General features: G+C 41.4%; 2 protein-coding genes, 1 non-coding gene and 1 pseudogene across 5 annotated transcripts in view; 1 reads left to right on the top strand and 3 right to left on the bottom strand.

Annotated features, from left to right (window-relative positions):
* Positions 1–18,439: 18,439 nt before the first annotated feature.
* LOC115940099 (U5 spliceosomal RNA) lies at positions 18,440–18,554 on the bottom strand. The gene has a single exon (XR_004074891.1). It is a non-coding gene; the product is annotated as a U5 spliceosomal RNA (small nuclear RNA).
* Positions 18,555–21,837: 3,283 nt separating this feature from the next.
* REST (RE1 silencing transcription factor) lies at positions 21,838–44,776 on the top strand. 2 transcript variants are annotated; one of them, XM_081812332.1, is made up of 4 exons: positions 21,838–22,164; positions 24,502–25,408; positions 32,020–32,103; positions 38,946–44,776. In XM_081812332.1, exons 2-4 carry the CDS (start codon positions 24,511–24,513, stop codon positions 41,057–41,059), a joined length of 3,096 nt encoding a protein of 1,031 aa, XP_081668458.1. In that variant the 5' UTR covers positions 21,838–22,164; positions 24,502–24,510; the 3' UTR covers positions 41,060–44,776. The 2 variants fall into 2 exon arrangements, with proteins under 2 accessions (XP_081668458.1, XP_081668459.1); XM_081812333.1 differs by lacking the exon at positions 21,838–22,164 and adding an exon at positions 22,644–22,964.
* Positions 44,777–50,531: 5,755 nt separating this feature from the next.
* LOC102744917 (tubulin alpha-1C chain pseudogene) lies at positions 50,532–52,038 on the bottom strand (annotated as a pseudogene).
* An 8,484-nt stretch (positions 52,039–60,522) lies between these two features.
* Positions 60,523–71,349, bottom strand: part of NOA1 (nitric oxide associated 1) — a 12,894-nt gene continuing 2,067 nt past the window's right edge. Inside the window, exons 2-7 of one of the 2 annotated variants that reach the window (XM_031025369.2) lie at positions 69,945–70,109; positions 69,085–69,290; positions 65,811–65,942; positions 64,587–64,703; positions 61,551–61,671; positions 60,523–60,851 (exon numbers count right to left, since the gene is read on the bottom strand). In XM_031025369.2, the coding sequence (XP_030881229.2) occupies positions 60,652–60,851; positions 61,551–61,671; positions 64,587–64,703; positions 65,811–65,942; positions 69,085–69,290; positions 69,945–70,109 (941 nt within the window). In that variant the 3' untranslated portion in view covers positions 60,523–60,651. The other variant, XM_081812330.1, reaches the window with a different exon arrangement.

Raw genomic sequence — 71,349 nt, 5'->3', positions numbered from 1 at the left:
CTCTCAAAAACAAATACATAAATAAAATCTCATTTAAAAAAAAAGAACCAGATGGATCTGCATAAAATAACAGGTTCAAGATGTATTATTAAAAGGAAAAAAAAAGGGCACCTGGGTGGCTCAGTCAATTAAGCGGCTGCTTTCGGCTCAGGTCATGATCCCAGTGTCCTGGGATCGAGTCCTGCAATGGGCTCCCCGCTCTGCGGGGAGCCTGCTTCTCCCTCTCCCTCTGCCTACTTGTGTTCTCTCTCTATCTCTCTGTCAAATAAATAAATAAAATCTTTAAAAAAAATAAAATAAAAAATAAAAGGAAAAAAATAAAAAGAAAAAATTTCAGGACAATAAAAAATAATTTTAATTAAAAATGTTTATTCAGGGGTGCCTGGGTGGCTCAGTTGGTTAAGCATCTGCCTTCAGCTGAGTTCCATATCAGGCTCCCCACTCAGTGGGGAGACTGCTTCTCCCTCTGCCCCTCCTCTCTGCTTGTGCTCTCTCTCACAAAAATAAATAAATCTTTAAAAAAAATGTTATTCTGTATGTATATTTATATATGGTTAGAAAAAAGCCTATGTAACTTAAGTGTGTAACTATTGACAGTACTTATTCTTGAGCATGAGTAATATAGAAGATTTTAGTTTTCAGGTGCACATTTCTGAAATGTTTGATATTTCCTACAACCTTGTTTCTTTTTTTTTTTTTTTTAAGATTTCATTTACTTATTTATTTGAGAGAGAGAGCGTGTAAGCACACACGTGAGCAGGGGGAGGGACGGAGGAGGGAGGGGGAGAGAATCCCAAGCAGACTCCAAGCTAAGCATGGAGCTGGACATGGGGCTCAATCTCAAGACCCTGAGATCATGACCTGAGCAGAAATCAAGAGTGGTCTGCTTAGCTGACTGAGCCACCCAGGTGCCCTTAGACTTTCAGGGTTAAGATGACTTTATACTTGCTGATAAGTTGTTGGTGATTATTCTTTTTTTTTTTTAAAGATTTTATTTATTTGACAGTGAGAGAGACAGCGAGAGAGGGAACACAAGCAGGGGGAGTGGGAGAGGGAGAAGCAGGCTCTCCACAGAGTAGGGAGCCCGATGTGGGGCTTGATCCCAGGACCCTGGGATCATGACCTGAGCCGAAGGCAGACACTTAACGACTGAGCCATCCAGGCGCCCCTGGTGATTATTCTTTTTTTTTTTTTAAGATTTTATTTATTTATTTGAGAGAGAGAATGGGATATAGAGAGAGAGCATAAGAGGGGAGAGGGTCGGAGGGATAAGCAGACTCCCCGCCGAGCAGGGAGCCCGATGTGGGACTCTATCCAGGGACTCCAGGATCATGACCTGAGCCGAAGGCAGTCGCTTAACCAACTGAGCCACCCAGGCACCCCCCTTGGTGATTATTCTTGGAAAAAAAGAAAGTTATGCTGGCATTTTGCAGCTTAAATAAAGGAAAAGTGTACCGCCTTAACTGTAATTCCCACTTCCTTCTTTGGGAAAAAAAAGGGCTTACCCAATTCTTACTCATTTACTAATCGAGCCCAACTTAGTACTGATGAATAGTTGCTCTGCTTCCAGCCCTGTTAGTGAGAAAGGGTGGACAGCACCTGACCATAGGCCAGATAAGTCTGGGGGAGTATCACGTGGGCATGTCAGCATCCGAACATTCCCAAAAGGTCACTGAGACTGTCCCCCTCTCTCACTGCACCCCTGCCCCCATAGAGACTCTGTATCTAGGCTTGTTGAATGGATTTCCCCCCGCAAAGTCACTGTCTCCCCCGCCAATCCTGGCCAAGAACTTTGTTAGGTGTCTCTTGAATGGATCTGAACTGCCTTACATCTGTTCCCTCATCCTAGCACTTCTAGTAATCCATTGCCATTTGTCTATCACTTCTCAGTCTGTCCTCTCCACTAAGCTATGAGTGTCTTTTTATCCCTAAGGTCTTGCAGGGAACAAGTCATTTAACCACAAATATGTATTTGAATGGCTATTCTGTACCAGGCCCTGTGCTAGGTGCTGGAATTACAGTGATGGCCAAAATAGTAAAAACGACCTTATGGAATTTATAGTATGGTGAGGGTAAGTAGCAGTTAAGTAAATATACAAGTAACTAACTAATACGGTGTTTAAGGCCACTACACCCAAGTACTAACAGAGCATACACAGACTTCGTAGGACTTGGTCCAGTTCAGGTGAAGGCTTTCTGAAGGATGTAATCCTTAAGCAGATTCCTGAAGAATGAGAACAGCCCAAGCAGAATGTGTCTGTGTTGGGATGGAGGGAAGTGGAGTGCTGAGGCCCAGAGGAACCCTCCAGGTAGTTGGAACAGCACACAGAGGGAGCCTGAGCTGGAAATGGCCAGTGTGGTGGAATCAGTGAGAAGAGAGGCAGACCAGGCCTAGGCCAGATCTGGCAGCTCCTCAAGCATCTTGTTGAGCACCTTGAATATCGCCCTACAATAAATGGGAAGGCATGAAGGGGACTTAGTGGAGGAATGATGTGATCAGGTGATCAGATCTGCATTTTAGAAGTTGACTTTTTTAGGCCACCAGAGGGAAAATGGAATGTAGAGGAACAGGAATGGGCAAAGGGAGATGAATTAAGGCAAAAGGTAATGGTGGCTTAATGAGTGTAAATTGAGTGAATGAACTTTAGGATCAAAGTATAGGATAGACGGCCTGGAAAGTCCCCAAAAATCCCATCCAAGTTTTAGTCTCAGTTAATGAGAAAACGGAGTTCCAAAGTGGCACCGTGAAGTATTCAATGCTGCACAGTTTATTCATAGCAGAGCTAGGACTGTAAACCAGTTAGGCATTTTGTCTCTTTCCATGGACCTCCTTATGTGACTCAACAAGTTTTTGAGTGGGGGAAAAAAAAAAGCAGTGCTTCACTAAGTGATGGGTATATGGAGTCCATTGCACTATTCTTTTTTTTAGAGATAGAGTGCAGGAGCGGCGGTGGGGGTGGGGTGGGGACGGATGGGCAAAGGGAGAGGGAGAGAATCTTAAGCAGGGCATGGAGCCTGACTCGGGGCTTGATCTCATGACCTGAGCCAAAATCAAGAGTCAGATGCTCTACCAACTGAGCCACCCAGGCGCCCCTCATTGCACTATTCAGTACTTCAATGTTTGAAAACGTTGATGATAAGCAGTTTTATAAGTATTGCTTTAAAACTGTTGGGGCATAGGTCAAATTCAAAGCCTTTGAAACAATTTGGCAAAGGAAACCAGTCCAAGGGGACCCCTGGGTGGCCCAGTTGGTTAAGCGTCTGCCTTCAGCTCAGGTCATGATCCCAGGGTCCTGGGACTGAGTCCGCATTGGGCTCCTTGCTCAGCGGGGAGCCTGCTTCTTCCTCTGCCTGCCGCTCCCCCTGCTTGTGCTCTCTCTCTCTCTGACAAATAAATAAATAAAATCTTAAAAAAAAAAAAAGGAAACCCATCCAAGTCTTCCTGGCTCTATTGTACTTATATAGTACCCTCAGGTTCCCAACCTGGTAGGCTCAGCAGGGTGATATGAGGACTGATTTCCATGTCATAGATAATGACAGATTGCTGGACTCCATGGCACTTGCCTAGAGACACCTAACCCCTCCTTCGCTCTTCTGTAAAATTGGGAATCCATGCTGTCAAATGACAAAAATAATACAATTTCATAACAAGTTTTATGTCCTTTGTTCAAGGTAAAACAACCCATGGATTGGGGAAGTACAGTGCCTAACAAGCAGTGAGCACTCTTCCCAAGGGATTTTGGGCAAGAGTGAGTCCTACAGAGTGTTAGAGGAGGGAACATAGGAGCAGGGCGTGATTGGCTAGGAGGTTGGGGGTTTCCTTATAAGACTAGCAGGTCCTTAGGACAGGGCCAAAAAAAAAAAAAACCCAAAAATTAGCAGGTCCTATTTTGTAGAGTAAGCTAGCTGGGTTGGAGGATTGTGATTGGTTTATGTTAGGTTTCCTTGACAGTGAGGCATTTCTTGTAAATGCAGGCTATCAACGGGAATAAGGAGGTAAACTGGGGCAAGTTTGAATTACCTGTAGGAATTGAGTTTATTTGGAAATCGCAGAGTTGAGATTAGAGAAACACGTGCTGTAGCAAGCTAGGGTGTGTTGAGGGTTTGGGATAGGCTGTGTTAATGTGTAGGGAATGTAAAGTGGGGGAAGTCCAGCCAGAGTCCCAGGAGTAAGTTAGGTGGCTTGAGGATGAGGAGAGATTCTTGGCAGATGTCCCTCAGTCTTTCATAAATTAGGCATTTATTGGAAATCAGTCTCTTGGTTCTTAAATTTCATTCTTCTGAAAGCATGGTCATGAGCTTCTCCATTTCATATCCCCTGGTTCCATTTTATTTATTTTATTTTTTAAAAGATTTTATTTATTTATTTGACAGAGAGGGAGAGAGAGAGAGAGAGAGCACAAGCAGGGCGAGGAACAGAGGGAGAAGCAGACTCCCCACTGAGCAGGGAGCCTGATTCGGGGCTCGATCCCAGGACCCCAGGATCATGATCTGAGTCGAAGGCAGACGCTTAACCAACTGAGCCACCCAGGCGCCCCTCCCTTGGTTCCATTTTAGATTGAAATCCTTTCATGGGGTTTACTTAGGTTTGTGACCTGGGCTGGGGCTACAGGGGAATGGGTCCCCATATATGAATCACTTTTATCAATACTTTTTATAGAGTGGATGTTGTGAAACTAAAGTGAGTCCATGTATGTCCCCTTTACCTGATCCATGAATGCTATTTTTTTTCCTTAACTTTTCCTTGAAACTGAGTAATCAATGTCTCCATGGCTATCTGCATAAACCACTGAGAGTGACCAAATAGTGGTCTATTTATAATTTATATTGCATGTTAAAAATAAACTTGAAGAAGGTCTGTTTTTAATTTCTCATTTAAGCTGGGGATTGTTACTCATTTAATAGCTTCAGAATATAGAAAGCAAAGATAAGAGTTTATATTCATTGAAACAATTTCATGGAAGGTAGGTGAGTGGGTGGGTGAGGTCATCCCATTTGCTTTGTCTGAAATCTCTGGGTTTTGGAGGGTGGCGGTCGACCCTTAAAGGGATTAATTAGCTTTAGCAATCAGTTTCTCTTCTAAAGTGACTGGTGAGTTGGGCCTTCTTTGGAGGATGTGATCAAGAACTCTTGAGATAACACCCTCCGTTTACCTTCTTCCCAGTCTTTCTGTACCACATGGATTCTCTGGTATCCAGAAAACAAGCACCTAATCATGTCCCTATTTTGTTTCCTTTTAAAATTATTTTTTCACCCCAATCTTATACTGGTGAAGGCAGATTCAAAAGGGCAAACCTTGGGGTTAAGTGTCTTCCTTCGGCTCAGGTCATGATCTCGGGTACCTGGGATCGAGCCCCATGTCATCCGGCTCCCTGCTCAGCGGAGAGCCTGTTTCTCCCTCTCCCTCTGCCCCTCCCCTGTTCATGCTCATGCATTCTCTCTTTGTCTCAAATAAATAATTAAATCTTAAAAAAACCAAAACCAAAAACAAAGGGGCAAACTTGGTAACACATTATAAGTACCAAATAGTTGTTGAGTGAATGAAGCAATTCATAAGCAAACTTGAACCCTAGAATTTAAATATAGCTTAGAAGATGCATATTATAGAAATGCATATTATAGAAAGTGAAAGTACCCTCCCATAAGCCTGTTCCACAAAATAATCCTGGCTAATATTTTGACCAGTAGCTTTACTAAAAACACTGGACTGAACACTCTTGTGTATCTCTGTGCACCGTGGAAGGTCATGTTGGGTCAAAACTGTGTCTATGGTGTGTGTGTTTATTTTGGCTGTGCCATTTCATTCTCCAAAAAAGTTGCAAAGTTTATATTCCCCAAACATAGTATTGTGAGATGGTCCATGATTATTTTATTTTATTTTAACAATCCTTATTTTCTAGATTATAAAAGTGATACATTCTTTCAAAAAGAGGTGGAACAATTTGGAAGCATACAAAGTAGAAAATTAAATTTTACAAACCATAAGAGACTCTTTTTTTTTTTTTAAAGATTTATTTATTTATTTGAGAGAGCGAGAATGAGAGAGAGTACATGAGAGGGGGGAGGGTCAGAAGGAGAAGCAGGCTCCTCGCTGAGCAGGGAGCCCGATGCGGGACTCGATCCAGGGACTCCAGGATCATGACCTGAGCCGAAGGCAGTTGCTTAACCAACTGAGCCACCCAGGCGCCCCATAAGAGACTCTTAACCATAGGAAACAAACTGACGGTTGCTGGAGGGGAGGTGGGTAGGGGGATGGGGTAACTGGGTGATGGGCATTAAGGAGGGTACATGATGTAATGAGCACTGGGTGTTATATGCAATTGATGAATCACTGAACTCTACCTCTGAAACCAATAATACATTATATGTTAATTAATTGAATCTAAATTAAAAAGAAAATTAAATTTTGCTACATCCATTTTTTTGAGATTATTAAGAATAAGACAACAATATGGTCAATAGAGTCACTTCCCAAAACCAGTTTTACTCTATCTTTTCTTCTTTTTCCCCAGCATATGTAAACAACCTATGTCACTGCTAAGAAATTCTGGGACAGACATGCCTCAACCTTCTAGGCCTTGATTACCCTTACATTTTGAGGCTCTACTTTACGTCCTACCAATCATCTTCAGATGTACACCACCAAATATTATATGCATGTGTGTGCAATATGTAAAAGAGCAATAAATCTTAACTTTTTTATCTGAAAAATCCTTGACCATAAGTAACTAACTTATCAGCTATAATTTCTCAATAATTTCTCTGCATATTTAGGGTTTCTAAGGAGGTGAGAAAATCAAGCTTATAAGCTTTTTAAAAAATGACATTTTAGGGGTGCCTGGGTGGCTCAGTTGGTTAAGCGACTGCCTTCGGCTCAGGTCATGATCCTGGAGTCCCGGGATCGAGTCCCGCATCGGGCTCCCTTCTCGGCGGGGAACCTGCTTCTCCCTCTGACCCTCCCCCATCTCGTGCTCTTTCTCTCTGTCTCATTCTCTCTCTCAAATAAATAAATAAAATCTTAAAGAAATAAAAAATTAAAAATGACATTTTAATAAATGCTAAGTTTATTAAGTTATTTCAACTTAATGTATCTGTAGACATTTCATTAAACCTTTATCGATGTCTGTCTTACAATTTATTTTTCAAAGTTTGGAGCATAAGCCTTTGTAGGCATAGCTGATCCAGCTTAAAAAGGATCATACCAGGTGCCTGGGTAGCTCAGTCGGTTAAGCGTCTACCTTCGGCTCACGTCATGATCCCAGGGTCCTGGGATCGAGTCCTACATCAGGCTCCCTGCTCAGTGGGGGGAGGGGGGTCTGCTTGCCCATCTCTCTCTCTCTCTCCCACCGCCTCTCCCCTTCTTGTGTGCTCTCACTCTCTCAAATAAATAAATAAAATCTTTTTTTTAAAGATTTTTATTTATTTATTGAGAGAGATAATGATAGAGAGAGAGCATGAGAAGGGGGAGAGTCAGAGGGAGAAGCAGACTCCCCACTGAGCAGGGAGCCCAATGCGGGACTCGATCCAGGGACTCCAGGATCATGACCTGAGCCTAAGGCAGTCGCTTAAACAACTGAGCCACCCAGGTGCCCGATAAATAAAATCTTTTTAAAAAAACATATTGCAGGGTTTAGTTCAGGTGAGAGAATTTTCTGGAAGATACTATTGATTGTTTGGTGGCAGACAATATAAAGGAATAAGAGAATAGAACAGGAAAATGACTTAGTTTTTTACAGGTTTCCAATCAGCATTCTGGCCATGTCTATTTCACGGTGAAGAAAGGGACAAACAGGTGGATTTTCCATACAAAGACTGCTGTTCAGAAAAGCAATGAAGCAGCATAACACCTAGGCTAGTGGGTCTCAACCAAGGCAATTTGCTCCCCAGGTAGGGTTGCCAGATTTAACAAGTAAAAACATAGGATGCAACACAAATATTACATGGGACATACTTATAAAAAACTACTTGTTGTCTATCCGAAATTCAAATTTAACTGAGTCACTGTGTGAGGCAACCATATCCATAGGAGGCATTTGTCAATCTCTGCAGTTACAACTCAGGGTAGGGGTGCGTGCTACTGGCATCTAGTGGGGAGAGGCCAGGATGCTGCTAACACCCTAGAATGCAAGGTCAGTGCCTCCACAATGCGGAATTATCCAGTCCAAATGTCAGTACCGAAACTGAGAAACTGATCTAGGCTAACTGACATGTAAGGTATTTGTTGGGTTGAATGTATTTCAAGTTATAAAATACTAAAACTCATTATGATGAAAAAAAACTCCGGGACCCCTGCCTGGGTGGCTCAGTCGGTTAAGCGTCTGCCTTCGGCTCAGGTCATGATCCCAGGGTCCCAGGATCTAGCCCCGCATCGGGCTCCCTGCAAGGCAGGAAGCCTGCTTCTCCCTCTGCCTGCCGCTCCCCCTGCTTGTGCTTTCTCTCTCTCTCTCTGACAAATAAATGAATAAAACCTTAAAAAAAAACAACAACAACCCTCACACAGCAAGAAAAGTATTATTTGAAAGCAGAAGTCTCCCGTCAGCCTACTTCCTAAATCACCACAAATAGTTTGAATGTTATTCCAGTTGTTTTTCCATACTAGAATATACCCTTTTTAAAAAATTAAAAAGTGGCTCATACGCTATGTTCTGTCCTGAAATCTGCTTTTTAAAAATGGCACAATGTGGGGCGCCTGGGTGGCTCAGTCATTAAGCGTCTGCCTTCGGCTCAGGTCATGGTCCCAGGGTCCTGGGATGGAGCCCCGTATCGGGCTCCCTGCTCCGCGGGAAACCTGCTTCCCACTCTCCCTCTCCCACTCCCCCTGCCTGTGTTCCCTCTCTCGCTGTCTCTCTCTCCGTCAAATAAATAAATAAAATCTTAAAAAAAAATAAAAACAATTTCCTATTGACGGACACTTGGGCAGGTTTTTTTTTTGCAATTGCAAACAGTGCTACAATTACCATCCATATATGTATAACATTATATATATATTTGTAAATATTTCCGTAGAGTAAATTCTTAGAGAGGGAATTGCTGGGACAAAGGATAAGTACAATGAAATCTTTGAGCATCATAGCCAAATTACCCTCTCAAGAGGTGATACCCATTTACACAGTAACTTACAGTGTAAGAGACTGCTTAGAGTTTTCTTTCTGAGAAAAATTAATTTATTTACTTTACGCCCCCCCCAGCACCCCACCCCCACTGGAATTGAAGGAGCAATATAACCCTAGCAAATACACATATTTGAAAGCCAAGGAAAAGCTCTTGTTGGGGCCTCAGATCTATTTCTGCTCTTCTGTGTTCCTCTGCCTCTGAAGGAGGCTGGCCTTTGCCAGCTAGTTCCCAGGCTTCCTGGAAGCTGGTATCTGACTGGGTTTGGCTAGTGGGAAGCCCCGGCAAGAGACTGCAGCAGTGAGGAAGTGAGAAGTCTGGCATTTTTTCCCTTTCTCTCTGTCCCGAGAAGTGTGTTCACCAGGCCAGCGATCTCTGCCTTTGCTCCACCTCTTGCAAGACTAGAACCTCCACAGTGGGCCTCCTGCTAAACAGGCCCACTGTGGAGGTTCCAGCAACTGTTGCATACCCCTAGCTCTTTAGCTGCCCTGTTGGGCTTCTCAGCTCTTCCACTGCCTCTGTAAATAACCCCTTGCCTCCAATTCCCTCTGTTTTAAATACTTAGAAACGGATTCTGTTTCCCGGTAGGACCCTGATTGCTACGCTCACCTCACCATCCTGGCATTATTTTCTTAGCATACTTTCTTCCAAATCCTCACATATTTTGACATTGTCACAACCATGTAACTTAATATTTTGTCTTCTGTTCCTTCATTTTTTTAAAGCAAATTCTTTTTTTTTTAAGATTTTATTTATTTGACAGAGATTGAGAGAGAGAGAGAACAAGCAGGTGGAGAGGGAGAGGCCTGACGCAGGGCTTGATCCCAGGACCCTGGGATCATGACCTGAGCTGAAGGCAGCTGCTTAACCAACTGAACCACCCAGGCGCCCCTTTGTTTCCTTCATTTAACATTATATCATCAACATACAATATTAACATATTTTCGAGTACTTTTAATAATTATATTTAATGACTGCAGAGTATCTTTTCTTGTTGATGTACCATGAATCATTAACCTAATCATTTAATGTGTTTGTACTATAAGATTGTTAGCCATGAGAACTGAAACTCACTCACTTTCTTGTCCCTGGGCTAAAGAGTTCCGAGATCAGACAGAAATAACTTAGCTATTTGCTCTGTGAAATTCTTGTTCTTGAAAGATACCACTATGAACCAACTAAAATAGTTTACTAATCAAGATTAACAACTTGCTCATTATTCCTTGTTTTAATATCCTCACCTTGCTATGCTCGCTAATCCTAAACTATTATATTATAAATTCTGCTTATTCCCAACCAGTTTCCTGTCCTCCGAGACCTGCTTAAGTCATCTAACCTGGGCCTAAAGCCCTATAAGTATCCTCCTCTGACTCCTAAGATTCTGTCTAGGTGTTGCTCCCTCTCCCTGCAGTATCCTAATAAACTTAGCTTTGCTTGATCAGCAAGTTTTCCTGGTAGTCTTTTGGGAAGTAAATGACTGACAGCAATAATCTATATCACAGGATTATCATGAGCAGTGAATGAAATCAAGTATCTGAAAGCATCTTGGGGTGCCTGGGTGGCTCAGTCATTAAGCATCTGCCTTCGGCTCAGGTCATGATCCCAGGGTCCTAGGATCAAGCCCCGCATCGGGCTCCCTGCTCGGCGGGAAGCCTGCTTCTCCCTCCCCCACTCTCCCTGCTTGTGTTCCCTCTCTCGCTGTGTCTCTCTCTGTCAAATAAATAAATAAATGAAATCTTAAAAAAAAAAAAAGTATCTGAAAGCATCTCTAGACAATAATGTGCTTTCCCATGCATGGCAGACCGCCTCTAAGATGGCCCTAATTATCACTTCCCTCCTCTTCCCTTTTCTGGAAACATCAAGATCTAATGTGACATGAGAAACTTGGAGCAGAAAGGCAACAAACAGACATTTAATGAACACTCAATATGTGTCAGGCACTTCTGTGATCTCATTTTGTCCTCACATGAGTCCTGCCAAAACGGCCTTATTATTCTGATTGTCTAGACAAAGAGAGGTAGGTTGAGGGAGGCTAGAGGATTGGCTTGAGGTCTGACTCTAAATGACAAAGCCAGGATTCCACCCAGGTCTGTCTGACTCAGTCTGTACTTTCCTTCCTGTTATGAGTTTACTTCCCAGACTTGTATTGTTTTTATTGCAATTAAAGAAGGTGAGGCTGAGATTTCAGGGCAGGAGGCTGTTCGGCTCCTTTATAGAACCCCACAGGGGAAAATAGCATTCTAGAGCAGCCCTGATCAAATAGAAATATAACGCAAGCCACATATGTAATTAAAAGTTTTCTAGTAGCTGCAACTGAAAATAGTAAAAAGAAAGAAGTGAAATTGCTTCTTTAAACTCTTCATTTTAAGGTAATTACAGAGTCACAGGAAGTTGCAAAAATAATACAGAGGAGTCCTGTGTTCTTCCTACTTTCCTCTAATCAGAGTATCTTATATAATTATAATATAAAATCGAAGCAAGGAAATTGACATTGGTACAATCCACAGACCTTATTATCCAGATTTCATCAGATTTACATGCAGACAGGGGCACCTGGGTGGCTCAGTCCATTAAGCGTCTGCCTTCAGCTCGGGTCATGATCCCCGGGTCCTGGGTTCGAGTCCCATGTAGGGTTCCCTGCTCAGTGGGGAGCCTGCTTTTCCCTCTGCCTCTCCCCGCCCCCACCCCCCGCTTGGGCCCTCTCTCTCAAATAAATAAAAATAAAATCTTTTTTAAAAATTAATTTGTCAGAGAGAGAGAGAGCACAAGCAAAGTGAGAAGCAGGCTCCCCGCTGAGCAAGGAGTCTGATGCGGGACTCGATGCCAGGACCCTGGGATCATGACCCCAGCCGAAGGCAGACGCTTAACCGAATGAGCCACCCAGGCGTCCCAATAAAAATAAAATCTTAAAAAAAAAAAAGATTGACATGCAGACAAAAGTGTCCCATCTCGACGAAGATTTCCTTTGTGATACCCCTTTATACTCAGCAAGCCATCACCCCACATCCCATTCTTAACACTTGGCCACATCTACTCTATTCTCCGTGTCTATAACTCTGTCAGTGATGATGTTACATAGATGGAATCATGTAGTGTAGTAGTTTCCCAGGGCTGCTATAACAAATTGCTACAAAATAGAAATTTATTTTCCCACAGTTCTAGAGTCAGAGGTCCAAAATCAAGGTGTCAGCAGGGCCAGGCTCCCTTTGAAAGGCCTCTAGGGAAAGCTCCAGTCCTGGTCTCTTTTAGCTTCTGGTGGTTGCCAGCCTCTTTAGCTTGTGGCCAGATCACTCCAACCTCTGCCTCAGTCTCCACATTGCCTTCTCCTCCGTGTGTCTTTTATAAGAATACATGTCAATGGATGTAGGACACACCCAGATAATCCAGGATAATCTCATCATTTCAAGATCCTTAATTTAATGACATCTGCAAAGGTCTTGAGACAGGAGTATGCCTGCCATGTGTGCTGGAGTTCAGCGAGTGAGGGCGAGAAAAGGAGGAGATGTAGTAGATGTTAGGGGGGAATAGTAAGAGAAAATGCAAAAATCAGAATACCAGTTAATAACTTAATTGTGTCTTGAAGTCAAAGTACGGAGTGAATATTATTACTATAAGTTGTTTTGTGAGCATGAACTCAATGTCAGGAGAGATTAAATAAGTTTGACATCTATGCTAAGTAATGGAAAATCCAAGTGAACTGTCCTTTGTCCTAAATCTAGAATTCTAGAAATCTAGTTTCTAACTGCCACATTCAGTGTCTCAATTCCCTCTGGACAGCGTGAGGTAAAGCCAATTTCTTCCCCCTGCATTTTCCTCATTTCCAGATTACCGACAGACTAGCTTCTCAGGGAAACATTCTTTCTTCTGAGCACACTACAGGTATTTACATTTCCTCTTCATCCAAATCAATATACTTGATTTGATTTTATTTGATTGTGTGACCATCTCAAGTGTGATTAGGTTGTAGTGCTGATGGGGCGCCTGGGTGGCTCAGTCGTTGGGTGTCTGCCTTCGGCTTGGGTCGTGGTCCCAGGGTCCTGGGATCGAGCCCCGCATCGGGCTCCCTGCTCTGCGGGAAGCCTGCTTCTCCCTCTCCCACTCCCCCTGCTTGTGTTCCCTCTCTCGCTGTGTCTCTCTCTCTCTCTGTGTCAAATAAATAAATAAATAAATAAATCTTTAAAAAAACAAAAAAAAAGATTGTAGTGCTGATTCTGTTCGCGTTTTTGTTTGTCTGTTTTTCTGAGAGAATCCATTACTGCTTATTTAAGACATTGTTGGTAGAAAGCCAAGCCCACACTTAAAAGGGTGCCAGACGTAAAGTGATGCCATGCACTTCACCTTTAGTCCTGTTTTGCTCCAGCCCCAGCTGGTTTGCTATTCTGGTTTACCTGACTTTCTTTCCTGCATCTCTGTTGCTGTTTCTTCATGTTTCACCAGAGAACCAGTCTCTCCTCCCGGATGACACATTAGGCATGACCTTAAGGTAACTGCTCTTTAGACTTTGAACTCTTTCCTTATGAATTATATCCATGGGCTGCTTCCCTTCCTGCAAGACATCCTGTGCTGCATTGTGGAAGCTTTGCCCTAGCTGAAAGCACTTTCTCTTCCAAACTCGAAAAGCTCTTACTGTCTGTTCTTTAAATAAAGCAGGGTTTTATTTCCCCAGCTAAATTGTAAGCTGGTGAAGGTCAAAACCTAGTTTATACTTCTTTACCTGCCTCCTACCCCCCAACCCCACCCTTGTGCCCTGAACAGAGGAGGTGCTTAGTAAATATCTGCAGAATAAAACAGCTTAAGGGATAAAAAGTGATTTCTTGGGCGCCTGGGTGGCTCAGTTGGTTAAGCGACTGCCTTCGGCTCAGGTCATGATCCTGGAGTCCCGGGATCGAGTCCCGCATCGGGCTCCCTGCTCAGTGGGGAGTCTGCTTCTCCCTCTGACCTTCTCCCCTCTCATGCTGTTTCTCTCTCTCTCTCTTGCTCTCTAATACATAAATAAATAAAAATTAAAAAAAGTGATTTCTTAGTATAAATTGGAAGAGACTCTATTAGGAGAAAAGTCATCATTCTCAGATGTAACATTTGGTGAAAGGATTTCAGACATTTTCCAAAATAACTCAAATAACCCAACACCTAGACAAAGAAAAACTAATATTCTCTACAGCTATATGTCTGAAAAGTCAGGCTTATTAAGGTATACTTTGCATTCAGTAAAATTTGCCCCTTTAGGTTGCTCATTTCTGTGGATTTTGAGTTTGTACAGTTGTGTAGCCATCACCATAGCCAAGCTATAATCACTGACATCACCCCCACAATTCCCTATGCCCTTTTGAAGTCACTTCCCTTCCCTAACCACCAGCCCCTGGCAAACACTGATTTGATTTGTGTCTCTGTTGGCTTGCTTTTCCCACAATGTTATACAAATGGAATCATAAGGTAAGTGGCCTTTTGTATCTGGCTCCTTTCACTTGGCATAATGCTCTCCAGATTCATCTATGCAGTTGCCTTATAGCTAATTCCTTTTTATTGCTATTGTAAGAGTCCAGAATATGCCACTCACTGTGGCATAAAAATTTTTAGAAGAAGGGGCACCTGGCTGGCTCAGCCAGTGGAGCACGTCACTCTTGGTCTCGAGGTTGTGAGTTTGAGCCCACCATTAGGTGTAGAGATTACTTAAAAATAAAATCTTAAGGGGCGCCTGGGTGGCTCAGTTGTTAAGCGTCTGCCTTGGGCTCCGGTCATGATCCCGGGGTCCTGGGATTGAGCCCCGCATCGGGCTCCCTGCTCCGCGGGAAGCCTGCTTCTCCCTCTTCCACTCCCCCTGCTTGTGTTCCCTCTCTCTCTTTGTTTCTCTCTGTCAAATAAATAAATAAAATCTTTAAACTAACAAACAAACTCTCACACCTCCCATCTCTTCTCCTGAAGCCCATTTATCTTTCCAAAAACTCATTTGTCGGGGTGCCTGGGTGGCTCAGCCGTTAAGCGTCTGCCTTCGGCTCAGGTCATGATCCCAGGGTCCTGGGATCGAGCCCCATATCAGGCTCCCTGCTCAGCGGGGAGCCTGCTTCTCCCTCTCCCTCTGCCCCTGCTTGTGTTCCCTTTCTTGCTGTCTCTCTCTCTGTGTCAAATAAATAAAATCTAAAAAGAAAAACAACAAAAAAAACCTCATTTGTCTTCCCATAAGTGCTCTTTCATCCTCCACCTTCCCTTATTAGAAGTCATTAGTTTTCCCCTAAGTGTCCTTCTCCTCCTCCCCTGCCTCTGTTAGGATGGTGTATAAGCCCCAAATGCTAACAGCCCCTTTGTGTCACATTTTACTGTGTACCCTTCTATATACCTTAACAAAAACAATGATTAAATTTGATCTTTTGCTAATCTGTCTTTGTTAGTCTAATTTGCAGGGCCCCACTCACTTAAACTAAGAGAGTACAGGGAAAGTTTTAGTTCCCTGACACTATTATTCCATTGTATGGGTGTATCAAAATTTGTTTACCCATTTACCAGTTGACTTTTGGGTTGTTCCCAGTTTTTGGACACTTTCCTACAGGGTCTTTGCATGGATGGCATATATTTTCAGTTCTCTTGCATTAGTACTGTTAAACAAAATTCAACCAAGTGAATTTGAAATTCTAATTGACTTTATTAATCATTTCATGAATTGGGCAGCATCCCCCCTAGGAGGTAGAAGGGAGCTCTGAGGAGTTGTACAAAAATGGAATGTTTTTATAGGAAGGAGGGTGGGGCAAGGAAGTTATTAGCAAAAGGAAAGAAAAGGTTGTTTCAGACAAGGTCACCTTCCCTTAGGGGGAAGAGCAGGAATCTTATCAGGCAGATTACCTCATCTTTTTTTGGAGGGCGGGGTGGGTGAAGAGGGCCCATGTGACAGATTACCTCATTGATGTGATCAGAAAATTCCTGGTTGAAACTTGGTTTAAGTGATGCTATTTTGGGCCTGCGGTTTTCTTTTTAACAATAGAATACCTAGATTATATGCTAAGTGTCTCTATAGGAAACTAGATAGACCGATTCCAACGTGCATGTCTTTTTTTTTTTTTTTAAGATTTCATTTATTTATTTGGCAGAGAGAGACACAGTGGGAGAGGTAACACAAGCAGAGGGAGTGGGAGAGGGAGAAGCAGGCGTCCCGCTGAGCCGGGAGCCCAATGCTGGGATCATGACGCTGGATCCCAGGACGCTGGGATCATGACGCGAGCCGTAGGCAGATGCTTAACTGACTGAGCCACCCAGGCGTCCCAAGGGAGAGAGAGTCTTAAGCAGACTCGCCTGCTGCGGGGCTTGATCTCAAGACCCTGAGATCAGGACCTGAGCCGAAACCAAGAGTCAAACGGCTTAACTGACTGCACCACCCCACTGCCCCGGGTCTGGAGTATTTTAAGTGTAATAGGATACAATAAGGGCTTCCCTAGCTTTCCCTTTTAAGCCTATTTTCATGTGAAAATTTTAATATGAAAATAGGCTTAAAAGTAAGGAAAATATGGATCTGAAAAGATTTCTTACCTCAAATATACATTGTTTGTACAGCCATTGAACAAAGTGGCTCATCAGGTCCAGAGGAGTAAAAGATGTTTTTGGGAACGGGGCCACTGGGGCCAGAGGAAAAACCAAAGGAAGACTGGAGATTTTGAGAGATGTGGAAAGAGCACCAGACTGGCTGGAAATCTGAGCCTCTGGATCCTCATTCCAGCTGTACCCTAACTTGAGTGCAAACCTGTGCAAGCCAAATACTTGCAGGCCTATCTTCTTTCATCCATAAAATGAGAGCTTGGACCCCTAAGATCTCTTCTAGTTGTGAGATTTTGTGGTCTGCATACCATCCCGAAGGAGAACTCTGGGAGGAAGAACAATGACAAAGGCCAGAGGGAAGAGATAGAATGCAGAGGAGGGGCAGGGCAATGGAGATGACAGCTTTGCAGGGAGGGGTGTGTGGCTTATATTTAAACCACAGGCAAACGGAGCGCCGCTGGAGGCTCAACAGACTGTTAGGGGTGCCAAGGAAAATCCAACTAGAGACTGGTGTGTGAAACTAGGGGTGTGCTAGGAATACAATATCCAGAAGAGGTGGAAGGGAGAATTCCAACAAGAAGGCAGATCACAGGGACCAGGGATCCAGGAGCATTTCTTTATTCCTTCAACAAATAATTATTGAAAAGGGAATATTTTAGGGGAGATTCAAAGAGGCAGGCTAGCATTTAGCATGAGGGAAGTCTGTCATGGGTACTGAACTGGGGGTACTGATATGTGTAAGGGGTGTCCCCACTTTGAAAGTCTGCAAAAACGAAGCTGAGATCCCCCAACCATTCATTTCACAAACTGTTGTTGAACAATGACCGTGTTATACGCACTGGAGATAAAGAACAATTTCTCTTCTGGAGCTTAAGTTCTAGTAAGGAAAGAAAAATAAGGTAAATAAAATGCATAACATGCTAGTTAGTGATAAATGCTAATAAGAAAAACACCAGGGAAGGACAACAGGATTGGATGCAAAGGGGAGGAGGCTGTAATTCTAAAAGCTTGGTAAATGAGGAGATGACATCTGAATCAGGAGGGGCAGGAATGAGCAGCATGGATAGAGGGTACTGGACAGTGCTTCCGAAGAGGAACAGCAAGCAGAACAAGGAACCGCAATTGGGCTTCAAGGAGGCCAGTGGTGCTGAAGGGAAGAGGAACAAGGGGAGAGTAGTTCAAAGTATGTTCTGGGTTCTGGGAGAGGGCAGGAGGGAGCCCAGCTCATTCTGGAGTTCCCTTGTTCACCTCCCTCCCTTCTCTCAGCATTTAGGGGACATCTCTGTGCCTCAAGCTGCAGATACTGTAGTGGGTAAGACATTGCGTTCCAGTTGTCAGAACCAGAACAGAAGGTCAGGGTCCAGCTGGAAGCAAGGATAGATGATCCTGTACTGAGTAGAGCTAGACCAGACCTCAGATCCCTGTCTTCAGACAACACCAATCTTTAAGCCAGTATGGCTCAAGGCTACTGGTGGGTCTCCATGGAGGGCAAAAGAGAACCATAGAGAAGAAACTAGGGACGCCAGTACATTGAACTTAAAATATATATGATTGTACTAGGAAAAACTACACATGATTTGAAATTTCAAACAGAATAAAAAGTACCCTAGGCTTCTAAGCTGCTGAGAACTTTTGAGACATCACAATCCAACCTCTTCATTTTACAGGGAAAACTCAAGAGAAGTGATTTATTAAAGCGATAGAGGGGAGAAACAGTTCTCTAGCCTATCTGGCCTGTGCTCACTCACTCTTTTTCTTCTTTTCCTTCCTTCCTTCCTCTCTCTCTCACTCTCTCTCTCTCTTTTTTTAACTTGATGAAACAAGGACTCAAAAAATTGGCTTAGGACTCCAAGTTGTTCCTTTCCACGGAAATCTTTAGTAAAAGGCAAAACATTTCTATGATCTGAAGAGAAACCAAGAGTATCCAGTGCACTTTCTATCACAAAAAAAAAAAATCTTTTTTTACTCTCACTAAAAGTTTCAGAATAGGGGCGCCTGGGTGGCTCAGTCGTTAAGCGTCTGCCTTCGGCTCAGGTCATGATCCCAGGGTCCCGGGATCGAGTCCCACATCGGGCTCCCTGCTCGGCGGGAAGCCTGCTTCTCCCTCTCCCACTCCCCCTGCTTGTGTTCCTGCTCTCGCTATCTCTCTCTCTGTCAAATAAATAAATAAAATCTTAAAAAAAAAAAAAAGTTTCAGAATAAGGTTATAGAGAAAGCAAAGCAGTATTTTTTAAATTGTCTTCTAAGTTCACTTGAACTCAATGTGAAATAGAAATTGGGCTAACTCACAGCAAAAACTTCAGAGCCAGAGTTCAGTCCCTGCAGAATTAATTACATGAGGAGGAGATTCCTGGAAGGGTAAACAGTGACAGGTACTACTGAAAATGCAGAGAGAGTGGGAGAAACACCCAAAACGTTAGTCCTTGACACACCAATGTCTTCTCTTTGGCTGGTGACCCCAAATGAGTAGAAGTGAAATCTTTTAACATCATAATGGAGATGTTGTACCCCAATTTTCAGTCACAAAACCTTGAGTTATGTAACATGTAAAGCAGATAATTGAACTTCAGTGTAACATTCATGTGGGTTCAGCCAAACTAAGCTCTTTTCTAGAGGGAAAAAAAATGAAACATGGTTAGGAATAAAAAGCACACGAAAGCAGAAAATCATTATACCAAACTTTTGAAGTAAATCTCCAGAGAAAACATTATTAAGAACATATGATAATTAAAATTTAAAAATTGATGAATTAAATATATAGGAAAGAATCCACAGTCTCGAAATAAGAAAACCAGAACTCATTCACGTGTCAAAGTCTTTATCTTGCAAAGATCTTAAATTTTGGATGCAGCAAATTATACAGTCTCTTGAAAAACAATTAAGAATTCAAGTTCATAGCACTAGCTTCCACCCACCCCCCCAAGGAAATTTTCTATTGATTTGTAACTTGGCCTTGAATTTGACCTGTGGCCTTCATGTCTTGATAATTTGGGTCACTCTGAATATGCCATCTCTTGAACAAGGGCCTCTGCTAATTTTAAATGAATGCAGCTGCCAATTTGCCATTCTTTTTTTTGCATCACAATATGTGGGAATAAATTCTCAATTAATAAAACATTTCCAGGAAGCAGTCAGGCAGAGGAAAGGAAGGACATTTATCTACTAAGTTTAAAAAGAGATGTTTCATTTTTGCCTTTTTGGATATAAAAAAAGGAAAGAAAACAGTTTATGCCTTTGAGGGCTTTGACAGAGGCCAGAATTATTCCCTGGGCTACAGCATCTAAAAAAGCCATGCAACTCAAATTAGATTTTAGGTAAAAAGAAAAAAAAAAAAAAGAAAGAAAGAAATAAAAAAGAAAGAATAAATGCAGCAAGTTTGTAGCAGTTTTCTTTCTTTCTCTTTCTTTTCTTTCTTTCTTTCTCCTTCCTTCCTTCTTCCCTTCCTTCCTCCTTTCCTTCCCTCTCTTCCTCTCCTCTCTGTCTCTCTCCCTCCCTCCTTCCCTTTCTTCATTTCTTTCTCTTTGGTTCAATGAAAATGAATACCTCTCAAGTTTGATTCACAGGGGAGGGCTTGCATTTGATATTAAATAACCAGACCCATGGTGATTAAGCCCTTAGGGCCTTTAAAACATTTTGCATCTGAAGCTGCATTAATTAATAATATACTGTCCTAATATGGGGAGACAAGGGTCCTACTGGGGTGTAGACTAGGAAAGTGAGGAGTGTGGAAGTTGTGTCGTAAGAGAAACAAGTGAAGGAACTTGAAAGAGAAGGAACTGGGGGAGCTGGAGGAGGAGTTAGGCAAGTCTCAGCTGATGGGTTTTTGAGCTTGCTGTTTTCACTGTGTAGAATGTTCCTTCCCCTACTTTCCACCTGTTGAAATTCTACTAATTCTGTAAGGGCAGATTGGATAATCATCTATTGTGAGAAGTATCTAGATCCTCTTAGCTAGGGACCATCTCCCTACTCTGAACCTTCGTAGCACTTGCTCCTACCTCTATTTTAATCCTAGTGATGGTACAGCTTATCTAGATCAGGTTGGTCAGGGCCTTGAATGCTACACTAAGGGGTTTAAGGAAGAAGCCATTAAATTTTTGAGGATGGGCATGATTTAGAGTTCAAAGGCAGACTAATAAGGCATTTCTGGTGTAAATAGAAGGTAAGGGGTACATGAGACTACATTCTCTCTCTTTCTCTTTTAAAAGCATATTACTGTGCACCAGGTATTATGCATGGTTACTCCACTTTATAAACGGGGAAACCAGGTTACTCTTCCACGCGTGGTGACCAGACAGCCTCCATGTCCTCACCACCTGCTTTACCGTCCTGTAAATCTGAGGATAATTGCTCCACTGAAATCATTTTTTTTTTTTAAGATTTTATTTATTTATTTGACAGAGAGAGACACAGCGAGAGAGGGAACACAAGCAGGGGGAGTGGGAGAGGGAGAAGCAGGCTTCCCGCGGAGCAGGGAGCCCGATGCGGGGCTCGATTCCAGGACCCTGGGATCATGACCTGAGCCGAAGGCAGACCCTTAATGACTGAGCCACCCAGGCGCCCCTGAAATCGTGTTTTGAAGGCTCAGGAATTACCTGCTACCTGCCATGTCTATGGACTTGGACTTGTCCCCACAGTTCTGAGTCCATGATCTTCCCAGACATTTTCTTCTCACGACTCACGAACTGACTGCATTTTCCTCTCTTATTGTTTAAAATTTGGGATGCATTTTTACCGCGTGAGCTTAACGAAGCTTAATTAGTTAAGGGTGGCTATGGATGGAGATTTCAAGAGATTCTAAAGGGTATTTTCGAGCGCTTTAGACTTGAAAGGCGGGTGACAATAGTTCTAAAGAGAACGGTCAAAGCCTGCAGATTTTTCTTTTAACAGCTCTATTCTCATCCTTGCACGCCAGGGCTAGGGGGCAACTCTTCTGTTGTTTGTTTATGAAAGAAATCAAGAAAGGGACCGGGGCTCGTCTCTTCTTTGACCTAAGGGCAAGAGTGAGGGGCCAGGCGGATTAGGTGCGGCTCCCCCTAGGCGCGCCCACGGCCCAGCCAGGGCCCAGAGCAACCCCCTTCGCCAAGGGGCGGGGCGCGCCGGACGGCCACGCGCGCGGGCGGCGGAGTGGGCGTGTCCCGCGGGCGCGCGCGGGCGGTGGAGGGGGCGTGTCCCGCGGGCGGCGGCGGCGGCGGCGGCGGCGGCGGCGCGGGCTGGGTACGCGGCGCAGCCTCCTGTGCTGGAATGTGCGGCTCCCGCGAGCTCGCGGCGCAGCAGCAGAGCAAGCGCCGCCGAGGCCCCGGGCCACAAACCCCGGCGGCGGCGGCGGCGGCGGCCGGGACGGCGGGGCGAGAGCCGGCGGCCTGAGCACTCTCTGCACTCCCACTCCTGGGCCTTCGCGGGCCTCGACGTCCCCAGCGCCCAACTTTTCCATCCTCCCCCACCCCTCCCCCCGAAACTCCAGCAACAAAGAAAAGTAGTCGGAGAAGGAGCGGCGACGCCGTGTCTCCCGCCCCTCCTCGCCTAGGAAGGCCGGTAAGCGCGGCGCAGGACTGGGGGCTCGGTCGGGGTGGGGGAGGGCCGGCCGGGCGGCGGCGGCAGTGGCAGGGGGAGGGCGCGGAAGGACGCGGAGCGAGGCGCTGTCCAGGGCTGATTTGCAGATACTGTGGCTCCGGCGGCGGCCGCAGCGCGGGGCGGAGGCGGGCGGCCGAGCGGGATCGGGTTACACCGGCGCGGCCCGGGGGCTGGGCCGGGGGCGTCCTTGGGGAGCGGCTTGGAGCCAGGACCCCCTCCCCAGTCGAGGTCGGGCCGCCGCCTCCGCGCGGGCCCGGGCGCCCTTCGAGTCGGGTCCTGAGGAGCGGAGCTGCTTGTGGCCCTGGTCCTGAAACTTCCTCCCCGTCCTCCTGCTCCCAGATCCCGCCGCAGCCCCTCGTCGGCCCGCGGCCCTCGCGTCCCCCTCCCTCTCCGGCCTCTCCCTGTCGCCGGAAGGCGCCGTTGAGTGCGGCCGGGCGGGTTGAGTCAGCCCCGCGGCCCGGGCGGTTCCTCCAATGGGGCTGGACAGCGATTTCTGCTCTCGGGCCGCCCCGCCGCCGCGGCCCTCCGCACCCGGCCACCTCGGCGCCCTAGCTGGCGGGGCCCGGGCGCGCGTCTCGCGGGGCGCCGTGGGGGAGTGAGTTCGCAAACTTCCGGGGCGCGGGGGAGGCGGCCGGCGCGCGTGGGGGCCCCCTCCGGCGCTAGGGGCCCGACGCCTCCGGAGGGCGCCCGCGGAGCCTCCCGGGCCCTCTGCGGAGGGTGAGCCCAGGGGCCGTGAGAGGAGCCGGGACGCCGGCAACGCGGTAACTTTCCTTCCTCTTCCCAGACTCGGGCCCGCGGACCGGGGAGGGGGCAGCCCCGAATGGGGAAGACTTGGTCTGGCCCAACGGCGCCCCGAGTTTGCCCACCTTGCTTTTTCTTAGTGCTGGGGAACTCAGGAAAAGCTTCAGGACGAGTGTTGGGGCAACTCCCGCGAGTTGGTGTGGAAATGTGTGCAGTGAGCGGGCCCAGCCGAGAGGAAGCGAGAGCGCCCGAGTTTGCAAAGAGCTGCTTTGTGTTTGGTATTTTGAGAAAATGGCCGAATGCCTATTTCAGTCAGGAATGCCGCCGCCGAGGCAGGCGCTGGTGGCAGCCGCACATAGGAATTCGTGCAACACGTTGGGTTTCGGGCTGTGCATAGACGGCCTTCCTGACAAACCTGAAAATTCCTTTAGGGACGGTAGTTAGGGTTGGGGGGTATTAGAAAAGTCGATGTTTGGGTAAATTGCCGAGTAGCCTGGGCTGTTAAGCCCGGGGACAGCTATGGCCCTCAGTTTGTTTTCTGTGATGGCATTTGATTCCAACTTTTGGTACATTATAACTCAGTCGGTTTGTGTTTATGCACCTGGGTGAAACGGACTGCTTTTTGTGTTTGGGGTTTGATTTGATTTTTTGAGTGCTTGCCACTTATTTTGCTTTTTCTAATTTGCAAGACAGCGCTCAGTTTGAGAATAGCACCATTTAGATTGGAAAGTAACGTGCTTAAGGCGACTTTAAAAGCCCAACATGTTTTCAAGAAGGTGATCTTGTAATGGCTTCCACTAAGCAAGTAGGCCAAGTCAAGCACAATGCAAGAAAGTTGCTGATTGTCGGGTTAAGTTGTACGATTATTAGCGGTTTTGAAAATTTCTTTATTTTCATTTGTGAAGTTTTGAATACACGAAGCTTCCTTTTTTTACAGAAAAGGTCCGATTTTTTTTTTCTTTTAAACAGGTCGGGTCATTAAAAAAAAATAATAAACTGGTACTTTTTCACAGTAGTTTATTCTTCTGGAGTTGAGTTCATATGAAATTCAGTTCAGTTGACCAATTACTGCGGGCTTCTACTTTCCAGACATGTTTGTACGTAACAAATGCACAGTATGGTTTTGGAGTTCTCCATTTTCTGACCAGTAAACTGTTGAAGGGGGGAATTGGGAGAACAGCAATTTACTATTAATGTGTTGAATCGAAAAATAATTTTAATTAACATTAAAAATGAAGTTACTTTTTTTCCCACCAAAAAAATTAAAAGTGCTTGAGGAAAGGCATGCCAGTGGTAGGCCTAGTTGATGGATGAGTTATGTCATAGAATTGATAGAATTTTTTGTAGGGATAATAGAAATTTTTTTGGTGAGTGCAGTGAAGAAAATCTGGTAGTACAAAAATATTTCAAAGCTTAATTTTAGCAATTAACAAAGCTCATTGAATTTAAAGATTATATTTGAAAAGAATTTTTTAGGTTATGAAGAATTACAGCACTGTTTTGGATGTTGTGTTTAAACTGGTACTTTTTGCATTTTTTGTCTTATTTTGAATTCAGAATACAGTCATGGCCACCCAGGTAATGGGGCAGTCTTCTGGAGGAGGAGGCCTGTTCACGGGCAGTGGCAACATTGGCATGGCCTTGCCTAACGACATGTATGACTTGCATGACCTCTCCAAAGCTGAATTGGCTGCGCCTCAGCTTATCATGTTGGCAAATGTGGCCTTAACTGGGGAAGTAAGTGGCAGCTGCTGTGATTACCTGGTTGGTGAAGAAAGACAGATGGCAGAATTGATGCCTGTTGGAGATAACAACTTTTCAGATAGTGATGGAGAAGGACTTGAGGAGTCCCCTGAAATAAAAGGTGAACCCAGTGGACTGGAAAACATGGAACTGGAAAGTTTGGAACTCAGTGTTGTAGAACCACAGCCTGTGTTTGAGGTCTCAGCTGCTGCCCCAGAAATTTACAGCTCCAGTAAAGATCTTCCCCCTGAGACACCTGGAGCAGAGGACAAATGCAAGAACTTGAAGAGCAAACCTTTTCGCTGTAAGCCATGCCAGTATGAAGCCGAATCTGAAGAACAGTTTGTGCATCACATCAGAGTTCATAGTGCCAAGAAATTTTTTGTGGAAGAAAGTGCAGAGAAGCAAGCAAAAGCCAGAGAATCTGGGTCTTCCACTGCAGAGGAGGGAGATTTCTCCAAGGGCCCCATTCGCTGTGACCGCTGTGGCTATAATACCAATCGATACGATCACTATACTGCTCACCTGAAACACCACACCAGAGCTGGGGATAATGAGCGAGTCTACAAGTGTATCATTTGCACATACACCACAGTAAGCGAATATCACTGGAGGAAACACTTGAGAAACCATTTTCCAAGGAAAGTATACACATGTGGAAAATGCAACTATTTTTCAGACAGAAAAAATAATTATGTTCAACATGTTCGAACTCATACAGGTAAGAGTACCTTGAGTCCCTAAGTTCAGCTCACTTTTGATAGTTAATTCAGTAGGCAGTTAAAGTAGTACTGAAGAAAGGGGATTCTGGGGTCAAGTTCTGGTCCCATTATTTGCCGTCTTTGTGACCTTGGATAAGTCGTTTAACCTCTTTGTGCTTCAGTTTCTCTCTCCATGGGGGTAATACCTATATGGGATTGGAGGATAAGTGAAGAACACTTATTTCAAAGAATGGCCAAGACAAATATTATCCATGTTCTTGTTAAAATTTGTATTCTAACAACTTGGGATAGATATTTAGCTAAATTGGACTACCTTTTTTTTTTTTTTTTTTGGAAGATGTATTTAGTTGATAGTGACTACATCTAAGATGCAGTATAGTTTCCCAAAGGAATTGAGGACTTAGGCAAAAAGGAAAACTCAATGATTAACCTTTGCATAGATCCATTTCACAGAAGCCTTAAACTTTTAAAAAAATTTGTCTTGGTATTGAGTTCCTAAGTGGAACAACTTAACCTTGTCTCCGAAACATAGAAATGTGAAAAGTTAGTTTTTAAAAGATTGGTGGGATTACCACACTTGAAATCATTTTCCTGAGAAAGCAAACACGTGGAAAACGCAGCTATTTTTCAGACAAAAAATAATGTCCTTCAGCATGTTTGAACACATACAGGTAAGAGAATGTTTCTAGTATGTACGTATACTCTATCAAAAAAATGGATGCTTCTCTCTCTCCCACTCCCCCGCTTGTGTTCCCTCTCTCGCTGTGTCTCTCTCTGTCAAATAAATAAATAAAATCTTTAAAAAAAAAAAAATGGAACAATGTTAAAAATATGAAAAATTTCAAACATCTCAAATACCAACATGTACCCATTACCTATATTCATTAGTTAATGATATTTTATCACATTTGGCAATTTTTTTGGTAAATATCAGCTTTATTGAGATATAGTCTATTACCACAGAATTCATCTGCTTAAAGTTAAGATTCACTGGTTTTGGTATATTCACAAAGGTTGTGTAACTGTCACCACAATCAGTTTTTAGGACATCTTCAACCCAAAAAGAAACCCTATTAGTGGTTGCTCCCCATTTCTCCTCAGCACCCCTTAATCATTCAGTTTTTTTATTTTAAGTAAGCTTTAGGCCCATTATGGGGCTAGAACTCACGACCCTGAGACCCAAGAGTTGCATGCACCACTGAACTGACTGAGCCAGCCAGGAGCCCCAAGGAGTCTGATTTTTTAAGGAAATGTTTGCAACTTATTGGTAGTTTTCTCACGTTACATTTTTCTGCTAAGAATTGGTATCTTTGAGGACTGATTAGTGGTCTGAACAAAATGGTTAGGGTAATCTAGTACAGTAGTCTGGATCACAAGTAAAAAGGGGTTGTAGGATGCTGTTTGCATAAGATCCCTTTTGCAAGCGTTGTCACTCTGTAGGACTGAACCCCACCGGTAAAGTAGGGCACCGTGGGGAGGGCAATCAGTAGTGCTTTACTGACGTGATAGACTTAATAAAACTTGCAGGTGAAATTCAATTACAAGAAAGATGTTAGGGCACCTGGGTGGCTCAGTCAGTTGAGCCCCTGACTTGATTTCAGCTCAGGTCACAATCTCTGCTGGTGGGATCAAGCCCTGCTTGGGCAGAGTCCGTTTGTCCCTCTCCCTCTGTCCTCCTGTTCCCCCCCACCCCCTTCGTGTGGGCGTGCGTGCATGCGCGCTCTCTCTCAAACTCAGAAAAAAAAAGAGGAAGAAAAGATGTCTGCAGCAAGATTTCTAAGCTCCAGGAGAATGCTCCAGTATTATATATATATATATGGCTTTAAAATCTAGTCAAGTAAAAAAGTTTGTAAATCCTTTGGAATTTGTTGTAATCTGTGATTGTCTCCATGCTTTGAAACCATTTTAGTTTCAAAAGTCTAGAAGTTCAAACACTACAAAATTACATGGCATAGGAAGTCAAGTTACTTGGAAATCCTACCCCATTAATCACTTAATAGTTTGAATTAAACAGACTAAACTAACCTCATGTATAATATCTTAAAATAAATCCTAGCCACTATATATACTTAAGCCATAATTACTTCATATTCATTTAACAGTTCTTTGAAAACCTTGGGGATTAGTTTAGATTGGCTGTGATCTGTAGAGCTTTCAGGTAGTAGCCATGGCATAACTTTTATCTGTACACTTCGATGAATTGTTTTAATTAATTAAGTATAATAGATGACTTTTACAAATATATGTACTCATAACCACCATGCAAGTCAACATAGAGAATATGACCAGCACCCCAGTGCTTTTGTCTTAATACATTTTGATTTTTTTTGTCAGTTGTATTTTGATAATTCATGTTTCCCAAAACTAAAAATGTTTTCAACTGTAAATCTAAATTTGTCAACTTAAGAGTATTTCTAGAACCAAAAAGAAAATGGAGAGAACTAGAAAACCTTTTTAGTATTTTGTGTGTATTTCCAATTTTTTTTTTTTTTTTTTGTATTTCCAATTTTCTTATGTAAAGTGTTTTCATTTTGTTTTGTTTTAAACAAGATCTCTTGGGGTGCCTGGGTGGCTCAGTCGGTGAAACCTCTGACTCGACTCTCAATTTGGGCTCAGGTCATGATCTCAGGGTCCTGGAATGGAGCCCTGCATAGATGCTCCGTGCTCGGAGGGGGAGTCTGCTTCTCTCCCATTTCCTCTACCCCTACCCCTGCTTGCAAGTGCGTGTGTTCTTACTCTCTCTAAAATAAATAAGTCTTTAAAAAACAAACACACACACACACCACAGTGGGGGAAAAAAACTAAGAACTCTTGGCCATTTAAAAATTTTTTTGTAGAGTGATTTATTTTATTTTTATTTTTTTTAGAGTTTATTTTAATTGCAGTTTAGGTGACTGATTTTTAATGGGTATATTTTTTATGCGTTAACTGTACCATCCATAAGTTTTTCTCCCCATTAATTTAAGGTTGATATTTTCACAGTAAGCTAACATGGGTTGTATGTATCTCATTTCACATTTTAGTCCCCCCCCCCTCCCCAGTTTAGTGTTAAACTTGTGTGGTCTTAATACTTTTTGAAAATAATTTTTTTCTTCCTAATGTTATCTTTGTCATTTTTTATTTTTGGTAAGCTTTTTAAAACAATTTGGTAGTGCATACATTGGGAGGATAATATTTGAATGTTGTAAATTCTGAGTATCTCTGGTGATAAATACATGGTTCTGAAAATTGTGTTTATAGAAACATAAATTCATTTAATGCTGAAGAGTAGAGATAAGTAATAGAATCACTTCTCATTTAAGTACCCTAGTTTTCACATTCACTTAATGGGTTTCTTCTGTTCTTTGAGTGGCCAGTGTTGGGTACTTCTGTGCTAATCTGCAGAACAATCTATTGAGGAACTAAGTTATAATAGCCCACGTTTACTGAGAGGAAACCCTGAAGTGATGTGTCCAAGGTCATACATATACAACTAAGGGTCAAAGTTCAGTTCTCTTTTTATGGGTAATTACCATGGTGTTGGGCTGAGGATTACTTTCATTTGAGTCTTCAATCAAAAGATTTTTAATTTTGTGAGTTTGATATTTAACCAGTTCACAAATTCTGGGCACCTGGGTGGCTCAGTTGGTTAAGCGTCTGCCTTTGGCCCAGGTCATGATCCCAGGTTCATGGGATCGGTTCCCTGCTCAGCAGAGTCGGCTTCTCCCTCTCCCTCTGTCCCTCCCCCTGCTTGTTCCCTCCCTCTCTCTCTCTCTCAAATAAAAAAAAAAAATCTTTAAAAAAAAAAAAAGTTCACAAATTCTAAAGGATGACATTTTTGCCACTATGTGTGACTGAAAATTCACTAAGTTTTCTAGAGTATTTATGCCTGTTTTGTAGAATTGCACAGATAGAAGCAATCTTTTATAAAGAATCCTTTATGTTTATCTATAATGGTATTTGATTTTTCTTCCATTAACTTTTCTTTCTGTGACAGCTTAATTGAGATACATTTTACATACCATACAATTCACTGTGGATTGGCTCATTCTAGACATTTCACATAAATAGAATCATACAGTAATATATGGTCCTTTGTGACTGCCTTCTTTCACTTAGCATAATGTTTTCAAGGTTCCTCCATGTCCTATGTACAGTACTTGTTTTCCTTTTGTTGCCAAAAATAATCTCTTGTAGGGATATAGCACATTTTGTTTATCCATTCATCAGAATATTTGGATTGTTTTCCATTTTTTTGGCTATTGTGAATAATTCTTTGAACATTCGTATGCAAGTTTGTGTGAACACATGTTTTTATTTCTCTTGGATATATACAGTTGACCCTTGAACAATGCGGGGATTAGGGGTGGTCGAAATCTGCACATACCTTTTGACTCCTCCAAAACTTAATCACTAATAGCCTACTGTTGACCAGATGCCTTACCAATAACATAACTGATTAACACATTTTATATGTTGTATGTATTATATACTGTATTCTTTTTTTTTTTAAGATTTTATTTATTTGACAGAGACACAGTGAGAGAGGGAACAGAAGCAGAGGGAGAAGCAGGCCCCCCGCCAAGCAGGGAGCCCGATGTGGGGCTCAATCCTAGGACCCTGGGATCATGACCTGAACCGAAGGCAGACGCTTAACGACTGAGCCACCCAGGCGCCCCTATATACTGTATTCTTAAGCTAGAAAAAAGAAAATGAAGAAAATCCATGAGGGGGCACCTTGGGTGGCTCAGTCGGTTAAGCATCTGACTTGATTTCGGTAGAGGTTCTGATCTCAGGCCCAAGGGTTTTGCACTCTGCCGGGAGGCTGCTTGGCATTCTCTCCCTCTGCCCTGCTCATTCTCGCTTTCAAATAAATAAATAAATGTTTTTAAAAGAAGAAAAAAATCTATGAGGAAGAGAAAATAAATTTACAGAACTGTATTGTGTTTATTGAAAAAAAAAAAGCAAAAAAGCATGTGTAAAGGGACCTACACAGTTGAAACCCATGTTGTTCAAGGGTCAACTGTTCATACCTAGGAGTGGAATTGCTAGGCCATGTGGTAACTATGTTTAGTCATTTGAGGAACTGCTAAACTATTGTCCAAAGTGGCTGCACGATTTTACAGTTTCACATTGTATGAGTGTTCCGATTTTTCCATATTCTCACCAGTACTCTTTAACATCTGTCCTTTTGATTATAGCCATCCTCATGGATGTGAAGTCTTCATCTCATTGTGGTTTTGATATGCATTTCCGTCATGGGTAAAGATATTGTGAATCTTTTCATGTGCTTATCTGTCACTTACATGTATATTTATAGGAATACATTCAACATTTTTTAAGCTAAAATTCTTCCAGGTTGAAGTAGGAATTCTTTTGGTGTGACCTATTTATAGCTAATCTGTAGCTACCAACTAATAACAGCTGTACAGTTACTAGGAACACATTTCCTACTCATTACAGTATTCTTCCTCTTTTTTCACTTTGTTTTTTCTTTTCCTTGTCCATTTTACTAGACACATCTGTTACTATAACTTACTGTATAGGCAAAATAATAACTGGTATTTATTGAGGGCTTTACTATGTGCCAGGCACAATGTCAAATGTTCTGTATTACCTTAAACTTAAATTCTCACAATTCTAGGAAGTGAAGGTGCTTTTACTTTTACTGAGGAAACTTGCCCAAGGTTGTAATTATTATCTTGTGGCCAAAGACAGATGAAAACAAATTACAAATTGTCAAGCTTTTTTTTTAATAGCCAAGCTTTTTTAAAAAAACCTGTTTTGTGGTTGACAAACCATACCCAAAAAATATACATTTCCTGCCATTATTATCCTCTCATCTTCAGTTGCTGTCAGTCCTAATGGCTTTATGAGCATCATTTGCCTTAACCAGTACTGATCTATTTCATGAAAGGGCTATTACTTGAAATTTTTGGCTTAAGCATCCCCACTCAAGTTTTCTTGCTTTTAAGCTAACAATTTCAAATGATAGATTTATCCTTCACAAGAATAAAAAATTCCAAGTGACAGCATGAGAAAATTTGGGTAGATTTTTTTCCTAAGGGTAATTCTAATTAAAAAAGAAAAAAAGGATGCTCCTTGATAACTTATCAAGATAATTATTTAGTTCTTAATATTTAATGTGATAGTATGTAGCATTACTGTGAAAATTAAAAGGGCTATGAGAATTCAGAAAGCCAGTGATCTTTTTTTTTTTTTTTAAAGATTTTATTTATTTATTTGACAGAGAGATAGCGAGAGCAGGAACACAAGCAGGGGGAGTGGGAGAGGGAGAAGCGGGCTTCCTGCCGAGCAGGGAGCCCGATGTGGGACTCGATCCCAGGACCCTGGGATCATGACCTGAGCCGAAGGCAGACGCTTAACAACTGAGCCACCCAGGCTCCCACCAGTGATCTTTTTTGTCAGCAAAGCTGAAATGTAGTTACGTGAATTCTGAATTAAATCATTTACATGTCTAACACCTGATAAAAAATTGACCATTTTGCCAGGAATAGGAAAAGAATCCTTATCAAAAAATGCTCAGTACTGAGTATTATGTATATTGTTAGTGAGAATTGTATTTCCCTTATTTTATCATAATTAAACCCTAATCATTATATTTTTGCAGGGGAACGCCCATATAAATGTGAACTTTGTCCTTACTCAAGTTCTCAGAAGACTCATCTAACTAGACATATGCGTACTCATTCAGGTTGGTAAGAAATGGTAACCCTTCTATGATTTTTAGTAAACAATACTTATCAGTATAAGGAAGTTCTTCTAGACCTGGAACTGGGTCATTATTTATGATTTATTTATTTATTTAAAAATCAATTTGTGATTTATTTTTAACATAATTTAGAAGTTAGAGTTAAAAATCAGTGTCGTATTCATGTGGCGCTGTATCTAAATGTAGGCTCTTAATGAGGAATCCATAGGTGGAACTCTTGAAACTGAATATAAATGTATGCATGCACTGTTTCTGGGTGGAAGGTCCATAATTTTCATCAGATCTTAAAGTTCTGTGACTAATAAAACTTGAAATGCTGTTATAGACCAACACTGGTTTGTACGTTTTGAGCAACCCCTTACCTTCTCACCCTCTCCCCGCCTCCCAACACAATATAACACCAAGTTTCATAGTGTTGGTTTCCAGGTTACAGAGATTCCTTCTTAACTTCTCAGGTCCTGAAATGTGGGTTTGTCCTCTTTTGAGAGCTGATAGGGCTTCTGTGGACTGATTTACAAAAGCCAAACTTTAAAGAATAATAGATAATCCAGGATCTCAATTTATTAACCTATAATAGATAAAATGCAGGGCTAGAAATGCACTCCAGTGAGTGAAATAATTGTGATCATTAGCCAGAATTGGTCCCCATTATCAAGGTAGGTAGATGGCAGAGTTAAAAAGTAAATAATAGCATAGGTGGTCTTGAAAGGAGAATTCATTTTGGCTACAATTGACACTTGACCCTTGGTGAACCACCACAACTGATCAGAATACTCTCCTTACAAATTTGGAATATATACTCCTGTAGGGAAACTATGGCAAAATCTTGGTGTTAACAGAAGTCTATGTAGACTCATCTATCTTACGTTAATTAATTGCCTGAAATTTGTGTAGTCTGCTTGTGTATCCACTAGCCATGTGGTTATTAAGCTTGTGAAATGTAATTTGAAAAGTATAAAATACATAGCAGAATTCAAACAACATAAATAAAAGCACGTAGAATACCTATTTTGGGGTGCCTGGCTGGCTCAGTTGGAGGAGCATGTGATTCTTGATCTCGGGGTCATGAGTTAGAGCCCCATTTTGGGGGTAGAGATGACTTAAATAAAACTTCAAATTTTTTTTTAAAGTATTGATTACATGTTGACATGACATTAGTTATATTGGGTTAAATAAGTAGTAAAATTTAATTTTACCTGTTTTTACCTTTGTAAATGTGACTACCAGAAAATTTAAAATTACATACATTGCTTTCATTTTATTTCTATTGGATATCACTGTTTTGAGTCAGTGATTGAGTAACATTTGATTATAGTACAGATTCTGATTTGAGCAGCTATGAAGGGGTCACATAATATGTTTGCTAGCTTTTCTTCACCCTAAAGCTTGTCATTTTAATATACTTTGAGTGTTCTTTCTAAATCTCCTAAGCTATTGAGTTGAGTCACTTAACCAGAAACCTGAGTTTATTGCTTAGGTACTTCCTGGTTTCATTTTCTGAGGGTAATTTGGATGCTCTCTCAGGCTTTGTTGAGGGTAGGCATCGTGTTCTATTGATAGTTGTGTTCTAGTCCTTAAAACATTTAAGAGTTTTATGTGAGTTAACTAATTTTAGTCCTTTATAACTAACTATCCAATAATGTATAAGTTCTATTGCTGTCCCCATTTTACCAATGGGGAAACTAAACTAGGCATTGAAGAAATGTGGCCATTTTTCCTGTAGAATGTCCCCCTTTCTGAATTTGTCTTACTTGCTTTCTTACGGTGTCATTTGGTTTTTCCTCTGTCCCTGTGCCTTGTATTACTTGTACACTGGAAATTAAATATGAATGCTTGAATTCTACTTAATGTGTCCCATTTGAAGTCCTGTCTGGTTGACCCACTATTAGTGTTGCTGGGTTACTGGATTAGAATGATGACATACTTGTATCTTTTTCATTGAATGGGTAATACTTTTGTCACTGTTTAAGTGTCTGTGGTGTTTTACACCAGTCAGTAACTTCTGCTTGAATAATTTTGTGTTTGCTAACTGTTGTCTTTTGAATCTCTTTGCTGTATTAAAAGATGATATTCAGTACTGTTACAGTACAGCAGGTATTTTAAAAGTCTCTAAATGAGTAGTAGCTACTATTTTTAAAGATTTTCTTTTTCTTTTTTTTCTAAAGATTTTATTTATTTATTTGAGAGAGCGAGAATGAGAGAGAGAGAGAGAGCACATGAGAGGGGGGAACGGTCAGAAGGAGAAGCAGACTCCCTGCTGAGCAGGGAGCCCAATGCGGGACTCATCCCGGGACTCCAGGATCATGACCAGAGCCGAAGGCAGTTGCTTAACCAACTGAGCCACCCAGGCGCCCCATAAAGATTTTATTTTTTTAAATAATCTCTACACCCAGTGTGGGTCTTAAACTCACAACCCCAAGATCAAGAGTCACATGCCCTATTGACTGAACCAGCCAGGCACCCCAATAGTAGCTACTATTTATTATATGCCAGGTACTGAGAAATTGGGATTTGTTATCTCTAATCTTAGTAGTCCTTAAATACTTAATCCTAGTTTATGGATTAGGACACAGATTTAGGATAAATGCTTTTATTGTGGTTAATTGTCATTCCTTTAAATCAGAAGAGCTGGGATTTAGCTTAAACTCACCCCTCCAATTTTCAGTTATCAGCATGGTTAAAACAAAATTATGGCTCAGAAAGTGGCTCAAGAAGCTATAGCATAGGGCACCTGGGTGGCTCAGTTGGTTAAGCGACTGCCTTTGGCTCAGGTCATGATCCTGGAGTCCCGGGATCGAGTCCCACATTGGGCTCCCTGCTTGGCAGGGAGTCTGCTTCTCCCTCTGACCCTCCTTCCTCTCATGCTCTCTCTCATTCTCTCTCTTGCAAATAGATAAAATCTTAAAAAAAAAAAAAAAATTAAAAAAAAAAAAAGAAGCTATAGCATAACGAAATTGGAACCACAGAGTATGGAGAGAGCAGAGACATGTCTTTTATTGGGTGCCAATAGTTTGAGTTGCAAACAGGAAGCAAACATGGTTAGTTTGTTTTGTGTATGAGTGTGCAATTACTTACAGAAGATCTTATGTTTTAATACTTTTAATTGAAGTTACTGATAGCACTTGTAAGTAAAGTGAGGCTAAATTAGGTTAAATTGGATCAGTGAGGCTAAATTAGGTCAAATTGGATCGGTAGTCTTTGAATGGGTTGCATGGAGTGAATATCTTGGGTGCCTTCTCTGTGGTCTGGAGTCTGATCTTTAAGGTCCCCAGGGGCTTGTTTGTTCCTGGTTCATGTGAGTGTATTTTAGAGAAGAAAAGTATGTGCTCATTCTCTTATTTTTGGAAGAGATTAGGCTCTGTGGAGTTGATACATTTTAGCTTAACTGACAGATTCGTTTATAAAGCAAAACGACAATGGTTATTTACTTAGAGCATTTCCAACCATAGGGTGGGTTTTTTTTAGGCCAAATTAGGAAGGGATCAGAATGTTGATGAGGTGAAAAATTGACACCCTAAACTCATCTAACCTTATGTGGTGTTATTCTCCATTTTATTGGTGTTTCTCCCTAATGGTATTAAAGTATCCTTCACCTGGCTGACATTATCCACAGCTCTCCCTTTCTTATTCTCAATGGAGATGCTACCATTTCATCCTGGATGAAATATTTTGTTCTAGATGAAATACATCCAGTTTGTATTTGCTGTTAATGATAATATTTTATATAATGGCTAGTTCCCCATTCTGCTTGCATAGGAATTCATTTTGAATATTTTTCCACAATGAGTGTAATGGATGCTTTTGTTAAAGGAGATTAACAACTTGCCAAGTTCTGCCTCATTTATTACTCTTTTTAAGATGGAAAAGTATTTTTTTCAACCCTAAGTTTATTTTCCTTTCACCAAGTATTTGATAATTATTATGGAGGCACAATTTTAATGGCTGGGCTTATTTGTTTTTTTTTTTTTAAAGATTTTATTTATTTATTTGAGAGAGAGAGAATGAGAGAGAGCACATGAGAGGGGGGAGGGTCAGAGGGAGAAGCAGACTCCCTGCCAAGCAGGGAGCCTGATGCGGGACTCGATCCCGGGACTCCAGGATCATGACCTGAGCCAAAGGCAGTCGCTTAACCAACTGAGCCACCCAGGCGCCCCGGCTGGGCTTATTTGAAAGACGTTATGGTTTGAGAGTCTTCATGAATTCTAGAATAAGTTTTCTTCCCTGTGTCTTTGCTATTTTATTTCTCATTTTAGTATGTCATGTCAAATTGAATTTACTATGCAGTTTGGGCTTTTTTTGTTCAGTAAACGTTTTTATTGAAGTATAGTTGATACACAATGTTACATTAGTTTCAGGTGTATAGAATAAATTTTTAAACAGTATTCTATTGAGGTTCAATTTACACACATGAAAATGCATACACGTATCTGAAGCACACAGGTCAGTGACTTCACATGGTTTCTCCTGTTTGACTGCCCCCTAGAGGAAGACCTGAAACATTTTTACACCCTCAGAAAAGTTCCCTCCTTACCCTTTCCAGTCTACCCCCAACTGAGAATCTGACTTCTATCAAAAAGAGTATTATGACATTCTTCTGTAAGATGTTTTTGACATTCATCCCATGCTGCTTTATAAGAACTTTGTGGTTTTTTGCTAAGTAGTAATCAATTGTATGCCCCATTAAACTTTAAAAAGTCCCCTTGCTGTTCTTTCTGCATTCTTCTTGATAAAAACATGTAAAGTGTGTAAAAATCTTTGCTCTTTTGAATTTGCTATATACGTTTAAGTTAATTTGGGAAGAATAAAATAGACATCTGACATGTTTATAAAGATGAAAAACAAATACTAGAATTGGAAAAGAATTAAAATCTGATAAAAGGCAAAAAATATATATTTAACTAGATACTAATAACCTGTATAGTTTTAATGCCTAGATCTAATACACAAGATTTAAAGGCAAGAAAATAAAATTGAGGGGGGGAAATGAATGGAGCACGTAAATTTTGCCATCAAAATTTAAATAGATTTTTATGAATTCCCATTCTCTGACCATTTCATAGGTGGAGGCTTGCACTTTGATTGATGCTTGCTGTGTAAATACCCGCATTTATTAGGGGTTATACAATGGCAATATTTCCATTGTAATTCTTTTATTAGCACAAATATTTTCTTAAAGAGATAAACTTCATTCATCAGCTACTTGTTTACTCAGAGGTAGGGTTTAAAATGGAAAGGCAAAATGAATCTTGCCTTTTGTTTACCCATACTAAAAGTACCTGTTCCAAAAGTGATGATTTATAGGGAATGTATATGGACTGCTTGGCTCTCTGTTCCATGCTAAGTGCTTTATATGGATTAAATTATTTATACCTCATAACACATAAAAGTATTTTTACAGGTAAAGAAATTGAGCCTTAGAGAGTTTTCAGTACCTTACTCAGGATCTCACATTGAGTTGGAGAAGAGCCCATATTTGATCCCCCAGATAGTTCTTAATCATTATGCCACCTATTTTTTCCCCATTCTGTGTCTATATATGTTAAGCAAATGTTTGTCTCCACTGAGGTAATTCACTAGAGAAGACAAGATAGAGGCATTACTCTATTTGTGAATCTGTTAGTAGTCTAACGTGGAAAAGAGTTGTCCAGTTAGCTACATAACCAATCTAACCAATCTGATACACCTGAATAAGTTGTTTCTGCGATTATTTTATCATCAGACATTTTCTAATCATGTAAAGCTTACCATGGTTTTACTTAATGTCTGAGACATTTGCTTTATGAAAAAATTAGATTTGATATGAATTTGAGAATGTTTCAGAGATGAATTTTCATAAATGTCAATTTCCATTTTTCTACTATGCATTCCATTGGACCAGTGGGGTATGGATACCATTTGGTAATATTTACTAGAGTGTGATCTAGATGGGTATGTATTCAGGTAGAATGCGTTAATTTTGTACCTTTAATTTGGGGGTGGAGGTGGTTTTGGTTTTGTATGTACCTATGATCTGTGATCATGACTTTGTTCGATTATTTTACATACCATATCTATTTGTATGCCCTTTCTTATCTATGTTGTTTCTATACCCATTTGTTAAAAGAAGGTAGGGAAAAATCAAAAAGTTTCTGGCTTTGCTATATTTTTGCTTTAAAATAGCAATTCTGGCATTGGACGAGTTTTTCTGAGTGAAGCTGACTCTACTCCTGCTAGGATGGACAAAAGGGTTAAATTTAAAGAAAAGGCCTTTTGTTCCCTGAGGCTAAAACTTTTACAACTTCTGCATCTAAGGTCTGAGAGTATAACCTGGAGTGTAAGATATTTCTTTTGAAGTCTCAAGATTTATCTTAAAAATGTATGGGAATTACATATTCTACTCCATTGTCATTTGTTTTAACTAAACATAAAACATTTAAAATTATCTTTTCTCAAAAAAATAATAAAATAAAATTATTTTTTCTCTTTGAGTGCCCTTGCCCCAAAATTCACATCTAGAGCCCAACCAACTTTGCCAGTAATTGTCGTGTACTTCTTGATGATTCATTGTTCTCTTACAGTGTTTGAGAGCTCTAGCTTGATGAACTTTTTAGGAGAGGATGGTTAAATGAGGTCATTGTTCCTCCATTTGGTATGAGAGTCATTGTCAAGGGGTAGAGAAAAGATCTACAAATAAATATGGTAAATGTAAAGTGCATGATACAGTCTTTTCAATGAATAGCTTGTGTGTGTGTTTGTTTTAACATATCCAGTTCCTTATATTTTAATATAAGCTTGATTTCATTTCTTAATCTATGTTCTCTCTAACATCTCTTGTTTACCTTCAGGTGAGAAGCCATTTAAATGTGATCAGTGCAGTTACGTGGCCTCTAATCAACATGAAGTAACCCGCCATGCAAGACAGGTTCATAATGGGCCTAAACCTCTTAACTGTCCACATTGTGACTACAAAACAGCAGATAGAAGTAACTTCAAAAAACATGTAGAGCTACATGTTAATCCACGGCAGTTCAATTGCCCTGTATGCGACTATGCAGCTTCCAAGAAGTGTAATCTGCAGTATCACTTCAAATCCAAGCATCCTACTTGTCCTAATAAAACAATGGATGTCTCAAAAGTGAAACTAAAGAAAACCAAAAAGCGAGAGGCTGACCTGCCTGATAACAATATTACCAATGAAAAAAAAGAAACAGAACAGACAAAAATAAAGGGGGATGTGGCTGGAAAGAAGAATGAGAGGTCTGTAAAAGTGGAGAAAAAAGATAATGTTTCAAAAGAGAAAAAGTCTTGTAGTAATGCTTCAACTCAAGTGACTACCAGAACTCGCAAATCCGCAATGGAAACTAAAGAAATGGATGTGCATACAGGAAATAATTCAGAAACAACCTGTAAAACCAAGAAAAGCAAAAGGAGGATGGAAGCTGAAGCCCATTCCTTAAAAGATCCTGTTAATGATGAGGAACCTATGACAAAAAAGAAAAAGAAGGCAGAAAGCAAATCCAAAAATAGTCAGGAAGTGCCAAAAGCTGATAGCAAAGTAGAGGAGACTAAAAAGCAAAATACTTGCACGAAAAAAAGTACAAAGAAGAAAAGTCTGAAAAATAAGTCAAGTAAAAAAGGCAGCAAGCCTGCTCAAAAGGAGCCTGCTCAGAAGGGGCCTGTTCAGATGGAGCCTTCTCCTCCCAGGGGGCCTGGTCAAATGGAGCCTTCTCCTTCCAAGGGGCCTTCTCAGATGGAGCCCTCTCCTTCCAAGGGGCCTTCTCAGATGGAGCCCTCTTCTTCCAAGGGGCCTTCTCAGATGGAGCCCTCTCCTTCCAAGGGGCCTTCTCAGATGGAGCCTTCCCCTTCCAAGGGGCCTTCTCATTTGGAGCCTTCTCCCAGGGGGCCTGCTCAGATGGAGCCGCCCCCTGCCATGGAGTCTGCTCAGATGGATGTTGGTCAGATGGAGCCTCCTCCTCCAATGGAGTCTGCTCAGATAGGGCCTGCTCAGACAGAGCCACCTCCTCCCATGGGGCCCGCTCAGCTGGAGGTTGATCAGATGGAGCCTCCTCCTCCCACAGAGCCTCCTCTTCACATGGAACCAAGTCCCAAAAAGTCTCCTCGAAAAGATAAAAAGGAAAAGTCCAACACGCAGAGTGAAATGGCACGGAAGGAGCAAGTCCTTATTGAAGTTGGCTTAGTGCCTGTCAAAGATAGCCAACTTCTGAAGGAAAGTGCAGGTGCACAGGATCTCTCACCACCATCAACACCACCGCCAAAGGAAAACTTAAAAGAAGAGGAGTCAAAAGACCAAAAATTATTCACTGAAGGCGAAGGAAGCAAAGAAGCCCCTCTTCAAAAAGTAGAAGAGGCAGAGAAGAGTCTAGCTGGTCTTGCTGCTATTATCAAGGAATCTGCCAATATTTCATCCTCTGAACAAAACTTGACTATGCCAGAGGGTGAAATTTTAGATGTTAAGTGTCAGGCTGACACTGTGCTTTGTGAAATGGAAATGGATACTGATGAGAACAAAACAGAGAATCCCCCTGGCAAAGACCCAGCAGTTGAAGAACCAGTTTCACCAGTGCTGCTTCCCCTACCAATAGAAAACCACGAAGCAGTGTCCAAAACTGCTGTGACATCACCTCCTGTCATTGTAGCAGTAAATGAGTCTCAGGAAATGGATGAAGATGAAGGCATCCACAGTCATGATGGAAGTGATCTAAGTGACAACATGTCAGAGGGTAGTGATGACTCTGGATTGAATGGGGCCCGGCCAGTTCCACAAGAAACCAACAGGAAAAATGCAAAGGAAGCCTTGGCAGTCAAAGTGGCTGAGGGAGATTTTGTTTGTATCTTCTGTGATCGCTCTTTTAGAAAGGAAAAAGATTACAGCAAGCACCTCAATCGCCATTTGGTTAATGTATACTTCCTTGAAAAAGCAGCTAAAGGGCAGGAGTAATTAAACTTAGGATAAGGCTTCAGTTCTTAGTTTATAAGATCTATTACATTTAATATTCATTTATAGTTGTAGACAACCTTTTATTTTTTAAATTGCTTTAATTAGTGTCCGATGTTGATTTTTAAGTGGCACTCTTTTCCTTAGGACTCTATACCTATTGATGGATAAATTTTAGCAAATCCAAGGAAGTTAGTGTACTAAACCAGCAGACACCTAAATCTGTTAGCTTATACATTTAATTGAAATGAGAAGGCCAAGGTGGTATTGTAGCATTCTGTTGCTTTGTCTGGCTGTAACTTGTCACTTTTCTTGCCATGTCTGTCTTCTTGTTTCACATTAGTTTTTTTCTTAGTTCTTTGTTTAGTTCTATAAAAATTGGCATACTTAAATAGCAAATTACTTGAAGAATTTGCCTGCTTTATATAAAGTTAGCACTTTAAAATTTTTTTAGAGATGAGAAGAGACATTTAAATTGAAGAAAAATTCTCCCAACAGTGGACATTGTATCAGTCCAGGTATTTACTTCCTGAGTTTTGATCAATATTTCTTATTTGTTTATGTTAATCGTCATTATGATTTTGGTGTGGTTTTTTTTGTTTTGTTTTTTCGTGGTTTTTTTTGGTGCTTTAATGGCTTAAGATGTTGCACATTGTTGTTTTTTTTTTTTAACCTATGCAGTTCAATTTTTTTCTAGAAATAGTATTTGTTGAACAGTAACACTTTATACATATATATGCATGTTTATTTTGTCCTCTTTGGAGGGATGCTTTTTAGTCTTGTTTGCAAAAGGGCAGTTTTCTTTTTCCTTTGCTGCAATTGTCTTTTTTGCAGAATATTATTAGTGTTTGCAAATTTGTGAGCAAATGAAACATGCAGGTTCAATCCATTGATTCTGAATTTCACATCTTATATCTATGCCGAATCTGTATTTCACATAAGTTATTTATTTTAAAAGGATATAGTGAGTTCACAGCTCTCATTTTGAACTTTACAATAAATAAACCACTAGGCTCTATATTAAATGGGTTTTTATCTCAGATACCAACCATAAGTAAAAATTTTTGGCTTGTTTTAGTATAACTACTTCCTAGATGTACAGTGTTAAGTCATATATATGTTTGAGGAAGACCTTTTTCCATAGATGGTTGGTGTCCATATGGCTACTCAGCTGAATAACGAACTGTAAGTGATATTTGGAAACTGCAAACCTGGAATTAGGAGACATAATTACTCCTTCAAGTTATACAGAATTATCAGTTGTGAGATTCCAAAGCCATAGCAATTTTACAGCAAACTAGGTTGAGAGAGGTAGTATGAGGGCTGGTAGACCAGCTGCTACTTACTTTCTATGAATACAATGAAAAAGGCAGGTGAAACTTAAGTACAGTCCAGATTTTAAAAAATCACACTTTCTCAGGGATCTCCACAAACTAGTGGGTGTCCTGGCTGTCCCTGTGACAGCCTCTTTCTACAGGTGAGGCCTCAAATGAATTGCAGCTATCCTGGTGTTCCTGTGGGGGCACTTTGTATTAAGAAAGAGTGTACTTCTAAAACTTTCTTGGTAGGTACTTTGGCCAGTTGCCAAAGAATATGAAAGAATCCAACGGGATTTTCCTTGCTGATAGCAGTTAATTCATTTCAGTCAAAGTATGATCCCAGTAGGGAATCTTGGACAATTCTGATCCTCCCATGTTCTGTTCTGAAATAACCACTTTATATTTCATTTATTTTCTTTTATCTGGTGATCTCTTTGAGGCAGGTATCAGAGTTTGGCAATGCAACATGAAAGATTAGGAAAAGCATTGATGAAGTGTGGGTGGAAAACTTGTTAAAAATCTGAGAGTGAAGTTTGAGTTAAAAGACATTTGAACTTGGAATTGACTGGGAGGCCAAAGATTTAAAGAAGAGAAGATTCTCTCAAGACATGAGGAGTAAGTTGTGTGTTAATGGTGTATGTTTTGTGTGCATGAATGGGAATTTATAAATGATGTTGAATTCTAGATGAATTCACGGCTCCGACAATCATTGTCAACAGAAGATCAAGCTGCAAATATTTATGTTTTAAAACTTAAATTATAAAGCTAGTTAAATCTTTCTAACAACTAGTTTTAATGTTCATGGGTACATTTTATGTAAGTTACCTTTTACATTCTATATGAAAACACTCATGTTAAGTACAGATTGGAGATTGGGAATCAGTTTGGGGAAGAGGTTTTGTGGATTCTTTCATGCTACAAAAGAAAAAAATTAGACTTCTGGGGAATTGGACTAATTTTCTTAATCTAGTTTTAAGACTAGAATGCTAAAAACAAAATATGAAGGAAATTAAAACCCCTTATTATTAAATTGATCTGTGAAAACATTGTTACTGGAAATTGAGTGGGACTTGAGGCCTTTCTTCCAGAAAACAAGGACTTGATTTTCAGGCCTATATTAGGTTCTGAACCTTAATGCCATGTATTGTACTTGTTAAAAATTGTTTCAATGAAAAATATATTAGTAATTTGAACTTCTGGTTTAGTTGGGAGTTCTTCCATTTGAAAAATGTGATATTTGCATGGAACTGTTTGAATCTTTGTTTTCTCAGTTTCCCCTCCACTGGATAGAATTGAAACTAGAATTTTCCCTTTTGTTAAAGGAATAAAAAGTGAATATGTTATTTGTAAATTGATGTTTAGTAACTAGAGATAAACTTGAAATACTAGAATACATTATAAGCCTAATCCTAGGTAGTCTTATGAAAATGTATCTCTTTTATCTTCTGAACCTATATTCACATTGGTTTTCAAGATATCTTAAGTTATATTTTTTCCTCTTTTCAGAGCTGCTTCTTTGGGGCTACTTTTTTTTATTGAGGTGTAATTCATAAGGGGCTACATTTCTGATAAGCCTTCTTATAACTATGGCTGGATGTTTTGTTCTAGTCTTCCAAGAAGGGCCATTTTATTTTTTAGAGTTACTTCTAAAGTCATGTGGTCTTTAACTTTGGGGACTATTTTGCATATAAGTGCTAATGCAAATAAATTTAAACCCAAGTAGACCTCATCACATGTCACCCCATGAATGTTGACAATGGAAGGAATACCTTGCCTGTAGTATAATAACAGTTCTGGACTGAAAAGCTGGGGAAGAAACTTAATATTGCATAAACCAGAAAAACACTTAGTGTGTGCAGTTTCCTTGTTGACCTCAGCAGATGAACTGATCTGATAGTGTTAATTCAGATTCAGTAAATTATCTGAATCTTGGTTTGTGTAGACTTGCAATCTACATGCAATTTTAACTAAATCAGATAGCTTTTACATTTTCACTTGTGTACATAGGCTCTCCCCACCCTTTTCAACATCCATTAGTTAATTGATCTTTGTAAACTGGCATTGAAACATTACAACAATGTTTTGTTGCACCAATTTTATAAACTTTTACAGTGCAATACGTGTTATTTTTCCGAGACAAACCAAAGGTTAATATCTCAAGGTTCTTGCTGCCTGCTTTAGCAGCATTTGATGGGAGGATCTTTTATATACATTTGTAATAGATGAAAAATAAAGCAGATTGCAAATCCTTTTTTTTTTTTTTTTTTTTTAAAGCTTAAACCATGTACCAAGTCTTTGGTCCAAATTGTGTAGGATAAGTTAAACTTAAATTGCATTCTATTAACCAGTATGAGTGTATTTCTGTAAGCATAGTTATGTTGAAATAAAGTTTTAAAAAGCATTTTATGCCTTTGTTTATTATTGGTACGTCAAGTATCAAACCAAATTTATTTTGCTAGAATTGCAAGTATATTAATTCTAAAAGTATTATGTCTGATAACCCATGGTAGGTAGAAAGGTCATGGCAATCTCTTGTTTGGGGTAACAGTCCAGGGGGTAGTACTCCAGAGCGTATCTTCCCATACTGTACTTTTCTGGGAGATGGAGGTCAGGGAGAAACAACCTGAAGACAGTTCATAGCATGCTTTACATAGTAATTACTTCCCAATCACAGGTTCCCTTAACAGCTATGACATAAATACCCTTTCTCAGTAGCAGGTCTGGTGTTAGTACATTTTGACTCACAATTGGAAAAAGATGCATTGAAGGGAAAATAAGTTGAGTTACACTGAGTGTTGACTGCCAAGGTACTGTTTTAAGCATTTTACTGTATTTAATGAAACTGAGAAAAAAATGAAACTCAAAGGATAGTGATAAACCATCTTCTTAATAAGAGTCTGCTTTTTTTGTTAATGGAGAAATGTGTTTTAATGTGTTTTTGTTGAGTTGAAAGAAAGGGGGGAGGGTGATGGAGAAACCTCTGGCTATGCAAAGCATCAAAACAAGTGGATTGCATTCTGTCTGGATACAGCGAATGACCTGGAAGGTCCTGAGTCCTAAAGAATGGGTATTTCATATTGAGAGTGATTCACCCTCCAGCCTCTTTTGCAAGACTCTTTATCGGCAAAAGGCAAAATGAATTTCCAAGCATTCATTCATTCATTTATTTATTTATAAAGATTTTATTTATTTATTTGACAGAGAAAGACACAGCGAGAGAGGGAACACAAACGGGGAGTGGGAGAGGGAGAAGCAGGCTTCCCGCCGAGCAGGGAGCCTGATGCGGGACTCAATCCAGGGACTCCAGGATCATGACCTGAGCTGAAGGCAGTCGCTTAACCAACTGAGCCACCCACGCGCCCGGTTTGTTATCTTTAATGAGTGAAGGAATGGTTACAAGTGTCTTTCTTCAGTCCCTTTCTACTTCTTTCCCAGGGACTTACCCTTGTTATGATGTTTACATATGCCATACATTTACACTTGACCTCTTGGCCATCTTTTTTTCTCCCCAGGTCTCAGTGAGGGCTTGACTCTAATTTGTAGGTAGAGTTACAGTGTAGTTGTGTGAGCGTCCACCTAGGGTACTCCACAGCAATCATTCTCAGCTTCATAAAGGCAGATTGGTGAAGGTACTAAGAACAATGCACTAGTGTTTGGTAATAAGGAAAAGTTTCAGTGTTAAGAAATTGCCTTTCCAAAAGAGCACTGCATCAAGTGCTCTGTGGGCCTTTGAGTTAGAGCTGGGTTCACAATGGGCCTCTCTTCCTTACCACTATAAAATGGGCAAACCATTTTAACTTTACCGAACCTATTTCTTCATCTATAAAAGGGACATGGAATCTCTATCCAGAGAGACTTTGAGTGTTAAGTGCTTATTAAGCATTTAGCCTGGTGCTTGGTATATAGTTTTACTGGGACCTCTTTCATTACATGACAAACCAAGTAACTATCCTTAAATATATGAAGTCCTTCCTCTATATTTGGGCATGATTAAGTTGTGTAATTCACCTGCTTGTCTTGCAAAACAGCTTTTAATGTTAAAGTAGTACGTGGGCTTTTGTGTCAAACTATATTGTAGTATATTAGGAGTCAGAATGCTTTTATGTTCACTGCTTTATTAAGCAACCAAAATAGTATGTGGTCCTTGGTAGAGTAGTTACCTGGGCCAAGAATTGTGTGTGGTGTGTATTTCTCCTTGATTTTAGCTAATTAATGATGGTAGGCTTACTGTAATTTTTACGTTCTGATAATGCAGGGGCGCCTGCGTGGCTCAGTCACTTCTGCCTTCAGCTCAGGTCATGATCCCAGGGTCCTGGGATCAAGCCCCACATCGGGCTCCCTGCTCCGTGGGAAGCCTGCTTCTCCCTCTCCCACTCCCCCTGCTTGTGTTCCCTCTCTTGCTGTGTCTCTGTCAAATAAATAAATCTTTAAAAAAAATTCTGATAATGCAGAAATCTCTTGGTTCCTAGAGGAGGGTATTTTTCTGGATGCAAGGAGAGTCAACCCAAGTAGCAGGAAATAGTAAATCTTGAGAAAGAGACTTTGTTAAGAAATTTTATTTTGAGTAAGGTTCAAACTTAGAAATTGCAGCAATGGTACCTTGAAATTTTGTGTATCCTCATTTGGATTCACTCACATTTGCTTTCTATATGTTATGTATGTATGATTTGCTGAACCACCAGAAATTAAGTGGCATACCTTTTTATCTCTGAATGTTTCAGTTTGTGTCTCCTAAGGATAAGGGCGTTCTCTTGCACAACCACACTCTAGTTATCAAATTTAGGACTTAGAAGATTGATAGAGTATTTCTATTACAATCTATGTTCAAATTATGCCAAATGTCTTAATACTAACCTTTAACAATTCCCCTGTTCCTATTACCCATTGCATTTAGTTGTCTCATCTCTTCAATTTCCTCTAATTTACTCTGGTTTCTCTTCAGATCGCATAAATCTAATTTAGAACAATTCCCTAGCTTGTTCTTCACAACAGTGAGAGTTTGAAGAGTTCATGCCAGCTGTTTAAGGAGTGTTTCTTAATTTAGATTATTCTACTACTATTTCCTCAGACCTCAATTCAGGTTACGCATTTTGGCAGGAATACTAAATATTGGTGCATTACACCAGATGGCATACATTGTGTCAGTTTATCCCATTATTGGTGTTAACTTACTTGGTTAAGGTGTTGTCCACCAGATTTCTCTTACTTTTTTTTTCCCCTTCATAATATTCTGTGGGAGGATAATTTTTTTTTTTTTTAAGATTTTATTTATTTGACAGACACAGCGAGAGAGGGAACACAAGCAGGGGGAGTGGGAGAGGGAGAAGCAGGCCTCCTGCCGAGGAGGGAGCCCGATGCGGGGCTCGATCCCAGGACCCTGGGACCATGACCTGAGCCGAAGGCAGACGCTTAACGACTGAGCCACCCAGGCACCCCTCTGTGGGAGGATATACTGAAAGTATCAACAAAACCGTGATTTTAGCATATAATTATTTTTGCTTGAATCAGTTATACCTTCTGTGTTCACTGGTGTTCTGTCAGGAAGAGTTTTTCATTCTGGTAGAGCCCAGTTCTTGTTTCCTGTGTTACCTGGCAGTCATTCACTTTACTCCAATTCAGCCAGTGGGGGGCGCCCTTTCTGGCTCCCTTCATGAGACTTAGAGTCTTAATACACTGAAGATTCTTATGACCAACTACTTTGAAACTCAGATATATCAAATATCTCTCTGCTTAAGTCATAACAATACTATAAAATTATGGAAGCTTTCTGGAATGTCTTAAGGTATAAACTGCAGGTGGAAATTTACCAGTGATCAAGATTCTACCACTAGAAGGGGCAATTTTAAAGAACAGTATCCTAATTCTTATATTAATTTTGAAATACCACACCTTTTATTTCTTAGTGTATGTGTCCTAGTTGCTGTTTAAAAATCACATAATGCATATGAAACTAAATTCTCATTAAAAATGTTAAAATCCATCTTGACAAGCTCTCTTCCTGTTAACCCTCTTACTCTTACTTGTTCTCTAGACTTAACTACTTTTTTTTTTTTTAAAGATTTTATTTATTTGAGAGAGCAAGAATGAGAGAGAGAGCACATGAGAGGGGGGAGGGTCAGAGGGAGAAGCAGACCCCCTGCCGAGCAGGGAGCCCGATGCGGGACTCCATCCAGGGACTCCAGGCTCATGACCTGAGCCGAAGGCAGTTGCTTAACAAACTGAGCCACCCAGGTGCCCTAGACTTAACTACTTTTAATGGTTTACTGTTAACTTTTTACCTCCATATCTGTATACACATTAAAATACTTGATTTTTTTGCTTTTGACAAATGGGATTATTGATATTTTGTAATTTGCAGAATTTGGGGATCTTTGTCAGTAGTTAGGAACTTACTCATTCTTTGTAACTATTGCATAATGTTCCAAAGGGTGAATGTGTCATGATTTAATCTCTTTAATGCCTATTTCTCTGACATCCTTATGCCAAAATTGGTTGATAACCTGCAAGTATTCTGAGAATGGAAACCATATGAAGTAAGGTTCAGAGGACCCCTTATTTATCTTACAGTCTTACAAATTATGTTAGTTTGTGCTTGTGTTCTTTTTTTTTTTTTTAAAGATTTTATTTATTTGACAGAGAGAGACACGGCGAGAGAGGGAACACAGGCAGGGGGAGTGGGAGAGGGAGAAGCAGGCTTCCTGCTGAGCAGGGAGCCTGATGCGGGGCTCGATCCCAGGACCCGGGGATCATGACCTGAGCCGAAGGCAGACGCTTAACGACTGAGGCAGACGCTTAACGACTGAGCCACCCAGGCGCCCCTGTGCTTGTGTTCTTAAGATAGAATTTCCTTCAGGTTTTCTAGTAGTAATCAAGTCTTGCACTTTTTACGTTAAAGGTTTTTTTTTTTTTTAAACATAGAAGATGTATATATTTGGAATGTTTAATTTAGTGTTGCTTAAAATAACAGAATGATGAATAATATTCCCAACATTTAATGTTCAGCATAGATGCAGGTAGGCAATAGCACCTCACACTCAGCTAACATACTGGTGTGAATGTATTATCCATATAATGGCATATTAATAATTGTAATTTGAGCATAAGATATAACTAGCTGGGCCATGTCTATTTGACCTGTGTGGGGAGCCCAACGGGAGTCTTATTGGCATAAAAGAATGATTTTTCTGATGAGATGTTCTGTGCCCTGTGCACAGAAGTATGAAATTCCATTAAAGGAAGCTGTTGGAGAAAAATAAAATGGCTGATCTCATGTACGAGTAGGTAGGACTTAACTCATGATCCATGTGAAACAACTCAACTCATTGGGAAACACTGCATGGGCTTAGAGATCCTGCATTAGCATCTAGGAGTGTAAGTACTTTCATGAGCACCAAGCACAGTTCTAAGCACATCACATTAACTGAACCCCCCCTGAGCATCACTAACAAGTAGGTTGTTACCCCCACATTGCATCCTACAGACAAGTACGTTGCTTGATGTCACAGTAGGAAGTGGCAGGTTTGTGCCACACTGCCTTCTTGATTAACTGAAGAATATGTGGGGGAATGGATGTTACAAAAATAAAAGGAGCAATTAGGAGTGATCAAAAGGATATCCGCCTAATCTGAATGTTCTCAATTTACAGTGCCCCATTAACATGATTAAAGGGCACTCTTTAAACAGGCTTCCCTCTATCATAACTTCTAATCAGTTTATATTTATTAAAGACCCTATGAGAAGCTTACCATCAGTAAGATTAATTTCACCTTTTTGAAATACAAGTAAACTAGGATAAAAGAACTGTGCCCTAATCCTACTTAATCCTAGTTCTGAGATAGCATAAACTGGCATTTTTAGATAAGCCACTATATTATGTGGATAGCCATATACATATTTTAAAGATTTATTTTATTTTTTAATTAAATTTTTTTAAAAAATAGAAACATCACTTTTTATTTATTTATTTATTTATTTATTTATTTATTTATTTATTTGAGACAGAGAATGAGAGCACATGAGAGGGAGGAGGGTCAGAGGGAGAAGCAGACTCCCCGCCGAGCAGGGAGCCCGATGCGGGACTCGATCCCGGGACTCCAGGATCATGACCTGAGCCGAAGGCAGTCGCTCAACCAACTGAGCCACCCAGGCGCCCTGAGAAACATCACTTTTATTGACAAGTTAGGGCCACAACAGACAGCTTCCAGAACAGAAATAAGACAGTCCCAAGACAATGGAGTGTAAAATCGGAGCAGACAGGTTAATACTCTTCACCCTCATCCTCTCCCTCAGCGCTATCCGCTCCAACCTCCTCATAATCCTTCTCAAGGGCAGCCATGTTCTCACGGGCCTCAGAAAACTCTCCTTCCTCCGTGCCCTCCCCCACATACCAGTGAACAAAGGCACGCTTGGCATACATCAGGTCAAACTTGTGGTCCAGGCGAGCCCAGGCCTCAGCGATGGCTGTGGTGTTGCTCAGCATGCACACAGCTCGCTGTACTTTGGCCAGGTCTCCACCGGGCACCACAGTGGGAGGCTGGTAGTTAATGCCCACTTTGAAGCCAGTGGGGCACCAGTCCACAAACTGGATGGTATGCTTGGTCTTGATGGTGGGAACCATGTCGCCACAGTACAACAGGCAGCAAGCCATGTATTTACCATGCTGAGGGTCACATTTCACCATCTGGTTGGCTGACTCAAAGCCTGCATTGGTGATCTCTGCTACAGTCAGCTGTTCATGGTAGAGTTTCTCAGCAGAGATGATGGGGGCGTAGGTGGCCAGAGGGAAGTGGATGCAGGGATAGGGCACCAGGTTGGTCTGGAATTCTGTCAGATCAACATTCAGGGCTCCATCAAATCTGAGGGAAGCAGTGATGGAGGACCCAATTTGACCTATCAACCTATTTAGATTAGTGTAGGTTGGGCATTCAATATCGAGGTTTCTACGACAGATGTCATAGATGGCCTCATTGTCTACCATGAAGGCACAATCAGAGTGCTCCAGGGTGTGTGGATAGTGAGGATAGAGTTGTAGGACTCAACTACAGCTGTGGAAACCTGGGGGTCTGAGTAAATGGAAAGCTCCAGCTTGGACTTCTTGCAGAGAAGACATTCCATCAGCAGGGAGGTGAACCCGGAACCAGTCCCCCTCCAAAGCTGTGGAAAACCAAGAAGCCCTGAAGACCTGTGCACTGGTCAGCCAGCTTCCGAATGCGGTCCAAGACAAGGTCAATGATCTCTTTGCCGATGGTGTAGTGCCCTTGTAGTGCCATGTAGTTGTTGGCAGCGTCCTCCTTGTCGGTGATGAGCTGCTCAGGGTGGAAGAGCTGCTGATAGGTGCTGGTGTGAACTTCATCAATGACCGTGGGTTCCAGGTCTGCAAACACGGCTGTGGGCACATGCTTGCCAGCGCCAGTCTCACTGAAGAAGATTTTGAAGGAGTCATCTCCTCCCCCAGTGGTCTTGTCACTTGGCATCTGACCATCGGGCTGGATGCTGTGTTCCAGGCAATAGAGCTCCCGGCAGACATGGCCGATCTGGACACCAGCCTGGCCCATGTGGATGGAGATGCACTCACGCATGACTGAGACTTATAGGGTTCCTCGGGGCTGGAGGAGGCGAGGGGACGGCGACAAGGTTCTCCTGCTGACAGACTACCAAGGAGTCCGGGGGAGACGTAAGAGCTAAAGATTTATTTTAGAAAATGAGCATGAGGGCGCCTGGGTGGCTCAGATGGTTAAGCGTCTGCCTTCGGCTCAGGTCATGATCCCAGAGTCCTGGGATCAAGTCCCACATAGGGCTCCCTGCTCTTTGGGAGCCTGCTTCTCCCTCTGCCTCTCTCTCTCTCTGTCTCTCATGAATAAATAAATAAAATCTTAAAAAAAAAAAAAAGAAAGAAAATGAGCATGAGCTGGGGAAGGAGCGGAGGGGGAGGGAGAGGGGAGGGGAAAGAATGTTAAGCAGACTCCCGAGCTGATCCCAGAGACCGACACAGGGCTTAATCCCATGACCCTGAGATCATGACCTGAGCCAAAATGAAGAGCTGGATGCTTAACCCACTGAGCCACCCAGGTGCCCCTGTAGGTAACTATTTGTTTTGGGTTTTTTTTTTAAGATTTTATTTGAGGGGCACCTGGGTGGCTCAGTCAGTTAAATGTCTGTCTTTGGCTCGGGTCACGATCCCAAGGTCCTGGGATCGAGCCCCACGTCGGGCTCCCTGCTCTGCAGGAAACCTGCTTCTCCCTTTCCCACTCCCCCAGCTTGTGTTCCTTCTCTCACTGTGTCTCTCTCTGTCAAAATAGATAAATAAAATCTTTTAAAAAAAAGATTTTATTTGAGAGTGAGAGAAAGAGAACACACAAGCAGGGGAGAGGGGTAGAGGGAGAAGCAGACTCCCCGCCAAGTAGGGAGCCCGGTGTGGGACTCTATCCCAGGACCCCAGGATCATGACCCCAGCCGAAGGCAGACCTTAACCAACTGAGCCACCCAGGCATCCTCTTCTTTTTAAAAAAGATTTTATTTATTTATTTGAGAGAGAGAGAGTGAGAGGGAGCACAAGCAGGGATAATGGCAGAGTGAGAGGGAGAAGCAGGCTTCCCCACTAAGCATTAGGGAACCCAACGCAGGTCTTGATCCCGATGCGGGTCTTGATCCCAGGACCCCAAGATCATGACCCAAGCCGAAGGCAGACGCCCAACTGACTGAGCCACCCAGGTGCCCCAGGGATATTGTTTTAAACTGTGCATGTATTACTTTCATAAACTTAAAGTGAAAAAAAAAATCCATTCAGATTCAAATCTAGCCTATCTCCACCCCCATGCATCCCGGGGTCCTGGGATCAAGTCCCACATGGGGCTCCTTGCTTAGTGGGGAGCCTGCTTCTCCCTCTATCCCCCCTCCTCTCTCTTTGACAAATAAAATCTTAAAAAAACTTAAAAAACCCCCAATATTCCTGAAAGATTTATGATGGCATCAACATTCCATAGCCTTTTCCTCCCTCCTTTCCTCAGTCACATAGCTGCTATTTGTACCTGACATATAGGTACAGTTGGCAGGTAAATTTAAACTAGCACCAAATTCCTTATTTTGCAGATTTACAGTGGATTCTCTTCATAAGGTTGTTAGAACGGATAGCATGTTACACTGCATTTTCCTCAAGGTGATGAACATGCCTGATACTTGTGAATAAAATCTGGTGCACAGATTCTTTGTAGCCCTTCCAGTCAGCTTGAATCTGTGCTGCCATTTTGTTTTGCTTTGACCAATAGAATGCAGCGGAATGACGTGTCGCTTCTGAGCTTCAGCTCCTGGAGGCCTTGCCTCTTCTCTCATGCTCTTTCTGAACACTGTCACAGGTTTGTAAACAAGCTTTAGGGTGAGACCCCGTAGATAGAGTGACCGCTGGAAAAAGGCCCGGGTTTCCTAGCTATTACAACCTTCCCAGCTGGAGCTCCTGATGTAGAGTGAACTCTGCAAGTGCATGTCCCTGTAGAGCAGAAGAGTCCCTGAGCTGAGCCTAGATTAAACTGCCAAACTAAGGAATGGGAGCAAATAAATGCTTGTGTAAAGCCACTTAGTTTTGGTTTGTCACTTAGTTTGTTACTCAGCGATAGATCTAAGGATACAAACCTAATAATGCCCTCAATCTGGTTAATAAAAAAGCATTTCCGGGGCGCCTGGGTGGCTCAGTCAGTTAAGCGTCTGCCTTCGGCTCAGGTCATGATCCCACATCGGGCTCCCTGCTCAGCGGGGAGTCTGCTTCTCCCTCTCCCTCTACCTGCCGCTCCCCCTGCTTGTGCTCTGTCAAATAAATAAAATCTTAAAAAAAAAAAAAAAGCATTTCCAATGAACAAATGAGCAACTACCTAGAAGTGACTTAACTCGTGCCTATTGGGGGAGTTAGCGGGTAAATGGGGCCATTAGGCATAGTTTTCCTTTGTTGAACAGTCTCATCCAAGTTCCCATGCTGAAAATTTTCACATTTCTCAGAATTAGCTTTACATAATAGCTTTATTTGTTCAGTGAAAAAGACATTTTCTTTAGCCAGTGTTTCAGCAAAATACATCTTTTATCTGGCATTTTAGAGAAAAGTAGTCCCATTTCTCTAATTTTCCTTCCTGTTGTGTAATCATGGAGTTTTAAAGTCAAAGATGGGAAGAAAAAAACTTCTTTTAAGCCTGATGTTAAATGCTGAGAAAAACTGGAGATAATAGAAAGTTTTTAGTTGGGCAACCAGGATTCCCTTTTAGTGAAAGTAAGATGTAAAAATGAACAGGAATAGGATGAGTGCTATACAAGTAGAAAAGGCAAGTCCATTTACACAAGTTCAGGACCAGATCAATTTGGTATTCGAAGCTATTTGATTTGTGAATAGAGTTCTTCTGTTCTAATACAGTTCTAATTCTATGTCACTAGTAGAGTCAGGACTTAAAAATCAGTTTCTTTTCTGTGGTAATTTAGTGGTATAATTCTTTGGATGTTTGCATTCCAGATTTCCTGTGTATTTAATTTACTATTTTCTTAATCAGAACTGTGGTTCAGGATCTCCACTCATGCTGTGATCTGTCCGTGGTACTTGGCAAAGCTCACTAGCACTGTGGAAAGATTCCCAGCAGCCACGAAAGCGCAGTTGATTTAAAGCTATCTGAGATGGTAAGAGAGCAAGGAAATCACACTGGGACACTTGACGTTTGTTCAGCATTGCTGAAGTAAGACAGCAAGAGAATAATAGCACATCACACACACACTCTGCCCTAGCCCTGAGAAATACTCTTCTCACAGTAGAATTGTGCATAGTAGAGTTCAAAGGAAGCCAGAAAGAATTAACATGGCAGTTACAGAGTTTCCATGGGAATTGTGTCATTGCCTTTGGAGGTCTTCAAAGTGGCCTTTCTGAGATAACATGTTTCCCCCTTTAGGTTGAAAAGTTCTCTCCTTCAGACTTGTGATGCGTTCCCATATATAGAGGACGTAGCGTGTAGTAGTTAGAAACCTGGGTGCTATCGGATGGGACTGTTCTGTATCTTAATTGTGGTGGTCGGTACACAGACATATCTATATTGAAATCCATAGAACTGTATAATGAAAGGGAAAAAAGTCAGTTTCCCTGCATAATTAAACCCACAGGGGTGCTGAACCTAGACTGCTTGTGTTTGTTTGAATCACAGCTCCATTGTTCATTAGTTGTGTGACCCTGGGCAAATTACTTGTGCCTTAGTTTCCCCATCTGTAAATGCAGGTAATAATAGTATCTCCTGCGTGGAGTTTGCTGTAGGGATTCAGCTAATATATGTAAAACACTTAAAACAGTGCCTGGCTCATTGTATGTGCTATATAAGAGATAGCTACTATTATTATAATGTAAAGGAATAAAAAGATGTATGGGCTATCATATAATCATAGCAACCATGAACAGTCTAAAATACAACTACCATGAGGTGGTGCCCTTTTGCAGGAAAGGAAGAAACCCTAAAAGAATGCAAATGCTACTAAGCAAAAAAAAAAAAATTTTTTTTAAATGCACATGTGTGTGTGCATGTGTGCCCTGTTGGAGGGTAGGGGCAGAGAGAGAGTGAAAGAGAATCCTAAGCAGGCTCCACACCCACCCAGTGCGGAGCCTAGTTCGGTGCTCCAACTCACAACCCTGAGATCATGACCTGAGCCGAAATCAAGAGTCAGATGCTTAACCGATTGAGCCTGAGGTGCCCCTCTACTAAGGAAATTTAAGTCTGCTCTGTTGCTATTTTCCAGGGAAGGCAAAACCCAACCAATCAAATAAGAAAATCCCCTCATTCTCCTAATTCATTCAATTATGCATTGAATGCCTGCTATTTTCCAGGGACTTACTGAAAAGTTAGAAAGGATCTTGGCAGTCTTTCACTTCCCAGATCACCTGATGATGTGTTCTCCAGTGCATGTGTATCTTTGTGTGTGTGTGTGTGTGGTCTGGCTTTTCAATTTACCACAGCTACTGGCTAGAAGTACTGATAATGTCTACAACTAAGCATCGTATCTATGGCATCTACCAGTGAGAATATTAAGACCAAAGAAATTCTTCCACTAGGTTGATTACCTACAAGGTAAATTCTGAGAATTATTTGGGAGAGAAAAGGAAGCTTTTGAAAAACAGGAACCTGGGGGTCCAAGCCATGGGTATTTTAAGGATGCTCTAGACAGACAGGAATATTCAGATCATGAATCTCTTGTACAAAATGAGAGAGTAACAATGCTCTTCGACATGAAGGGGAAAACGAGGCATCATTCCTATATGGTGTTCAATTAATCTTGAACTGTTCCCCTATCACTACAGCAGGACATTAATGGGACAGACAACATGACACAGAGACATTAAGAGCAGGCAGAGGTGCTCTCTATTCGATTCACATGAGTGTGAGGTCTTGTTTTTAATGTTTAAGCATTACTCTTTGACAGTTGAGAAAACAATCCCCCTGGGAGGAGGAAAGCAGCCAAGAGAAAATGGAACAGTCTGAGAAAGAATGGAAATGATTCTATTGCTCCACAAGGCAGAGCCAAGTGGGAGGGAAGCCAGGATAAATGATCAGAGGCTGTCTACGAACCAGCTCACCCCAGCTTGGGCGCTGGGTGCCTACTCAGTGAAGCAATAACAGCTCTACCAAGGCTGGCACAGCGGGAGCTCCAAGTTAGTCATCTGCAGGAAACTGGCCTTGATCTCCATTTTGTAAGCAGTGTCTGAACGATCCAGAAACGCAAGCCCACAGGATTGCATCTGGGCTCTACTTCTCCTTGGTTGTCATGGGAAGTGAGCGTTGCAAGTAACATAAACAAATTTAGACTCTGGGGGAACTACACAGTAAAGTTATTATTTTTTTAATATTTTATTTATTTATTTGACAGAGACAGCGAGAGAGGGAACACAAGCAGGGGGAGTGGGAGAGGGAGAAGCAGGCTTCCCACGGAGCAGGGAGCCCGATATGGGACTCGATCCCAGGACCCTGGGATCATGACCTGAGCCGAAGGCAGACGTTTAACCAACTGAGCCACCCAGGCGCCCCCACAGTAAAGTTCTAATGGCCATTTATGGTGATTAAAAATTCAAAATGTGTTAAACTGTTCCGGGACCTTGGAAGGAAATGCTGCTGTTTCAAGAAAGGGAGGAGATAAGGTGTAACTTAAAAAAAAACAACAACTTTGAGTTTAATATTACACAGAAGTCAAAAACCTTTGCTGGCACATATTTTACTTCCTTTAGGTGTCAGGAATACAAAAGAGGTGACATGCTGAACATCATACAGCTGCAGAAATTGTAAATGATCTAGTATAAACTTGCTTAATTGTTTTCTAGCCCCTTGAAACCATCTCTGTTTTGTGGAAAAGTGAGTGGGCTGTCCTGACACTTTGCCATTAATCTCTCCTTGTTAAACTTATTCCTGCATGATTACTGATTCAAGGGAGCTCTTCATACTTAGATTACTAGATTAGGAAGTATCACTAAGCTGACTAATGCTTAGAAACCAACACAGTAACAATTTTCTTAAAGTAACATCCACTGTGGAGCAGTTGAATATACCAGCAGTGATCCTGGGCTGCATGAGGTTGGCAGAATATGGAGTTAGTTAACACGGATCCTAGCAGAAGTCCTCGACTGTCTAGGCATGGGGCATCATTTTTGTCTGCGGTATTGGAACCACTCTCCCTGGCTTTCCTGCCTGTTTTTGCTGAGAATTATACAAGGACTGAGAAAAATCTAATGTCTTTCCCTCCTGTTATAGGTGGGAAAATGAAGACCTGAAGACATTAACTAATATAACCAGGGAAACTAAACTTGCCGAGTAAACTGTACTGTTTGAAACTTCTAGCAAGGTACACTGGAACATCTGCTTCAGTCAAGCTTTATAAAACAAAATCATTGAATTTTAGAGTTAAAGGAGATCTGAGAGTCTAAATTAAGAACATTGAAAAACTGGATCTTTGTTAGTCAGGAGGCCTAAAAGCTTAGAGACAGACGATAAGGAGGAATGCTTTGCTTTCTAAAATATTCAGAAGTTATCGGGGTAATGACAGCAGCATCAGTTCGTAGGTTCTATATTTTTATACAAATGCCAGATTTTTAACTTGTAAAATTAATGGTATTTCATTTTTTCCAAAATAAAAACTAGAAATTGATTTTCTCAATTTGGGAAGCTACCGCCCTCTAGAGGGTGGGCTTGGAAATGTAAGAGGTACTTTTTTTTTTTTTTTTTAAAGATTTTATTTATTTATTTGAGAGAGAGAGAATGAGAGACAGAGAGCATGAGAAGGAGGAAGGTCAGAGGGAGAAGCAGACTCCCCGCCGAGCAGGGAGCCCGATGCGGGACTCGATTCCGGGACTCCAGGATCATGACCTGAGCCAAAGGCAGTCGCTTAACCAACTGAGCCACCCAGGCGCCCGGTACTTTTTTTTTTTCTTAAGATTTTTATTTTTGAGAACGAGCGAGCACAAACCCGGGGAGAGGAGCAGAGGGAGAAACAGACTCTCTGCTGAACAGAGAGAGCCCGATGCAGGACTCGTTCCCAGGACCCTGGGATCATGACCTGAGCCCAAGGTAGACCTTTAACTGACTGAGCCACCCAGGTGCCTGAGAGGTGCTTTTTTTTTGTCACAATGACTAATGGGGCAAAGGGAGCTGTTACTAACTGGCATTTACTATCTGGGGATGAGGGATGCTGGCATACTGAAATGCAGTTTTACACATAAAGAGCTCCTTTCCCCAAGATGCCAATAGTATTTTCTTTGAAACATGATGAAAGCGAGATCTAGTTTTTACAAGTTGCATCTTAAAATGCTAACCATTTATTCTAAGCTGTCTTAGTGAGATGGGGGCTGGGGGATACCCATTGACTGAGAACATAGGTATGTTTATTTTTTTTTTTTTTCCATAGGTATGTTTATTAATTTTATGGTAAACCTTAGTCTACAGGAAATGCATGGATCTGACTGCATTTCAGTCCAGCTAATCCCACTAGCATTCATCTCAACATTGGGATCTGGGACTTGACTTGCCAATTGTTCACTGTACACAGCTACAGTGCTACTTACTCAGCTAGGAATAAAAGGTAGACATCTGACTGATGTTATGTTATACAGTATATACAGGCAGATGTTGATAAAATGGTTGTAAGTGCTCTGATAACTGCAGAATAGGCTTTGGATGCCACAAAGATATAACCTGAATCTTTTCTTAAGATTTTCAGGTAGGATTATGTAAAGTATCTACTTGATTCTCCAGTGTTCATTCTCCCCTAAGTAATAAAAACCCCAAATGGTCTCCATTTCCCCCAACATCTTTCAGCTCTGTTGTGGGTGGGTGTGACCATTGTGACTTGACCAATGGACGGTATGGAATGTGTGCAATTTCCAACCTTTCCCCCTTCTTTGAAATAGGGAAACTGTGTGTTCTTACTCACTTTCCCTCTTGCCACTTGCTGGGAAGGGTTAACAACCTGAGCAACCACCTTAGACCTAGAGAGGAAGCCACAGAGTGTTCCACCAGTTGGATACTTGGATGACTATACAGAGCAGAGGAACCTATTCACTTCTATCTTACTTAAGCCAATATATTTTGGACAAATTCATTTTTTGCCATTTTTTCATATGCCAACTGTTGTGTTGCTCTCTCAATCAGGCTGCAAATAAGAAATGACATCTGGTCTTTTTTTTTTAAGTTTATTTATTTTTTTGTAATCTCTATCCCCAACATGGGGCTCAAACTCATGACCCTGAGATCAAGAGTTGAATGCTTCTCTGACTGAGCCAGCTTGGTGCCCCAACAACTGTTTTTGTTTTTTTTTTTAAAGATTTTATTTATTTATTTTACAAAGAGAGACACAGCAAGAGAGGGAACACAAGCAGGGGGAATGGAAGAGGGAGAAGCAGGCTTCCCGCTGAGCAGGGAGCCCGATGTGGGGCTTGAACCCAGGACCCTGGGATCATGACCTGAGCCGAAGGCAGACGCTTAACGACGGAACCACCCAGGTGCCCCCAACTGGTCTTAATAAATAAGTAGTGCGAGAAACCTGAATGTGGCTGAACTCCTTTTTAGGTATATTTGGGTTGCAAATATATACATATACATACCTTACAAAAAAATAACTTGTATTTACAAATTCAATACATTACAAACAGGCACAGTCTTGGGTGGTTTAAAAAGGGTGGGAGCAAAGAGAGCTTTATTATAGTTATATTTAATACAATTCAATGTATGTAGTTATGTCTAATATAGTTAATATTCAGTGTGAACAAGATCAACTTCACCTATTTATCTATTTTTTCTTCTTCTGCAGATTGTACACAAGGGAAGGAGGCTTCTTGGTTTTATAGGCCACACTTCTCTTGAGGCGCTCTCCTTTGATGTTAACAATATGTGGCAAGAGAGGGGGCCGGACTGTCAGAACCGTTCCTTGAGGTGTGTAGCCTCGGAGATGCAGTCTGTCCTTACACTGAGGTGTTACTGCAACCCAACCTATGCAGGCATGCGACAGAACACAAAATGGTGTTAGCAACCATCTTACTACAAACACCAAGCTCAAGCTCAAAATGGAGCACCAAAGGAGGCTACTGCTCTTTTTTGCCTTTTTTTTTTTTTAAGGATTTTATTTATTTGACAGAGAGCGAGCACAAGCAGGGGGAGTGGCAGGAAGAGGGAGAGGGAGAAGCAGGCTTCCCACCAAGCAGGGAGCCTGATGCAGGGCTCGATCCCAGGACCCTGGGATCGTGACCTGAGCCGAAGGCAGATGCTTAATGAGAGCCACCCAGGTGTCCCTCTTTTGCTCTAGTTTTAAAGAAAGCATGCAATGCATTTGTGAAAAGGTACAAATTTATTTTTACAGTAGGTTGCATTTAATGAATAAACTAGTACATATTTCCTAAAATCCTCAGTTTATGTTAAATGCACATTTCTATAAAAATATACTGTAAGTCAGTAAGGCTACTTTATTCATCTTTTAAAAAGTGCCTGGGGGGCGCCTGGGTGGCTCAGTCGGTTAAGCGTCTGCCTTCGGCTCAGGTCGTGATCTCAGGGTCCTGGGATCGAGTCCCGCATTGGGCTCTCTGCTCTGCGGGGAGCCTGTTTCTCCCTCTCCTACTCCCCCTGCTCTTCTCTCTCTCTCTGTCAAATAAATAAGATCTTTAAAAAAAAAAAAAGTGCCTGGTGTAAAATTACCTGCAGAGGAAAACTTGATGTCAGCCACTGCTTCAGATTCCCCAAGTCCTTCTTTTAATGTAATGTCTTCACCAACAAGAGGAGGAAATCCTGCCATTCGTTCTTCTCCACCCATTGGAACCTGCCATTGAGATAAATATTCTCAGCTACTGAAAACCCCAAATCACTTCTAGTTCAAATGAAAAGTATGGGAGAGCTCTGTAGGGAGATGAAGCCTATAGAGATCCCAGTGACAAAATCTGCATGTGAGCATGCGTCTGGTGGTAACCTCCTGATACCAGCATCTTGTTTTATTAGTTTACACTATTTTTACAGCCCTCCATAAAGCTTTACAGAGTAATGTTTGGCAATTATGGTAACATCCTTCAAAATACCTTAGTTCTCATAGGCCTGGCTGGCCTCAAAGATTAATCCCTCCCTGCCTCATTACAAGTGAAGGGTACATGTACAATGGGTAAGGTTCAGCTTCTGCTTACAGGTATGTCCATGAATGGGAAGTAACTGGGTAATTATTAATAGATTTGTGTTTAACATGAGGGACAAAAGATAGATGTTACAGTATGGTCCCTGCGCCCACAGGGGTCAGAAGGTAGAGATAACATGTAGACAAATTACAAGGTAAGGAGCATGATGGGAAGCATCTATTAAGTACTATGGTTGTGGAGGAAGAAGTAATGAACATGTTTTGGTCGAGGAAAACATTAATGAAGAAGCAGTATCTGAGCAGTATTTTGAGAAATAGGTTAAAGTTACTTACTGGAATGGTATTCTGGATTAGCATATGTATAGACACAAAAACCGGAAAAAGGATGAGTTCAGGGAACTGTAGTTGAACTGTATAGGGTATATTAAGTCTGTGTATGAGTGTGTATTAGTGATGAGGCTATCAGTTTGGACTTCTCAGTAATGTGGAACTACCAAGGAATTATAAGCAGGAAAAAGAACAGAGATAGGAATAAAAAAATACTGTGGCCTGCTTTGTATTTTTCAAAGATCTCTGTAGGGCAGGGTGTCTTAACTTTGGCACTATTGACATTTTGGGCTGAATAATTCTTTGGGGGGGGGCTGGGGAGGCTGTCCTGTGCATTGTAGAATTTTTAGCAGCATCCCTGGCATCTACTCAGTATCCACCAAGTTGTGAAAAACAAAAATGTCTCCAGTCGTTGTCAAACGGCCCCTGGGGGCAAAAGTCAACCCTGGTTGAGAAGCTCTGCTGTAGTGGCCATGGAGGTATATTTGGGGTGGAGGTGGGAGGAGGGCAAAAGCTGGAAGCTAAGAAAATACTTCAGGATCTCAAAAACAGCCTACTGACATCAGATTACAGCCTGAATTGGAAGGCTGGATTCAGTGATAATTAGGAGGCAGGGCTGACTTTCATTTGGGAGGTAAGAAAACCAGGAGGCAAGAATGAGTCTCAGAGTAGCCCCCAAAACACGTTTCTGTTACGGTGGGAGAGAAGGCTGGGACTGTTGCTTTGGAAAGTATCAGTGATGTCCACTCTGAAAACTACACAGATGAGTGGGGGTAGAGAACCACAGAGTTCATTTTTATGACAGCCAAATTAAACAAACTCAGGAAGTTTTCTTTCCTGTAAGTCTCCAGCTGTATTTCAACTCATGTATTATGTTTTGCCTAAAAAGTGAGCAAATGTAACAGGACAACCAAAGGCTTTTTAAGTGTAGAAAAATCAACAGATCCTATATTGCTGATTGCCTTTATAGGCTCACCCACCCTGCAAATCCTACAAGTCTCTGGAATATTCACTTTAGGGCAATTATTTCAATGAAGTTTTAATTTCAGTCTGGCTTTCTTAGGAAATACAGAAAGAAAAAAGCATTTACTTCTCAAGTTAGGTTTATCTTTAGCCTCTTTGAAGGGCAGGTGTATATTTTGGGTTTTGGCTTATATTCAGTTGCATAAGCATTAATTAATACTAAATCACCTCTGCTGGGTGCACCTGGTATTTTTGTAGATGTGTTCCATCATCATCATCATCATCATCATCATCATCATCATCATCACCACAAACACTTACATAGCACTTACAGCAGTGCCCTGGAACTCAGTCCTCGCCACAACCTTGTGATATAGGTATGACACATAGTCACACAGCTTTGTGAAGTGGTGGAAAAGAGCATTTGCACAGTCTGGCCGTGGCGATCTTAAACATTGTACAGACATTGTACATTAACCGTGTGTATGCAATGCCTTATTAAGCTGAAAACAGTTCTCACACAGTATTTGGTGAACTTAGAACAATTTCAGTGACACAATAAGGACCAAACAGGGACTGCAGAGGACGGGACATGAGGAGCACGAGAAGTATTGACTGTAAAAGAAGGAATAAGCAGGACACTGAGTTTTGTTTTGTTTTTTAAAGATGAAACTGTAGCATACTTACAGGGGGAAGGACGGAACTAGTAGAGCAGAAGTAAAAAGCCAGGATAATCTTAAGTGTCTGGGAGTTAGAACCTGGGAGGAGAGCTTTTCCACTCGGACCAGGACTTCTCAGCCTTGGCCTTATGGACATTTTGGACCAGATAATTCTTCGTTGTGAGGGTCTGTCTTGTGCACCGCAGGATGTTCAGCATTATCCCTGGCCTCTGTCCACTGGATGCCAGTAACGCCCCCAGCTGTGAGAAAATGTGTGCCTTCTCTTCGCTCAGCATTAATCCAATACAACTTTCTGCAATGATGTGACTGCTGGGCAGTTGGAAAGTAGCTAGTGCAACTGAAAAGCTAAATTTTAGATTTTATTTAAATTGAAATAGCCACTCGTGGCTACGGTATTGGCCAGTGTAGTTTAGAGAAAACACAAGTCTGTAGCTATTCTAGGATCAGTCCAAACAACATCCCTTTTCTCATAGGGTCCACTTTACTTTATAGCCCAAATCCTCAAGCAGAACAGGGGAGGAGAGAGCTAGCTGATCATATAACAAAAATGGTATGTCCAACAAAGGCTTCCTTAGCAGGGCTGCGGGACTGTCACAGTGTAGGTTAACCCAACTGTGTGATCTTCCAAGTGTGCTGCCTCACCTTGAGTAATGTATGACCTGCATGCTTCTGATACATAGTATCTGCCCTGTCAGAGGAAGTAATATGCACAGGGAGGAGGTTGGAAGCCACAACTGTAAACCAAGCTGACTGATTTCCCTTAAGAAAGGAAGAAAATAAGTTATTTTACAAACTGAAAAACTTGCAAAACCAACATATTACAAATTACAATCAATTACCACCCCCCTCAAAAAAAACCAATCTCCCTTTATAAGTAAATGGAAATGTAAATAAATATAATTAAAGGAAAAACATAAGAAGGGGTGCCTGGGTGGCTCAGTCGGTTAAAGCGGCTGACTCTTGATTTCAGGGTCATGAGTTCAAGCCCTGTGTTGGGCTCCACGCTGGGCGTGAAGCCTACTTAAAAGAAAAAAAGTATATATATGGGAATATAAGTAAAAGGAAATGCTTTAATTGTGCCGGTATAAAGTTAGGTTTAACATTCTGTGGGCTTTAACGAAACATATACGGGTTTTAAGTGTGTAAGGCTAAATTGCCAAAAAATTATGAGAAAACACAAAACCCAAGAAATATGCTATAGCAATGGCCTGCAAGTTACATTTACTGTTGCTAGATACATCCATGTTACATTTCCTTTTTCTCCTCACTTTGGGAAAACAGGGAGCAATTCTATAAATACTCTAAAATCACCAAAATGATGCTATGTAAATGAATATCAAACAAAAAAGTACATATGTAATGTATACGTATCTTGGGATATAAACAGGCGTGGGAGGGGCACCTGGCTGCCTCGGTCAGTGGAGCATGTGACTCTTGATCAGGAGTTGTGAGTTCAAGCTCCACGTTGGGTGTAGAGATGACTTAAAAATAAAAACTTAAAAAGTGTGGGATTTATTTAATGCACATTAACCCTGTACCTAAAGGTTGGACCTATTTTTTTTTTAACCTATGATTTCCATGTGAAATAATACCACAGGATAGGGGCAGTATCTTTTCCTCATGCCAAGCTGTATGGGGCATTCAATATCCTAATGAAGATCTAGCTTTTGAGACCTACTACTTGTTTTTCCTCCCCATTTCTTTTTCCCAAGTTTTTATTATGGACAATTTCAAACAAACAAACAAAGAAGTATCAACTTCCTACACAGTCATGAACTAGTTATCAACAATTTGCCAATCTTGTTCATATATCTGCATCCTTAAAGTAATCCTAAGTCATTTTTTAACAGTACAGACTTTCCTTACCTGCAGAAAATCTAGGCGGCCTATGGCACCCAAAAACAGAACCATTCCTGGTTTAAGCACGAAAGTTCTTGGAACAATGGAATGTGTTGGCAAAACAATATTTACTTCTTTTTCTGTTAGAAGGTTTAAAATCTGTAAAGTGGAGGGAAGATATTTTAGAGAATTACTTTTATTGAAGATATGATATATTGTGATTTACCTTTAAGGTAAAAAGTGATAGGGACGCCTGGGTGGCTCCGTCATTAAGCGTCTGCCTTCGGCTCGGGTCATGATCTCAGGGTACTGGGATCGAGTCCCACACTGGGCTCCCTGCTCAGCGGGAAGTCTGCTTCTCCCTCTCCCACTCCCCCTGCTTGTGTTTCCTCTCTCTCTGTCCCTCTCTCTGTCAAATAAATAAATAAAATCTTAAAAAAAAGTGATAATTTTTTTCCAGACTTCACAATAAACCAAAGTATGTCAGAAGTTGCTGCACATAAAATTGCTACGTTCTGTCTAAATCAATCAATTTATGGATGGCTCTACTCTTGTTTCACAACTTAATACTGAGCAAAACAACTTATATGGGAGTATAAGACTTTGTATGTCAGTAGCATCACTCAAATGTCAAAATTGATGTGAACTGAAAAGAGTGATGTGTCAATCCCAAAACACCACATACGTTCTCTCCACCAAGGCTTCTAGGGACCAGTAGTTCTCAGCTAAAGGTAAGGCAATATGCCATCTGCTAGCCCACTGGCAAGTATGCATGCATTAAATGCAAAATGGTCACCTCATTCTAGGAGCAGTTATAGAGCTTTGAAGAACCCTTTTCTGAAGTCTGGTCTTCAGTTTTCTTATTTCCCCCAAACACTCAACAAAAAACGAGAGAGAAAGTTATGAATCCTCTGGCTTCTAAGGATGAAGAGTTCCTAAAGAGACCAGAGAAAATAGAAAAGGCAAGCCAGGAAGCACAAGATTCTGGTAGGATTTAAGGAATCAAAATATTAAAAAAAAGAAATATTATGGGACATCTGGCTGGCTCAGCTGGTAGAGCATGTGACTCTTGATCTCAGGGTTCTGAATTCGAGCCCCACACTGGGTGTAGAGATTACTTAAAAAAATTTTTTTAAAAAAAAGAAGTATTAGAGAAGGTAAAAAAGTGGATTAAAAAACTTTTATGAACTTGATTCTTAAGAAAAATAACAAGGAGGGGTGCTTGGGTGGCTTAGTCGATTAAGCATCTGACTTGGTTTCAGCTCAGGTCATGAACTCAGGGTTGTGGGATCGAGTCCCACATTGGGCTCTGCGCTAAGATTCTTTCCCTCTCCCTCTGCCCCCCCCCCCCCCGCTTTCTCTCTTCTCAAATAAATAAAATCTTAAAAACAACAAAAAAAAGAAAAATAACAAGGAAATAAAGAATACGTGAAACCTAGAAAGCCTCACAAGAAAATATATAACAAGGGGCCACAAGTACTTTCCTCAGCATTTGTGTTTTAAAAAGCACATTAAAAGCCACCTGCAGTAGAAGCCTTTTAACCCTTTTTAGCAGAGACCCTAATTTATTTCTCAACAGAGTTCCTTGATATGGTTTGGGAAAACACTGGTCTAAGGCATCTAATAAATGTATCATTAAACTGACACAGAAACAAACTGCCAGAAACTTAGGGTCTCATTTTGCTGGCTACAATATTAGCAAATTCTTGCTTTTCTGACTATTTGACAAGAAGGTACAGATGACTAAAGTAACTGCTATCCTTGACTTGATTCTAAAAGGGAAGAATAAGTTGGTGAATGGTGAAGTTCAAGTGCTAGAACATTATTAGAAAGCAATCCAGTTACTCTGAAGCTACGGATTGCTAAGGAAGAGACAGGACACAAGCAATTATTCTAGGAGCGCAAAAAAAGTTAAAAACATCTATATGATTCTATGACATGAGACACTAAATAGAGTATAATTCTGAGACTGAAACTAAGTGATCCAGATAAGGCAAAGAGTGAAAAGAAGCTAAGACACCACTGTTGTTTAATAGGCATATACAGACAAAATTAGGCAAATCAGGAACTTGCGTCAGTAACCAGATTCAAAGGAAACTGATTAATGGATCTGTTGTAAGGCTGTATCCTGGATGCATTCTTCAGTCAATCCGTGACTTGGATGATAACCAAAATTGCAAATGAATAAAATGTTGTGAAATTTAATGAGTGTGTAGGATATGGGCTTAATTTAATGATATAAAAGAAAGTTGCCCAGAAGATTGTAGTTGGGAGTAAAAAGACATATAAGGGCAAGACAGGTGGAGTTAATCTTATTCTAAGTTGTGCTCATCAGAGGGCACTTACACAAGAAATTTAGTTCTTAGTGTTATATATATTTTTAAAGATTTTATTTATTTGAGAGGGGGAGAGAGAGCGCGAGAGCACACACAAGCAGTGGGGAGGGGCAGAGGAAGAGAGAGCAGCAGACTCCCCGCTAAGCAGGGAGCCCGATGCGGGGCTAGATCCCAGGACCCTGGGATCATGACCTGAGCCGAAGGCAGATGCTTAACCGACTGAGCCACCCAGCTGCCCTTTAGTGTCGTATTTTAAGGATGAAAACAAATAAGAAAATATTCTGAAAAGAGGCCTGAGTTGATGAAAAGCCTCTCAGAGAGAACAGCTGCAAGAAACAAAGAGAAATCATCTGGATTATGTCAGCACAGTAAATGTTCAATGTTTGTTGGATGAACTAATGAAAGAGTAGAGTGAGGAAGAGATAGGATATTAAACTTAAAATAGTTCAAAGTCTAGCAAGAGAAAGAGGCATTATGTTCATTCCATACAGGACCATTTGGAGGAACAATGGGTACAAGTTACAGGGAGACTGTTCAGCTCCACACAAACAGCAGGTCAAAGGCCAGATGGGTTACCATGGGAGACAAGGGGACACTGCTTCAGCTGATGGTGAGTCACTCCTTATCTCAGTTCAAGCTGGATGGATATGTTTAGAGGGAATTCAAGCATAGAATAGGTGGCTGGACTGCAGCGACAGTTGTTTTCTTCCAGCCTCAAAATCTAGGATTTTATAAATGTCTCCCTAACGAAGGTAGCCACCACACTAACACAAAGAGGTTGTGAGCAGTGAAGCCTACCAAACAGAATACAGATCTTGATGGCACATAGCTCACCCTGAACTGCTTCTATGAATGAATCAGAACTGAGTCTAAAGTGAAAGGACACGCCTTTCCTATGTTCTGCCAATGAAGATGGCACTCGTGCAACTGAAAGTTAATAGTTCCAAAAGACATCAAATACATACACAATTTTCTTTTGTAATTCCAGGGGTGTCATGAAACCAGTGGGCATCTTTCACATCTTGCGGGGTCAATTCTACTCGTTTGGTGGATTTATCTGCAACCATAACAGGTTCATTTTCCATGTCAAAGGCAAGTGCATCAGCATCAAACTCAAAGGCAGCTTCATCTTTCCGTTCTTCTGAATACAAGAATGTTCTTCTAACTCTTCCTAGAACAAGTTATATTTAAGCTATTAGTCACTCCTTTGAAGCTTTTGATTCCAGACAGATAATTGTTATTCTCCTCACTTGCCTCAAAAACAAGTTATTGAGACTAACTATGGTGTCCGGAAGCAAGACTCCAATGATACCTTTGCCTTTTTTTTCAAAGGCAGTGGAGGTCAGACTTTTGCAGTGGTCAAATATGTCGCTAGCTGGGTACACTGGGCAAGGGGCTGGGTGGTTGGGGGAAAAGTGCTGGCAACCAAACTGTTTTCAGTGAAGGAAGGTTGAAAAAAGATACCAAGGAGAGCGAGGGACAATCTAATATAAAGCTGCGGCATGGAGTCTACAACTTGTGCTCACCTGCAAGGAGAGGGTGCTGTTTCTCAGCGAAAATGCTTCCACCCCGACAATGGCTAGGTGGACAGTTTTGCAGGTTTCCCCTCCTGGATTTCTCCAAGTATCTACTGTTTCAGTTTTCCTAGCACAGTGAACTCTGGGTTTCCAAACAGCAGCCTTGCCTCTCAAGGGCCTCTTTGTTCCAGAACAAGGAGAGTAGTCTCTCCCCACAAAAACTGGCTAGACCTAGACAGCTGTATTTCAGGTTCAACAAAAAATTTTAGCATAGCCCCAACAAGAGTTCTCCTATAGAAGATGCTTACCTACTACATAACCATGCTTTTTCAAGAGATTAAGTTGATTTTGTTCTTGCAGACTAAGATCTTCTTCAGCTTCAGCTGCAGTTTTTTTAAGCCTTTTTTGTCTTTCAAACATCCTGTAAGGTGTTGGGTTGCAAATAGGAAACTTCAAAAGGTTTAATGTAGTACCTGAAATACCAAAGAGTAAATATGTTCTTATAAACATTGTACAAGAAAAGGGAATACGGGGAGGAAAACTAACATGTTTTCTTTTAAAGATTTTTAATTTATTTTTTAGAGAGAGAGAGAGAGAGGATGAGCAGAGAAGCAGGCTCCCTGCTGAGCAGGGGACCAGATGCGGGACTCGATCCCAGGACCCTGGGATCATGACCTGAGCCGAAGGCAGACGCTTAACAGACTGAGCCACCCAGGTGCCCCGGGAAACTAACATTTTTGAGGAGCTATACTGACTTGGGTACTGCGATTTACTTCACTTAACCTTCATGATAACCCTCTACAAGATCATTCTTATTTTATAGATGAGGAAACAGGCTCAGAGATTGGTCCACAGGCTCAACTTGGATTTGAATCCCAAATCTGCAGACCTGCTTTCTTTCCATTTTCACTGTACTACCATCCAGCATAAAAGCACTTCTGTGTATAATTTAACCAAAGTCCTGGACAGAGAAGAAGAGCTTATCAAAGTTAAACACTGGTTTCAAAGGAACAAATGAGGCAGTTTTGCCAACTGTTAAATACCAACATGGTCAGAGAAGGACCCATTTTGCAATTACAGAGTTTCTTAAAACCAAAACCTGGGTAGCTCAGTGGGTTAAGCGTCTGCCTTCAGCTCAGGTCATGATCCCAGGCTCCTGGGATGGAGTCCTGAATCCAGCTCCTTGCTCAGCAGGGAGCCTGCTTCTCCGTCTACCTGCTGCTCCCCCTGATTGTGCTCTCTCTCTGACAAATAAATAAATAAAGGGGCGCCTGGGTGGCTCAGTCGGTTAAGCGTCTGCCTTCGGCTCAGGTCATGATCCCAGTGACCTGGGATCGAGTCCCGCGTCGGGCTCCCTGCTCATCGGGGAGTCTGCTTCTCCCTCTCCCTCTGCCTGCCACTCTGCCTACTTGTGCTCTCTATCCCTCTGTCAAATAAATAAATAAAATCTTTAAAAAAACAAACAAATAAATAAAATCTTAAAAAACAAAACCCACAAAGTTGACTTTTTTCTCAAAGCCACAAATCATATAGCATTAGTGAATTATTCAAATGTTAAATGTGTATAGTATACTGATCTTATGAATAAACTTAAGATATGAAGAGTAAGACTGAGGGGTGGAAGTTTAGAAAATAAAAGAAGGAAAAAAAGAAAGTAAAAAGAACGACTTTCCAGAGAAACATACAAAGAAGTAAAGCTACCAGGGAAACCTC

The sequence above is a fragment of the Leptonychotes weddellii genome, chromosome 2 (genome assembly GCF_054177405.1).
Source record: "Leptonychotes weddellii isolate Sample4059 chromosome 2, ASM5417740v2, whole genome shotgun sequence".
In the NCBI taxonomy this organism is placed as follows: Eukaryota; Metazoa; Chordata; class Mammalia; order Carnivora; family Phocidae; genus Leptonychotes; species Leptonychotes weddellii.
Note: the sequence above shows the minus strand (reverse complement) of the source record. Positions and strands in the feature narration are given on the sequence as shown.

What these genes read in the sequence shown, in the direction of transcription:
- REST (XM_081812332.1), top strand. Translation starts at nt 24,511, where the DNA reads ATGGCCACCCAGGTAATGGGGCAGTCTTCTGGAGGAGGAGGCCTGTTC. An exon ending in ACATGTTCGAACTCATACAG is followed by an intron (nt 25,409 to 32,019) that starts GTAAGAGTACCT and finishes ATATTTTTGCAG; the next exon opens with GGGAACGCCCATATAAATGT. An exon ending in ACATATGCGTACTCATTCAG is followed by an intron (nt 32,104 to 38,945) that starts GTTGGTAAGAAA and finishes GTTTACCTTCAG; the next exon opens with GTGAGAAGCCATTTAAATGT.